General features: G+C 43.0%; 1 protein-coding gene and 1 long non-coding RNA gene across 16 annotated transcripts; one reads left to right on the top strand and one right to left on the bottom strand.

The window, feature by feature from the left end:
- Window positions 1–31767: 31767 nt before the first annotated feature.
- Window positions 31768–65436, bottom strand: LOC122163106. 15 transcript variants are annotated; one of them, XR_006169815.1, is made up of 9 exons: window positions 63932–65436; window positions 63708–63845; window positions 61232–61312; window positions 56002–56045; window positions 44637–44927; window positions 42394–43046; window positions 41223–41309; window positions 40514–40617; window positions 31768–32408 (listed from the first exon to the last, which is right to left on the bottom strand). It is a non-coding gene; the product is annotated as an uncharacterized LOC122163106 (long non-coding RNA). The 15 variants fall into 15 exon arrangements; XR_006169818.1 differs by having other exon boundaries at window positions 56016–56045; XR_006169816.1 differs by lacking the exon at window positions 61232–61312 and having other exon boundaries at window positions 56002–56049.
- Window positions 65437–67368: 1932 nt separating this feature from the next.
- Window positions 67369–71248, top strand: NR2F2 (nuclear receptor subfamily 2 group F member 2). The gene is made up of 2 exons (XM_042823978.1): window positions 67369–67909; window positions 69285–71248. The coding sequence occupies exons 1-2, from the start codon at window positions 67480–67482 to the stop codon at window positions 69989–69991; spliced, it is 1137 nt and encodes a 378-aa protein (XP_042679912.1). The 5' UTR covers window positions 67369–67479; the 3' UTR covers window positions 69992–71248.
- Window positions 71249–71695: the final 447 nt, after the last annotated feature.

The following is a 71695-nucleotide window of genomic DNA, read 5'->3' as shown; positions in this document are numbered from 1 at the left end:
CTTTCCATGTTCTTCTCATATAATGTCTCCTGCTTTCTTACTCCTTGGAGCCTGATCCAAAACCCAGCAAGGTACTGAAAATACTGATTTCCAAGGTTTTGTGGATCAAGTACTTATCCCACCACTTCTTTCAAGACACAGATTCACTTACTACCATTCTGTTTAACTCAAATGTAGCCCCTGGCTTCCTCTGACTACGATTAAAATTCTCTGCAGTTTTGTTCCCCAAGCTCTGCCCAAGTGGTCTGGGAGCCCCAGGGCACAGGACTTCCTTTAAGACATCTGTGAGAATTCAGAAAAGTGAACCTATTGCTGGGGTGTTTAAATTTACCACTGAAAAGAAAAATCCTAAGGATTCACAATTCAAAACAGGATGAAAAAAAAGAAAAAAATCACTGTTGCATCTATTTGTAGATTGCCTGATACTAAAAGGTTCCAACTGCAATAAAACCACCCGGATTCTACTGTAAAATAAACAGTAATAATTATATCTTTGCTATCAGCATGTTAGGCCCCAATACTCTCATCCTGAGAGCTCTCCTCGTTTGAAGGAGAGTTCTTTCTTCTAGAGAGCACTGAAGCTTATACAAAAAGTCAGCCTATGCACAAGAGGCAAAAGCCAGCACTAAGGAATAGCACTAAGCAATAACAATGAATCATGCATTTCATGCAGGAAGCAGACACCTCTAGTTTTGTCTTTTGTGTGAACAGTTTCCCTTGTCCAGGTCCCTAAATTTGTAATTTTATTTATTTCAAAGTCTCATCCTCTGTCACAGCAAGCCCCCAGCTGACAGCCTCATTGTCCCCTTGGCTGTCATGGGAAGTCATGATAGATGGTTACACTGTGACCCTTTTAGACAGTGCATGTTCATATTATGATCAGAGAATTTTTCATCGATAGTCAACGCAAACCCTTCCACTTGTGTATTTGTACAAACGTACAAAAATATTTACAATACTTGTGGATGCACATAAGTGGCCGAACCAAATCTACGTTGTTAGGTTTCAGCATTTTGGAACTCAAAGCAGAGGTATCTCATGAGTAAATGCAGTCATTTGTAGCATATGTAATTCTTATTTAATATTTCAGTCGAAGTACAGCCAGAATACTTTCCACTGTGGGGAGCAGAGACTTGAAATAACTAGTTTTTGATACTAGCCATATTGCACTTCACTTTTCCTCAGCACAGAATGCCAGCTTGTTTCTTCAAATTAAGACAATATGCTTATAGTGATGAACCTTATTGGCCATCTATCTTCCTTTTGTAATCTGGCTCTCATCAAGCTGAAATGAAGCCATTTCTTCTGACTGTGGCTGATTAAACACAGAGTAAACCTAGATCTCTGAGGAGGCTCTAATGATTCTCCACAGGCCTAGTGTCAGCCCAGCACCTGCAGCATTCAGCTTCCCCATTTCCATCATAAAATGAAGCATCTGTTACGGAGAAGTGTTATCTTTTTATCATGGACGGTATCTTTCTGTTTGAATTCACCTACCCCATTTGGTATAAATTACAGCCACTTCATACGTAATGAATGGTCACACAGGATGCACTCTGGTTATTGGGGGTTAAAAGGGCACAAAATCCTTTACTAAGCCTTTATTTAACTTGGTGAAAGTTAAGACTACATGGCTTGTGTAAAACCTTCTTTCTTACAACAAACAAGAGGAAATACTTATCACAGCTTAATGCTGAAGCATTTTGATATTGCTTATCTAAATACTGGCCTTTGAATTTTTTTAGAAGCGATTTCTGTGGCAACATTATTAGTTGCAGAGAAAAGAAACAGAGAAACACATTCACACCAAAGACATTTCTGTTTCGGCAACTTGATTACCTACAAGTCTAAAATGTAAAAGTAGCGAAGATTTGTTTGCAAGAAAGGACAGTTGCCAACTTAGAACCTGCTGTAAATCCCACAGAAGTCAGTTGGCGTATTTTCAATGATTTCAACAGCATTTGCTTGGATCAGGCCAAAGATCAGCTAGCTGTTTGCATTTGTGTGGTCGACGTGCTCCTCTACGTTTTACCTTCTTTTTTTTCCATTTAAGCTTAGAAATGCAACTTTGTCTCAGAAACAGCTTTTCTACTGATGAGGTCTTCAGGCTTTGTTTGCCAGAAATTTCATTGTCACCCACCTAAAACATGGATAGACTGGACAACTTCACATCTCAAAAAATAAAACTTCCAAATAACCCAATTCAGAAGAACTTTGCTCATCTGCTCTTCAAGTACTAGGGAAACCAAACAGTTACAAAACTGCAACCAAGCACCTATTAACACATAGCTACAAGAACTTCTAGAGGTGGAGGCAACAACTGCACGGTGTTCGTGGCCAATGAATTTCATAGAGGCTGTTGTAACAGCCATTTTTATAACATCTGAAAATCACAGGTGAGAGGCAGACTTCTGTACCACTGTAATACTATAGTGTGATGGAAAGTACAGCAATAACAGTGGAGTGGCACAACCCTAGGCTGCAGCAAATCAGAACAAGCCCAAATGCGACAACTGTGGACACAGAAACAAAGAAAAACTGTTTACCTTTAGAAGGCCTCAGCTATGCAGGGATCTCCAGCAAGGTCCCCTCACCTCCACTGCCAGCCCTTAAATGAGGGCTGGGAAGGGGTGGATCCTGGCTCTACTGCATGCACCTGAGCTCCCCTGGGTTGGCCCTGCCTTCCCACCAAGTGCTCAATCACTGCTTCAGGCCATGACTTGCATTTCTGCTACACCTTCCACGTTCAATGCTGTAAATATGAAGCCTTGAATGAACAGCATAGAAATACTTTAAAGTAGCTAGCTTGGATATTTGTATGAGACTGACCAGAGGAGAGCAGAGATCAGCACCACCTATTTCTTGGCAAATTCTCAGGGTGTTGAGTCACTGAGGTGTTAAACCAGGATAGCAAAAGCAGTTGCAGTCCAAAGCATTTCATATCACTCATCATCATAAGCTATGCTCTGAACAGGACATGTCCCCACTCCAGTCACTGTGATTTACAGTATAGCACTAATAATGTTTTAACTATCAGTTAGCCCTGAAGTGATTAAGTAGCGATGATCTTTCTAGGCCCCTTCCAACTGAACTACTCTATTCTGTAGTCCAAATATTCCCCTATTTCTCTATTTTTTTTTTTTTTTTTTTTTTTTTTTTTTTAAAGTTTCTCTTGTATGATGGCCACCTCATCAAGTCCACCTCAGATTTCTTTTCCTTGTGTTTATGAACAGGTATAGAAAATGGGCACAAAGTAGTAAATTGAGGTTCTACTGAATTATACGTTTGGATGATCAAAAAGGAAATTATAATCAAAAAACTTCTTTGGTGGATTTTTTTGCCTACTTAGTTTTCATTGCACATCACACCTGAAATAATTCAATTGCATAAAAGTAATTTAAAACTGTATGTTATTATCAGGTTTAAAGTTTCAAGTACCTGAAGAACCTATTATCTGGAGAGGGAAGGGGGAGCAGCTTTTAGTGGAGCTACTGGGAAAAAAATCCTTATGAAAATAAGGAAAAGTGAACAATTTTGTACCAACATGCATTTTCCTGATCATTCTGCAAGCCTGCATTATAAGGCCACTTTCTGCTGATCCATTCTGTAGCAAGCAAAATCATACTGTCCTATCACAAGAGCACACTTGTTATTCAAAATAATTAGGACATGAGTCATCGTAGTACCATAGTTGGCATTAGTGATATATGGGGCTGATGACTGATGAGTCCAATGAACGTTTGACTCGTGTAGACTTAAAGTATGCAGCTGAGAAGCCCAGTTAATTCAGAAGAGACACAGCACAGCAGCGATAGCATCTTGTAAAAGCAAGATCCAAGACAAGTAGAAATGCAGCAACACTAGTGATGAAAACGACTGAGGTCTTCAGATTTCGCAGAGTAGCTGAAAAAATGGAAGCACTTCTACACAAAAAAAGTTAAAACTCAGATGTTTTCTACTTGAAACGTTCAAAGATTAATAAGTTGGTTTTTTCTACTGTTTACACGTTGTTTGCAGGTGATGGAGTTGTTTTTGTTCCCTGTCCACTTTCTCCCATTTTTTCTTTTTGTTACTTTGGTTGAATAAGTGAATGACATCCAAAATTTCAGTTTGGTTTGGAAAAGTTGTAACAGCAGAACGAAAAATGAAACTAGCTCAACCACTTTAGAGAGTTTCAATTTTCCTTTGTTCCCTTCTGTAACTTATCCAGAATTAGAGATCTGGAAGAGTTCATCCAAAAACCAGGGGAAAAAAAAAAAAAAAAAAAAAAAAAAAAGGATGGGGACTGCAAAGGAAAGGAAAATGATGAAAAAAAATCCAAACTTCTTTCCTCAAAGAGCATAGAGAAAAGAAAAATGAAAAGGTTTACTATTTATTTTAAGCAAAATAGAAATATGAAGACTGGAAAAGTATACTTGAATTTACTTTTTTTTCTTAAGTGTATCAAACATTTCTGCAACTGACCAATAAATTTAACATGTGACAACATCTGTATTTAGCCAAGTTTGTTGCTGCATTTCAGACATAAGGAAGGTTTCCAATGCTTGAAAACTGTCTGTTTTCTCCTACCCTATTATGGTATCTAACAAAAAACACTGCACCAAACAAGCTCTGACTTAGTTTAAAAGTAATAGTGTTTCAAATCAAATATGCTTTAGGACAACATCAAGGTTGAAATCTGCATCAGATGCAATTCATTTTGAATGCCACCTTTTGTAAGCCCTTCCAGTTGGTATTCTAGTCAGAAAGGTGCCCAAAAAATCAACTGTCTTCAAATCTGCTCCATGTAGTGGTGAAACTAATAAGTACTCGTCTTTCAGCAGCTGGACACCCTGAGGGCAAGAGGAAAGCAATCAGAGCCAGAGACTCCAGTTAGTGTTTTCTTCCTCCACGGGGCAACTTTGGGTGAAGCACAGATGTTCCCTACATCAGTATTAAATCCACATTTTGACTGCAAGTTGAATCAACAGGCTATAGAGCAGTGGAGACCATTAAGAACTACACGCTAATGGCGACTAAAAGTTGAAGGACCTCATTTCTGAGATGAAACTAGTCATCCAAAATTAGTCAAAAATAACTACTTAAAAGCTAGGAGACAAAGACATGATTATTTCCCCTGCAGTTCCACATACTGAAGCATCTAATCTCAAATTTAACATTAAATGATTTGAAATCTCCCTGATGGTTTTAACTAGGCATGAAGTAGTACAGTGCCCTCCTAGAAAAAAAAAAAAAATCTGATTTGGTAGCTTTCTGGGTTTTTTTGTTTTTTTTTTTTTTTTTTTTTTTTTTTTTTTTGTTGTTGTTTAAATAGTCACTCTTCTAAGATTTAAACTCCAATTGGGACACAATGGTTCTCATGATCAGTATCTTCATGCAGCGAGATGCTTTCTTCATTGATGCCAACTTCATAATACATATAGACCATGTAAAATGGTGCCAGAAGAGGCTCCATTAATGGACTAAAGCACTCCATGGTTTTCCAAGCCATTAAGCCACTTTACAGCTGTGCTGGGGGAAAGAGCAGAAAAAAAATCCACAGCTACAATGAAATATCAGGCGTGTATCAACTTACACAGTTCTGAAGAACAATACGTGAAAAATGTTGTGATCACCACAGATGAAAGAACTTCGAGGTGAAATTGGTCTCTCACAGCAATATCAGTTCGCATCATCAACAACAATGTATCTGGACAATGTGCCAGTGTCATTGACTTCCACCATTTTAAAGGCCTTTAATACTGATTACTGCACAGTCCACAAAAGCTTTTCTTGTGAGAACTCTGAAAAGGTTGATTATATGTACATTACAGCTGAAAATGGATCAGACAAGTAGTAAGTTATGAAAGTACGAACAAGAGAATAAAACCATTCACTGTGCTTGAATTACTTTAGTTTATCTTCTTAGGCTGAATTGTGGCTGTGGTCTTTTGCAACTCAAATAAAAAGCATAGATCAAGATGAGATAAAGATAACTGAGTATTGCCCAGCATGAGGCAATAAAATCAGTAGCAGGAATGGAAAACTTTGATACTACATAGAAAAAAGTTACAGTAACACAGGCAAAAATCCTTTGCAGCTACCAGTCAAGAAAATTAGGCACTAAAACAACAAGACAAGCCTCTGCTCTTGCACATCTTTATGAAGATGTTTGAAATTGAAATTACTTCAGCCAGCTGAAGGGGACTTTGTGACATTCCCCTTAAACATGGTTTGGATGCTTCCAAGACATGAGGGCTGACAACTTTCATATTATGGCCCATACAGGGGAGAAAACTTCATTCCAAATCTAAAGTCCTGCATTACACTGGGAAGAAAAATATTTCAAAAAACACTTCTCAGAAAATTCTTCCCGTGTGCTTTAGAGACATGTTTCCCTACATACCTTTGAAACAAAATTAAGTTTTCATTATTTTCTGCTTATTTTAGCACGAAAGAGCCAAGACAGCCATCACTGGAAGGAAGGGAAAGTCACAAGTTGTACTGCTAGCAATGCACACCTCAGGAGGAAATGAGCATGGTCTGCAAGTCAAAGAAGAGTTTACAGACTGAGCAGTCAGGAAAAAAAAAAATTCAAATGCTGCATCTTTGCTAAGATACAATCAACACTATGGAAGCTCCAGTGAAACAAAGCTTGTACTTTTTAGAACAAAATATCCTAAATTAAATTCTAGTCACTACATTAAGGGGTCAGTTCCAAAAGATGAAAGTACATTCCATAGCAGAGTTAAAGGATAATAGAGACACAAAAAAAACCTACAACACACGCTAGCATTATTGAAAAAGAGCATGAGCTGTTACATCCATGAAATGTTAGATTTTCCGCTATTCACAAGGCTCTGCATTCTTAATATCTGTAAAGAACGGTCATCTCAATTGCTAAAATATAACCAAATGCTCAAGCCACAGCTAAAATTCTCCAAAGCAGCCACATCCAGCTGATTCTGCCACTTAGTGCTTCTCCTGTAACACCAGCAGTGTAACCTTAGTCCCTAAAAATTGGAGGGCACATTACACAGCCGACCTTGGTCTGATCTGGCTCTGGGACAAGCGGCTGTGCAATCTTAGGGCTGAGAGACACAAGGAAATGGTGGGGCTTGGCAAGGTGCAAGCAGCCCCAGATGGAGAGGAAAGCAGTCAGAGCCAAGCAGTAACCTCTTCTTGGGGCTGGCAGTAGCCTAAAGCAGCAGGGTCACACATCATATAGACACCAGATAACCTTGTATCAAATGCTACAGGATATGTAAAAAGCTTTGAGCTTTTCCCCCAACATGTCACAGGCACACATACTCCTACGTGCAGATATGCAGACACACATGTAACAACTGCCTTCTCCAATACAGACAAAAGTTTGCTAATTGATGTTTGTTAAAATTAATCTTTTGCCAGTTAGAATTAGTCACACATGAAGCATCATGAGCTTCAAGTAGGCTGTCTTAATTAAAGTTTTATCTGTCACTTAATGGAAGAATTATCATCAATTTTGAGCACTGCTTTTCATTCAGAAAACAGCAGTGTTGTATCAGTTTGTGTGTTCCTGTACATAAATCCAAGTTTCTGATTTCAGATGGAGGCTGGTTAGCTTTGCAAAGTGCTTGCTGCTTCACAGCCTATCTCAGCCACACTCTCACCCCATGTAGCATAGGTGTGTGCAAACAGGTGAACCCACAAAAGGAAAGGAAGCTGCACATTCAGATACTTTCATGCAATGAAATACCAGTTGCATGGCTTTGCCTTCACATATTTCAGACTTTTTCTCTTGCAAATAGTTGTACCAGTGCTGCTTCTTGGGACAGTTTTTGAGCCAAAAAAAATGTTCAGCAATGCCAGTTTCTCTAAAGCATGCTCTATTGTCCATAAGCTAATCCAGAAAAATAGCACTAACGAGGATGGAATTAAATCTGGAGTCATTCAGGAGTAGCTGAGATCCACATCTTCCCAATCAGTAACATTTTGTACCATATTGCAAAATTTCTTGTTAGAACACAAATGCTCTTTTTATTAGAAGTGCTTAAATGAGTTGTTAGTGACGTCTTCACAGAGAGAGCTGAAGAATTTGTTTGTACTTTACAAAGAACCTCTTCCTCTATTCAAAGCCACCAGTTGTTTTAATTTAAACTAATATTAAAAGCTTCTTGCCCAGAGTCTGGGGCTGGCTGTGCCACTATACAGCCAGCTCTTTATCAGTGTAACAGAGCAGTAGCATTAAGATCATGCACTCAAGCAATACGTATCCTTAAGTTACTTCCCTCAGTTTGCTAGAATTAATCCGGATTTACACGTCACTCATCTACACAGGACAGCTAGTGCCCAATTTCTTCACGCAGAACTGTGGAGCTGATTCAAATAGCAAAGACAAGGAGCTCTGTGTTTATTAACAGAAAAGAATGGATTGGTAAATCAAAAACTCCCTTTGTCTGAACCGCTGCAGATTCAGGGGGCTGAACCAAGTGACAACACATCCCAGAAATTGCATTGTCATCGATACAGCAGCATAAATCAGGAATGCTTCGGTGGCTTTTCTGGGCAGTTCTTTTTTTTTCCTGTTGAAAAACACAGAGCAGCCAATCGCTCTCTTGTGCTATGCTGACGTCAGTAAACACAGAAATCTATGGAGTTCTCTTTAAAGTATTTTGGCTACACGCAGTGGAGCTTTAATAGGATCGGTCCCTTCCTGACAGGTCACAGAATGCTGGCTAAATTTGCTTACACTTTATGATTTCAAAGGCTTCTATTCCCATTTTTGAGAATATATTCCCCCCCCTCCCTTTTTTTTTTTTCTTGTTTTTAATAACCACAGCAATGATCAAAGTGCTTTTAAAACATGCTACTCATGACTACTTTGAGCTTAAAAAAAGAAAAAGCAGAAATCTAGAGTGATTCCAAACAGCATTTCATTTCAATTTAAGGAAGGTATAAATTTTGCATTTTAACTTCCACCATTCAACCACTGGAGGTAAAGAACAGTTTGTTAAATTATTTACTGACACCTATCAAGCTGAAGTTTAAAGTCAAAAATCAATCAGCAGTTCAAGACTTCAGATCAGCATAGGGGTGTTGGATACCACACAGAATTAAGCCAAGATGCAAGTGAACAGATCTTTCATCTATAATATTTTATTCAAGTTTTGGAACATATGGGAAAAAGAAAAGTAAGGACAGGTCAGTGCAAAAGAGATGGAGCACAAAGTGTCCATCTGCCACTTTCAAAGAATATGTGGAGTATGTAAAACTAAATGCAGCCACGTGCAGGAATTCAGCTGATGAGCACTTCAGTGCCCACACCACGTTTATATTTTTATGGTATTATCTAAAATACCCACTCAATGAAAACTGCTGGTTTACCTTGGAAAGGAAAGCCAAGCTGCTCCCTGCCAGGATTTAAGCACACTGTTCTTGGGTAGTGTATGTTTTCCATGCTTTATGCTAGGCTACCAAACTCCCTACACCAGCACTTATTACACAGTCCAGTTCCCCTCTCCCCAGAAGAAGAAAACAGATTTTTGTTCATTCCAACACTTTTTATGAAATATAGGGCTTCTCTAAGGGACCAGTTCCAGTTTATAAGCAGGCAGTATATAACAACATAACATTCTGGGCACAGCGACTGCAAAGGTACACTCATCACATATGAATGATTGTTAGCAGAAAGCATTGCCATTTCTTTGCTATCCTTGGAAAAAGGAGAGGAAAAACTACATTAACTGTTAGGGCAGAGAGGAAAGGGACACTCCAGTTCGCGCCATTGATTCTCTGCAGTGCAGAGGCTGAGAAGTTAATGCATTCTGCTTCTCTTCAATGCCAGCTTTCCCTTGCCTTATTCATACAATTTAACTCCGGCTGTCTCCTACTCATCCCTCCTGCTTTGCCTCCCGCTTTCTCAAAAGGCATTTCTCTGCATGGCACATCAGAAACTAAAAATCTAAGTTGCTATCTTACTTCCAAACCGAGCTGTTGTCAGCATTAAACCTACACAATGCATTACAATATAATCCATTTACAGGGTGTCTTATCATGCAAATAACTCAAGGTGCCTCACAATAAAATAAAAAGGACGAGAGGAATAAACCTTGGCCATTGGAACACACAAAAAAGGAAACCTTGAAATTTACTTTTAAACACACTAATGGCTCTTTTCTCCCAGTGAGGCTTGAAGAAGGACAGGGGAGAGGATTTCACCAAGGAATTCCTATTAGCATTTGATGGGAGTTAAATGTGCAAATCCAGCCCGAGATCACTGGGGGACTAGACTTCTTAAAAAGGGAAGCTTCCCTGAGATCTTGAGAAGATTCATAAGGCACGAGCATTAGAGAAAAGCTTGGTCACTAGAACAAGGCCTTAATGATCTGGCTCAGGGGCAGAGCTGTAAAAGCTCCTTGCAACATAGAAGCAGAAACACTGTTTAAAAGTAGCTGGCCATAGCTCATTTCTGACTCATTTCCAAAAAGAGTCCTGGTTTAAATTAGAGTTTCATTATTAGCATAGAAATAGCAAATAAAAGGCACTTTTCCCTTTCTCATTTCATTTGTTTTCACTTTCCATAGCTCTTCCTTAGGCTGTTGTAAACACCCCTTGCGAAGAGACAGATCAGGAACATCCTCCCACTCCTTTGCTCCCCCAGTTGGAGCACAAAGCATGAAGCTGAACAGACCTGCCCAGGAGCACAGGAGGAACAGGAACTAAAGCACATTATGGACCTGATTCTCCCTTGCTCCAAGGAACAGGGGCAGATCAGCTTATGCCATGGCTTCTCTCGCTCCCCCACTCACACCAAACAAGCTTTAATAGTGACAACCAAAGCACATACACCTCACCCACACAAGCACCAACAGACACCTCACTCCTTGCATGGTGCTCAGAAACATTTCTTCCTACTCCCAAAAAACACACTTCCAATATCCAATATGTGCTGCATTTTTTCAGTAGTGGTCACTGACACATCATCAGATCCATAACACAGCTAGCATTCATCTACCACATTCTAATTTGACTGAGGAACATATAATGTATTTCCAAACATACACTATCTGCCCTTAAAGATAATTATGTACCAACATCTGTTCTACTTCCAGAGCTCACCGCACCCAGACTGGCTTACAAGCTGGGTTAAGTCCACAGTCATATAAGTAGAAAGCTGAACTGTAATTTCCCATTTTCAAGACAGATTTCTGGGTTTTATTTTATTTCTGGGTCAAAACAGCCACTGTTTCTATGTTGCTCTGAACATTGGCTCTCCTTAGATTTGATTGATCTTTTTCTTCAGGACAGCCACTTTTACATTCATGCCCACTGATTTAAATCCCAAGCAATGCTTAAACTGTGAATAATATCCCACATTTCTAACTGCTATCAGATTGTTGCCTGTGGCCCATGCTAAGAAGTAATGAACTCCTGAAGTTACTTGAAGAAATAAAAGACTGAAGTAAAAATGCAATTTAAATTGGAAAGCAGTGCGTTGTTTGACTCCTCGCTTCAAAGTACGAAGGCCAATTTGTTTGTACGTGAAGAGGATGAAAGCCTAAGACACTTCATCCCTCATATCTCTGGGCACGTGTAGCACCCTTGGCTTACGAGAGCCCTTCCTCAGGGACCATAGCTAATTTCAGAAGCAGAGGGATATGTATCATCTGCCTTTCCAAGATCAGAATCAGGTCTGCCTTGGTAAGCTAAGCTTTAGCTTGGAGAGAGCTTTTATGGCTGAGTTATAAAAACCCTGGAAACAGGGGAGTTTATGATAGAACCACTGACAGACCCTTAACTATAGCAGTATTCATGGTTACCACTACAAGACAGGCATTATGTTGGAGGGCAGTAAAGTTAAACCTGCCCATAGGGCATCCTGAAATGTTAACTGCTGGTGCATATAGTAAGATTTTTAGCACAGGTGTACTCTCCAAATAAACTTGCTTCCAGAAACCTCCTCCTTTTCAAAACAGCAAAGAAAAAAAAAAAAAGATTTTCATCTATGACACTGGAAACATTTCTATAGTTGTGAACAACTACATTTGATTAAAATCTGTCAGATTTATCTTCTTAGCAGGAGGGAAGAAATATGTGTTTTCCTCCAAAAGGAAATCAATGTGTCTTTATGATAGATGCAGAGTGAAAATGGGGATGTTGTCACTTTAAGTGGGGAAGGAGGAAGGACGGGCACCCCACTGGATATTACCATTAGCTGCTGGCATAATTGTTGCAAGGCAGTGCCCCAGTTCAGATCTTATATTCTGCTTTTATAGGGCTGTTTTATGGTCACTGACCCAACAGCTATTACTCAGACTTTTAAGGCACAGCATCTTCAGTGCAGAAGCATTCTGTTGTTGTTGTTCTTCTTTTTGCATTTCTTAATTACAGCACCTTAGTGAAATCCCAGGAAAAAAAAGTCCTTGGATTTTATTTTTTTTTTGCTGGCAACATTCATGCCAGAGTCCAACCAGCTCCTTTAAAACAGCAGAATAATTTCACTTGAAATAACACAGAATTTAAAAACTGCTTACAGCACGCTGCTTGATTTAGTGGCCAAAACAAACATTCCCATTGAGATAATGTATCACCAAAATTAGGAAAAAAAATATTAATTGAGGGAGTGAAACAGAGCCCGATTAAAATCAGTAACCTACTGCCCTTATCAAACTATTTGACCTTAACTAATGCATTATCAGCTTGGATTACGACATTATCCAGAGTTACCAAACAAAACTGTTTAAAGAGCCATGCACACGAATACACTGCCCCTATCCTGGAAAACTTAAGTGCTAGACAGAGAAAAAGAAAGGAATAAGCAATGATTGCACCCTGACCAATTAAACCACAGAAAGATTAAACAACATGCTCAGTAAAACAAATTTTTGGCAGAAGATGAGAATGAAACCTGCATATCCTCAATGCCAGACCACAGGCCTGAACAGAAATCCATGGTCTTTTTGGAGAACTTATATTCAACTAAGTAAAACAAAATCTCTGCAGTTTTTAATGCTGAGTGATATTCTGCACAAACCACTTTCAACAGGGATCCAAGTCCTCTAAAGAAGCAAAAAAATGCATGTTCTGGAAGAAAGCACAGATCTCCAGAGAGGTCTTGAGAAGGTGTCACGCAAAGGCCCTTATACTGACCTATTATAGGATGAGATGGTCAAAAGAATAAATACCTGAGTTATTTTTGGTTGGTTTTGAGCAGGGTCCTCCCTATCTTACCAGCTATGCTGATCACATACCTGCAAATGACACAGAATTACTCAGGACAGTCCAAGCTAAAAGCTTTCACTGTACTGAGTATCAAGGCATTATACCAACGTAATGTGCAGAAATCTGGTGGCACTGAGGGGAAAGCAATGCAAGTGTGACACACAGCACCAGACATTTATGCCAGGAAGATCTCAGTGATTGTGAATGATTTGCCATTAAGCACCAATTTTATGTTCCACAAAAGGGAAAATAGGATACAAGAATATGAGCAGAGAATGAAGACCCAGAAAATACCCCACGCCATGTATAAATCCACAGTAGTTCTGGTCATTCTAATTCAAAATAGATGGCTAGATTATAACACTTTCCCTGTTTTTAAGTAAAGAACACCTAATAAAAACAAAGAGGGGACATGATATCTGCCCTACAAAATCCAGGACAGAAAAGGTAAGTAGAGAATAATTATTCACCGTTTTTCACAGTACGCTTTGTGGGGCCTATTAGAAAAACAAGTATTTTCCTCCGCAGCCCAAATTAAGTGATAGAACTAATCCACACAAATCCTGATGAGAACAAAAGTACATATGGGTTTAAAGAAACTTAAATCAGTACTACTGAGCATTGGCTTTGAATGTCCTAACTGCTGACTGTGGAAACCAGGAGGGCACAGAGCTCTGCTTTTAAATCTTTTCCTAAGCATTCGTCACTAAAGCTGCATGGGCCAGGTGTTGCTTTGGTTTGACCCAACTTGCAACTAAATTACAGAAAAATAATGAGCTTTATTATTAAATCTTCACATACTACACAAAATTGAGTTAACGAAATCTATAGACAATGCAAATAATTATTGTGACAGAAAGCGATGGAAGAGGACGAGATGCTTACTCAGAGCAGCCCATTACTGTCTATTTAAAGCAACATAAATACACATACAACAGAAGTCAAGGAACACAACTACTTTTGTAGAATGTAAAACTGTCTCAAAACAGTTGAACTAGAAGGATTTAGAGTTTAATCTCCACCTATGTTGAATGCTATAGCATAAAGATGCCAAAAGTGTCTGTAGTTGAGTTAGAAAAAAACTCCAAATAGAAAACAGGAAATTATCTCATCTATGAAAAAAATTGCTAGGATAACTCATTAGATATCTGGGTCCAACTCTACTTTCAGAAAGGAGACAGCAATATTGAAGCATCACCAGAGCTAAAAATGAACCAGGTACTAGAAACAAGCTTCATACGCCCCACATCAAATTCAGCAGTTTGACAAAGAGGATGAACAAGGACTCACTTCTGAGCAGCAGCACCTGCACGCAAGGAAAACACTGGTTAGCACGGAGTATTTGACCTTGCTGCCAACTTGACAAGATGCAAAAATAGAAATCATAGAAACTCAGCCTTGATGGAGTTTCCCCAGCATTGAAAGCTACTAAACTTTGAACAGGCACTTTCCCACATCTTCATGATATAATTCAGATTTTGGTCTTGCTCTTCCACTTTTTTTTTCCCCTCCTGATGTACACCGACGACTTTGCAATACTAAGGTTGAGATTCTGAAAAGGTAGTCCAAATTTTCAGGGGCAATGGAGAAATATCACTGGAAGTAGCAGCTGGGGGTCTGTCCTTCTCATTCGCAGGGTCACACTGATCACCAAACTCAGACCAGACTATGAAAGTGAACCCAGACCAAATTATCAGGGATAGGGAAGGAATTCTTAAAGCATGGCATTACCTGGACGTGTTTCAGCTGGTTTCCCCATACCCTGATGGCACCTTGCTGCCATTTTTTCTCTGCCTACACTTACGGATTGGGCAACAAGGAAGTGCAGAGCAGAGGGAAAAACTGCAGTTTTAAATTGGTAGCAGTCTCTGGGTTTATCATAGGTAATTTGTAGTATTTAATAGCTCTGATATACAGGAGGTCACATGAAATCATTTAGAAGTCCTGTCTGGATTCAATTCCTAAGAAATTATTAATCTCTGCCTGGCACAGGGGAGATAATGGCATTTCCTTCAGTAGAGCCTTAGACAGTGCCAAGAGCAGGAGTCTGACTGTCATCAAATCAGCCAGCAAAAACAAGAGGAGTATTTGGTTGTTTGTTTATTGAGTCATTCCAGCTTGATATTGGCTTTATGCCAACGCATATAAGTCCAGAGATAAAGAGTCATTTCTAGTGACTGCAAGACACTCCATTTCTCCCCACTGCAGCACAGAAGCCTAGTGCTAAATTAAATCTTATCCCAGATATGCTGGTAACCTGAACCTTGACTTTCACAAAGGAGAAAAGCTTCAGGAGACAAGCTGGGGCAAATCCAGAGAAGGGTCATAAAGGTGCAATGAGCCAGATCCCTGCATAAAAGTTCTGCTGCCTTTCAACAGGCCAGTGCAGATTTGAACTTGGAAAAGTCCAAAGGAAAGTATTTAAACCCACGTTTCAGAATGCAGAGTGCGCTCAGGAGCCTGGAGTGGCATTTTTTTAATAGAGCAAACAATACAAAGTAAATAAGGGAGAATGACAGCCCCCTGGGTACTCTTAAGGAAAACTGAAAGTCCCACTGGTGTGCTCTGCTTGCTGGAGAACACAGGAGCCAAATGCAAGCATGTTAGAAGACTGTAGCCTGGAAGAGTTTTTTTTTCCCTCCTTCTTTAAAGCAATGAAATGGTTCAACAACCTTCTGAGAAGGTAAAAAAAAAAAAAAAAAAAAAAAAAAAAAAAAAAAAAACCCTTGCCTGTCTACATTTGCAAGAGCAGCCTGAATTACCTGCCTTTCCCTTTAAGCATTTTCAGATACAAATCAAACACAGATGGCCCATTATGTTTATGACCTCACTGTCAATTGCTCTAGATAGTGCATGCATTAATTATTGAAATATTTTCATAGTATACAACTTTTTAGTGTTCATATTGTCACAGATAATTTCAACTTTCTGATTAGAAGGAGGTATAAACAGTGTTATTTATGAGAATTAATCTCTTGAATACCATAAAAACCACAAATATACTGGAGCTTTTTTTATAATGAATTCAGCATTAAAAAAGGAAAGAAAAGAAAAAAGCCAACAACAAAAAGAAACTGGCCTCAGTCCTGAAAGTCAACATTATGTTAACATTCCCTGTGATACATAAACGATGCCAAAACCTATTACAATTGCAGTAAATTTTGATTACTAGAGTTGTTTGTTATTTATGTCTAGAAGATAATATTGGGAATAGCCCTCTTCTTTTCCGTTTGTAACTTACATCTATAAAATATTGTGATTTTTAAACAGCCAAAAAAAAAAAATCACAACACAACCAATCTTTGACTGAGGTTTTCGAATTGTTGTGTCTACTCCGGTTCAAGAAAACAACCTTTGGAGACTGAGTAGACAGTGGCATTTCTTTAACTCTAGTTTACTTTCATTGGCAAAAATTCAACAACTCTAGACCAAGCCCAGAAGAATCCACAAAGCAACAAACAGCTCCTGGGAGCTGCAAAAGAACCATATTACAAATAGAACTGTCAGAAACACAAGTTTCCCCCAAAAACAGCCCACAGCCACTAGAGAAATGCCTTAAGTTTTCACGCTCCTGAGCAAAGAAAAGGAACAAACTCAAACCTCTACTTCCTTGTCAACAGAGAGGATAAAAAGTAGCAAGATAAAATGGCTTTTTCTGCCAGCTGTTTTAGACAGTACCTTGAGAGCATCAGTCAGCTGCAGGTCCCCTGACACCAAATCAAGATGTCCCACATGGGAATAGCCATCAGCCCCAGGCGGGAGCCCTGCCCTGCCTGCATACTGCTGGATCCACACACCACATTCCTGAAAAACAGAAAGCCAAACCTTACAGCTTCTTTTACTTATACTTGTTATTGCCTTAACACATCTCCAAGATAAAACTAGAAAGGGAACCCCAAATTTATGGAGTGAAGAATTAAGGGAGTTAATTCCTCCTAGAATATTCCAGATGAGCAGAGCATGCCTTTCCAGTACAGCTATTTTCAGAAAATCCTTCAATAAGCTGATGCCATTCAAGGCAGCAAAAGCAGGAGCAAAGGGGGGAAAGAAAGGAAGAGAACGAAACATCTCATGGAAGCAGCCCAAGGGAGAAATAAGTTCACAAGTAGCACATTTACACCTTTTTTGATTTATTTAAGGTACAAGAATAGTGTAATACGACCTGTTTGCATCAGTAACAAACTCTTGCATTTACAGCAGATCAAGTCCAGACCCACTCCAGGGGTGCAGGCACCTAACAGGCCCCTAACAGGCCCATGGCGCCAAGGGAACAGTGCTGGGGCATCTCCAGCTCCCCCAGAATAGAAAAGAAAAGAGAGGGAGCTCAAGGAAAAACAAATCCTAGCCACTTTTTTTTTTAAAAAAAAAAAAAAAGCAAAGAAACAGAATCACCTCTGAGACCAGCAGCCCAACTTCATGCACAACCATCAGATCTTATCTTCGCAGTTCAGTGAGGTCTGAGTTTTACAAGGCCCAGGTTTGAGCTCATCACCTTCCCAGAACCACACCGCACAGGTAAGGGCACTCAGATTCCTCCACAAAAACCTCTCTGCCCCCTCAGATTGCTCTTCTCAGAGGTTTAACATCTGCTACAGCCTCTCTAATAACCAAATTAACTGAGAAGGAGAAACAGATGGCAAATCAAAGCCTACACCCTCCAAGATGGAGGCTGTTAAGTCCCCTAAGCTCCCAGCATTCCTTTGGGCCAATTTGCACCACAGGCTGCAGCTGCCTGTAGATTCAGTGAAGGCCTCAGCCTACTCCTACTGTTCTCTGCACGTATGTGTGCTTTCTTAGAGGTTTTTTTTGTGTATGTGTGCTGTTAAAATGAAATTGGGAAGGAAAATGGAAGTTTTTTGGTGGTGTGGTTTTTTTGGGTTTTTTTTGTGTTTTTTTTTTAATGGGTGGGAGTTGCTCTGAACTTGGAAGTGAGGGAGTTCTGTACCTCAGCCTCTCCACAGATCTGCTGTTCATCTGTCCTGCTTCTGGTTGTTCTGGAGTTATTAAAGCTGAGCTTTGGGAGATTTATGTAACAGCAATAGGGATGAGGTATCTTAATTTACTTTCTTCCTTGTGGAAATTCCTTTAGTCCTGTAGCTTGCAGATGTAAAGCCACTGCTTCTAATGGTCTTAAACAGCAGCAGGCTTTTCTCCAACCTGCCTGGTCTGAGAATACAGTAAATGTTTATTTCTCTTCTGTTTTCCCCCTTTTTTTCTCCTTCTTCTATAGAAGAGGTGGAGGCCAGGTTGCATTTTTGTCCTCTTGAATAAATGGCAGTGTGTTGTTTAACTTCAAGGAAGCTTTACTGCTTCTCTTTCCTGAGCACTGTAGAGGAAAGAGGATGTTCAGAAAGGCCGTATCCCACAGGAATGTGTTTGGGCTGATGGAGGCAGGCAGGCTGCAAGCACATCTGTAGGGATTTGTGGTGATCAGTTTTTCAAGCATTAGGAAAGCCTTGAGAGCACATTATTTTTAAATGAGTTATATATTTAGCACTATGCCCGCCATTCTTTCAGTTCTAATTTTAGAGGGCAGGGGACAACTCTGGCACTATTGTAGCCTTGTCTAAATTTAATATAGTTGAGCAGCTGATGATTATCAGAGAGACTGCCTTTTTGCTCCTTCAGGAATTTTTCACTTAGGAAAAAAGTCACTGTACTACTCTGCTTTGGGGTATTGTACTAGCTGTTGTACACAAGAAAGAAAAGCGTGCTCTAAAATAGCCTTTTTAGCTTTACCTCTTCATCCAGTGAAGGCTTTCAGATACAAGACAGGAAAAGTGTGGTTGGCATGAATGCTGTTTTTCTGTTGGAAGAGTAATAACTTGATGCTGGCATTTGGCATACACAAATATGCTGGTGCTGGTCCACCTCCATGGCAGTGCTGAGGATCTTCCAGTTCATGAGGTGCCTTGCAGAAGTGTGAGGAGTGTTGTTTCTCTCTGCTCGTATGATGCTGAGGCGCCACTATGCTACCCAGAGTCATGCTATGAAGACCAGAAGAGGAGCCATTGTAACCCTTCAGTCCTGTTTTCTGTGAGATAAAGCCCTATACCAGCCCCCCAGGTTACAGCCATGGGTAAGTGTGACTTTTAACTCTTATGTGGTTGAAGGCAGTCTAGACCTCAATGTGTTGCTTTTTTATTAAGGCTGTAGTGAGCAATGTTGTCTTGAGTAGTGTCTCTCTGAGTCTGTCAGATGATATTTGCCACTGATGTTTTATTGGAAACGCGGGGACTTGTGGTGCAAGGATGATTTTTTAAGTGTTTGTAAGTGATTAGAGGCAGCATACACAAGCATTTTAGTATTACAAGCAAACATAATCTGCATAACTCTAGACAGCATAAAAGACATTCTAAGCAGAGAGTGCTTAATGAATAACTCTGTACAAAGAGGCCTTCTAACTCCCTATGTATATTAAGCTTTTTGCTTTCTTTCTGAAATATATTAATAGCTTCAAGAAGCCTTATTGATGCTGGCAAGTAAGCTGAAGCAGCCCTCTGAAGTCCCTGACGTTTTGTGTACAGCATTAGACTTTTGCATATGGTTCCCCCCCACACTTGAGTGTTTTTAGGTTGGGGTGACTGCAGGTCTCTGAGAAAGCGAGATTGATAAAGCAAAGCAATTGGTGTTATTTCCTATGCATGAAATTGATTAAATGCTTCGCTAAATGGCTTATAAATTTGGCTCTCATATTTCTGTCACCCACTGCAAAGATTACAGAAACTCGTCTATAACCATGTTGTATACAATACCAAATTACAAAAGGTTGTAAAAACTAATGTTTTGTTTAAAGTTTTGAGCAGGACCATATGCCTTTGGTGACCTTGAGTAAGCTATTTTAATTCAAAACATTTCAAAGAGTAGAAGTGAAGGGAAAAAAAATAATCTGCATAACAAAACTAAACTAACACAATTTAATATCTATTATTATTGCTGGAAAAATGTTGAATTCCCCTCTACTAGAATTTTATAATTTTATAGGCACGAAGTGTATACAGCATGAAACCAGAGAAGCTCAGGTTTCCCTAGGCTGAGATGATTGAGTTTTCTTTATATGCCCTGCTATCAAATTTATCTGGGAGGGTATGCAGTCTCCTTTGCTCCTGACCTCACAAGCAGGAAGCGCTGGTGGTTTTGACCTCACCAAGCCCTTTGTAGTAAAGCTTTATTAATTTCTACATTAGCATGATTTTTCCTTACCTCCCAAAAGGTGAGTAAGAAACTGAGGCATGTATGCTGAGGATCTCAAGATCCCAAAAGCAGGTGGGAGCACAGCTTGCTCTTGTACCTGCTAAATTCTTTTTCATTTGGTGTGCTGTAAACAGGCAAATAACTTTCTGTAGGCTGAGCACTGAGTTGTGCAAGCATAGTCAGCTGCTACTCAACATGGTGCAGTGTGGATTTCCTGACCATCTTACTCTCATATGGTGTCCTGCACGTGCTTAGCAGCTGCTGGTTACACCCAGAGTTATGCTCTTGGTCCACAGCAGAACAAACTTTTGGTCAATTGAGACTTCTATTATTATAAGCTCTTGTACAGACTTGTGCCTTGGCTATCCTGGTATAAAAGTATGACCTAGAAACTTCAGCTTGCCTAAACCTGTGTAATTGTAGGAAAGGATGTTACTTTTAAAGTCAGATATTAAACATACTAGTTATAGCTAGAGACTAGAAAAGGCAAGTTGCTATTATAAGTCTAGTAAATACTGCCCTTCCAGCAATCGTAAATCTTACCAGATCCTTTTCACATGCAGCTCCACTTTATAGATGGGAAAGCTAAGGTTCAGTAAGTGAACAGGCTTTGCCTAGTTTGCAAAGCTGAGACTCAGCTCTAGCTCTTCTGCTTCCTAGAGTTTTAAGAAGTCCAACTTACATTAATGAAGATCTGAAGAGATTAAATGTACTTGAATACATACAAATACTTGAAGCAAAGTTCATAACAAGCTAGAGTGATTTGGCATGAAATGCAAATGTAAGCATGAGAAAATAATCCATGTTTTAACCATAAATGCCTGTTTTCTACAGGAAAAGCTATGTTCTCCCATAACATTTACAAGCCATCGTGTCCCCAGCAAGGATTAACATTTGGCATCGAAGTACTGATCTGGCAAAGAGCTGCCAGTAATGTAATCTCTTTTACAACCAATGACATGCTTAAAGTCTTGACGGACTTGACCTCTGCCCACTGCTAATCCCTCACTTTCTTGCCCATTCAGATGTACATCTTTAAAGAGATGGCACCCAAACGTATAGCAAACAGCTAAACTTTAACTGAAGGTGAAACAAGAGCTGCCCAGAGAAAAGCAGAGTGGAGGGGAACTTGAGTGTTCCCTACCAACTAAGCATGTGCTGGGATTTTGACCCCATTATGGGGAAAGAAGCGCTTGCTCAGTTGCACATATGCAGTGACTTTTCCTCCTAAGACAGGAGAACACACCTCTTGGCGAGTGTGGCTATAAGGTATTTGCTTGGTTTACAGGCATACTGAAGAGGTTTAACTTTAATCAGACTTTTTATGCTTACAACCTGAACAGTCCTTGATACCAAAGGATAAAACTTCAAGGAGCTGAAGCTCACATGTGGAAAAATGATGTCTAAAGAAACTTTATATTTTACTGTATCAGTTTCTGAACTCCCCATTCAGGCGTTTGGTTGAAAAACCAAAGTGATGGATTTACACTATGCTCAGAGAAAATAACAGTCAATCCAGAAAGATTCCAGCTGTCTTTTCTTCCATTTGTATGACAACGAGTCCTGGGACACATGCCAGCTCCCCAGATATTGCTGCTCCACAGTCTAGTTATTCTAACTTCTGGCAACTGGTTGTTTGACCTTTTGGTGGCTTGTCATTTTAATATCACTTTCTCTATGTGGATAATCTAGCGGGAATCCCTCCTTTATAATGCAATAGTCTATACGTGGTAATTAGCCAGAACAGTGAAGTATTGTGCTGTTAAGTCCAGTGTTGAGCCACAGCTGAGGAGCACTTACTGTGGTTGGAAAGCACAAAAAATATGGTTTGGTCTTCTGTTTGTGAATTAGTGGTCCCCAGGCAATGGCAGAAAAGTTAATCTTTTCTATGCCGTGTGTTGTGTACCAGTTTTTGGATTGCTCTCTAAAGCCATGCGATAGCAATCTCCTCCCAGATGACTGCAGCCTTGGCTCTGAATGGGACACAAAGCACACATCAGCTGAGTAGCATCAGCCCTCAAAGCTTTTGCTTCCGTATGGTGATGTTACACCACTTTTGTGTAAGAAACCAGCCAGGTGTAAAAACTTGTCTATATTCTTCTGTTCCATTACCAATGATTACGAAGTGGCATAGAAGCCTGTGGTGTGATCTGAATCCCATAGAGATCCTTCAGTGAGTTGTCTGTACTGTTGGATGAGGGCTTCTTTTCATTAGCTTCCAAAGCAACCTATATGTATGTCAGAAGAGCCTAGTGTCTCTAGACAGTCTAATATTCTGATGCTGTATTCTGTGAAAAGGCATGTGAGCAATCCAAGCAAAAAAAAAAAAAAAAGTGGCCACGTATCTTTGATTTAAGGCCACATTCCACTGTAAATGCTTGGTCCACAATGAGCAGTCAGGGCAGAAAAGGATCTTAGGCAATGGTGTATTCAGTCTGACATGGACTTAAGTAGATTTCAAAGTAATCCATTATACATCAAGTGTTTAATCGACATAATTAATATTTTTAAGGGGAGCCATTTACATTGTATGTTCTATACACATTATTTACAATTTCAACAGTAACAGTTAATGCTCTGTGACAAACTATATTGTTTCCAGCTTGTTATCCATTCATAACAAGGTCAATCTATTACCATTATTTTTTGTGAATGTAGCTGTTACCTTGAGGCAAAAAGTTAATTGTAAATTACAGAGGAGGGATTGAGTTTTTTCAACTGTACTCACTGTAATGTATGATAATGGTGCTATTTTATGAAACATTTACATTTAAAAGCATTTTGTTATTCATATCAGACATGCTGGACAAATTCACTTCCAAACTTTTCACAAACTTAATGGGAAGAGCCATTTGAGAGGATGCAGCTGAGCATTTCATAACTGCTGCACTTAAAACCAGATGTGGTCTCATCTATTTTTCCCCTACGTCTGGGACTGATCCCTCTGCCATTACCGTCCAACACAGCTCTGAGAGATGCTGAGTGCTCAGAAGCTGGAGCAGATATGATTGTAATTTAGACCAACACTTTAGCTCTTGCATCACAAGAACAGTCTGTAAGAGATGCATCTTAAGATTTTATTCAGCTTCTGATCTACGCAAAATACGTAGAGTGTTTTGGGTTTTCTTGCACAGTTTCTACTGTTGCCTGATTCCCTAGGAGACAAAGTCATTATATTTATGCCCTGTCTTACTTGCTCTCACCTGAGCAAGAGTCTAAATGCATGTGGCAATGCTGCTTCTTCAGCTCTGTTTCCCAGAGCTCGGTAAAAGCTTACATTCATAATGCTGTAAAGAAAAGGAGAACCATCTTAAAATCTTTCCCACATAACTTTAATGGTTCATCTCAAGGCAAAGCCCATGAGCTTTCTATTGGGATGTATACTTGTCTATCTGAATGGAGAGATGACACCACTTAGTCCAATGCTTCTGCTGTGCCCCAGATGTGGCCGCTCTGTCCTCTTCTTCTGTCTCCGTGTCAATTGTCTTCTGCATTTGTGCTTTGAATGAGGTGATTGACTTAACCACATTTCATTCTGGTTTCAATTTCGAAGCTGACATTGAATTTTCACAATCACTTCCAGAATAATGGAAGATAAACTTGTAAACACTGAATATTTTGAGCTTTCTAAAGAGAGCAAGAAGATGACACTGAACAGATGCAGAAATGTATTTCTGGTAGCACAAGAATAAAAGAAGTATCTTAGAGTTCTATCTTCTTCCTCTATTGTAGAATGAACAAGTGAAGCATGTTGGGGTATTTGTCTAAATGATCCTATAAAAATGTGTTCCAACTTCTCAGTGATGAAGTTTGTGGTATGCTTGTGGTGCTTGGGTGAAAAGAAATCAATTTCCTCTGAAATTTTATGGGGAACAATTTAAATTATCTGTTGCTCAAGCATCCAAATGCTCACTTGAAAAATCTATTCCTTTCTTTAAGTCCTAATAAAAAATAGATTTGTCAAGCTTATGTCTTCTATCTGGAAGACTTAATATGCTGAATCAGACCAGTTGTTTGTTGTTTTTCTCACCATGCAATCAAACTTGAAGGCATTGTCAAGAAATAGCATATCTAGCTTGGGAAGGGTTAAGCACCATTATTTTTGTGGTCTCTGTCACTGGTAGCATGTTCAAAGTGCACAAAGCTCAAGACATGTGCATTCTTCGTCCAATAACTTGTCCAGTAATTGGTATATTGATTGCTAATGTCATCATGTTTTAGTATATATAAACCCTCTCACTCTATCATACAGCCGCCAACAATCCAAGAAGTCATTGTTTATTCATTGTAACTCCCAAACTGGCCGTGTCAGATTCTGCTTGAGGCCTTGCTGATAAAAATCAGCAGATGATTGGGCACACACATTCTTAACATGGCTGACCCATGACATCTTAGGGCCAGCAGGGAGCCTGTCATTATGTGTACAATACTCCTCTTTCTTTCCCCTTATCTATTCCCAGATGACTTTGAGATTTTTATTAACTCATTAATGACTGAAGATGTCATTAAAGAAAGTGGAGGGATAAGAGGAGGACAGTGGAGAAGGATGTTTTGTTTGTTTGTTTAAAAGTGGAAAGCAGAGGGCCATTGGCTCCAGATAAGGAAAGACAGTGCTTAAAGCCAAAACTGAAATAGAACCAGGGAAAAGATTGTTCATTTATTAGGACGCCTAAAGCTAAGCCTTGCAGGGAGAACAGTGAGGAAAACATTATTAGGCCACTTTTGAAATACAATTAAGAAGGGAGGGAAGGATTTCTCCACCGAAACAAATAGCCTAAAAAAAGGCTGCTCAGGTTTATGTACATTACTGGTAGACTCTGCAGGCACAGTGGGATGTGTTCCTGGCACTGTCAAGGTGTTCAAATTACTGAATACAAAACTCAGTCCAAGCATGCATTTTATCAAATGCCTTTAAAGTGTGCTACCTTATACTGGGAAATAGTATCTGCTTTTTTTGTTGTAAATACATCAATTGAACAGATACTGAACACCATTATACAGTAATCACACCTGCAGTTTTTTCCATGTTTTCTTGTGTCCTAAGAATTCTATCTGTAAATGTAGCAAACTGTTGGATGTAAGTATGCATATTTTTGTGGGTAGGATTTGATTGCATTAAAATGTACACTTGGTGCAGTACTTTCCAGTGGGTTTGCTCACAGCCAGCTTCTGATTCTAAGGCAGTCAGTCATTAAGCTTTCCTTGAATTCTGGATAAACAATTAGTCCCACACTATGTGCTTATCTTCCATTTAAAATTATTGCCTTTTTATAATTTCCCTTCAAAAGATCTCGCATTCGATATTTATATTGGGATCTGGATTCATGTGACAGACTTTTTTCCACCCAAAATTTGGGTGTTTCCTATAGTCTGAGGCCTGTTGGTTTAGAACCAAGGACTTAATATTTTGAGGATTGGAATTTTATTTTAATTATTGCCATTTGTAGATTGACTGAGGAACAGTAAATGCTTTTCTTTCTCAGGCAGCTGCCCTCCATATGGCTGCTGATCTCAACCTAGAAATCTACAATGTGATTGTAGTGGCACTGGGTGTTACAGTGACATAGATCTAGATGTCATCTGCATTGGCTGGCCTTTAATAATCTTTGTTTCAATGTCTGTCTTTTTGATGAGTGGGAGAAAGATGAGCATGTTTCCCTGAAGGAGCACCAGCTATTGCTATAAAGTGGTAGAAGAAACTCACTGTGTGGGACTACAAATCACAAAGTTCAACTAAAGTGGCCATCTGCTTACTGCGTCTTATAAGCTGCAGGTAGTGGCAGTGCAGTCAGGTATGGCAGTCTGACCTTATGGGCAGGCAAAAAAAGCAAAATAGGATGGCATGAACACCTCAGCACTTGCTGCCCTCATCAGCTGTGCCTGACTTAAATCAGTGTGCCACATACCTCATGCACCTCATTGCAAGGAAGCTTTCCTTCCCCCTCACGTTCTGGCATGCAGGCTCTCTCCCATCGTGTGCTGAAGTGAGAACCTGTGATGAATCTGTGGGTAATGGACTGTTGCTTTGACAAACTGCTCCTCTAGTGAAACACATGCCTGTCTTGGTGACGATAATAGCAAAGTGCGGATTTTGTGGAAGAAATAGAGGCTTTGAGGGCTACAGCACCAGGCTCTGAGTCTATAAATTGCTGGACTGGGATGTTCGATGCCTTTTAATATTTTCAAACATCCAGTAGAGTAATGAAAGAACTGTAGGACAATCCTGATGCGAGTCCTCGGGAGAGTTGTTTTCAGAGATCATGGGAGCTCACAACTTGTTTAAGAACATGAAGTCCTATCCAAGTAATAGCTGGAAATAAGTTGCTTGATTTTTCTGTCCCCAAAGACAAATTCTTGTAATAGCAAAAGTGTAAAATCCAACAAAGAGAGGCTTGATACTTTCAGATGCTGCAGCCACTTCATACTGGGGAAAAAAAGGCATACTGACAGTGAAACTATTTGGGGTAAATAATGAGGACAGACTTACCAGAAATAAACTGGCATGGATTTGGCCATGAGATGTCAGATTTGTAACTTGGGAAATGAAAGCTTCTATATACTGGAGAGCAGGCCCTACCCCAGCTTGGCAATTCAGCCTCCTGAGCCGCAGGGATTTCTTTATAAGCAGTGGTATATTAAATGTGGAATCGGGTAGGCCAAAGGGACAGCAGTAAAACAGACAACGTGCAGTGACCAAAAATGAGCTCGAGCCAGACACACTAATTACTTATTGGTAATTTTGTTTTCCTATGGAGTTGGTTATTACCTCTTGCTCCTGGCAAGTTAGTGCTTTTTCTGTCACTTCAGTTTTGCATCTAGTATTTTTTTTCCAGTTTAACAGGAGTTAGGCAGAATGCAGCTTTTGTCTACTTACCTGGTTCGGTACCTTTGTCAACGTAGAGGCAAGGGGTGAATTTTTACACTGTACAAATCGCTGGCATGGGCTGAGGAAGAACACTTTTAGACAGGCCTGGGTCAACAAAACAGATTCATCCATCACATGTGCCAGAATGGAAAGATAGTTGTCTTGATGCTCAGTCAATCTAAGACCTTTCTGCTGAGTCAACTGACAAGATTGCAGATATTTGTGACAACGAGGATGCTTATCCCCTGGTAAGTGGACTGAAGACCACCTATGCGTTTGGCATTGGGTCTCCAGCTGAGGAAGCCTAAAGTTGCTCTGGCACATCAGCACACTGCTGTTTGCAGTCATCTTCTCTTGTAAGTTGGGCTTCATTACCAAAAACTAAACCAGAATAAGACAAAATAACAAAAGGAATTCTGAGGTGATAATGGAGGAAGGTGTGAGAGCCAGTAGAAAGTACAGTAAAGAACCCCATGACAAGTCATGATAAATGGGTCGTTATAAAATTCATGTTTAGGCTGCACCAGGCTGGGGATAATGCCATTCGTCATGGCAACACTGGGGCACTAATGAGCCCTCATTGCATATTCATGGCTGTGGTGCCTCTCTGCCTCCCTCCCACCCCGACCCAATGCCTGGTAAATATCTCCACCTCAAGCTGAAACTCGACTTAGGCTGCTTTTTTTTTTATTTGTTATGTTGCAGCAATTACACTGTAAAAGTGCTGCACAAGATTGATTGCTCTGATCTGTAGTTCAATTGTAAATTAGAATACACATCCCCCTGGGGACACACGGCCCCTATTTGTGATTAAGAAAAAAGCCCCATAATAGACTAATAGCTAAAGTTCTCTCTTTTACTTTCAGGCAATTAGCTTGATGAAATGGCCTCTTTTTGTGTACCCTGGAAGTGTAAACCGATATCATAATGAAGTATATGATGTTTATTCTATTATTTTCACCTTGCCATGTATGCAGGAATGCATAAATAATGGCTGCTTTGTCTAGTACATTTACTGATTCAGAAGTAAACTATGTCTTAAAGATGCAGCGTAAGATCCTGCAGCCTCACGTAAACCGAACACCTTGACGAGTCCCTGTGAAAACTGAGGTTCTGCCTAAAGAAATTGAAGACTGTTTTTATCCAGGTGATTAAATACTGTTCACAAGACACTTTCATTTGTAAAGAACTTTAATTGGAAAGTCCTCCTAATAACCTTGTGAGTGGGAAAAAAAATCAGGTGTCTCCATTCTGCAGAAAAGAAAACTGATGGGGAGGTGTTGAACAGGTTACACAAGTCCACACAGGACCCCCTCAGTCAGTGTTTAAGGAATCCTAGCTCTGTGGGCATTTTTCAGGCACTCAGGAATGCCCTTTCCTCTCCTGTAGATGTCCTGGGTGTTCACAGAATGGCTCTGACCTCAAAGATGGAAAACTGATGTCATGGTTGCCTTCCTTCCGTGAGACATAGCTGGTAAAAGCTCTTTCATCTGGATCCAAGGTGGATATGGTGGTGTGTGTGAGTGTTCAGAATCATGTGTTGGATGCTGGTGTTCCCAAGACTCTCTGAACTGTCAGTCTGGGAAAATAGTCATGTTGTGCAATGGCCTTGTAGCGCAGTGATGGTGTTCATGCAGTTAAGCTTGAGATATTTATCTGGGAAGAAAACTGCCATATGCTGAAAATTCTATGCATACCTGCTTTTTGGCAAGAGGTGTTTCTCAAGTAGTGTTCCATTTTGGGACAGGAGTGTATTTTAAGTGAATTCTCCAGCTGACCCTGCGTTCTGTGCTCCACAGCATGTGAGACCTTTCATGTGAAATTAAACTAGGTAATGCAGTCTGGGAGTTCCAGCAGCTAATTCATAGGCACACACCAGAGCTCAACCAAACAAACTTCTGACCTGGGGCAGGCTCCTGCTCTTGGAGCAGTGTGGATGTCCCTTTATAGATCTATTTGCTGAGTGAGGTGTAGTCCCTAAATTGTTCTCCAAGGAGTTAAGAGAAGATCAAATAGTATGGCTGGGAGGTCACGTGAAATAGGCTGAAAAACTTGCATGAGAAAGTGGCCTGATTTGTTTAATATGTGTATTATGTTACACATACTTCATCTAAAATAGGAGTAATTTCATTGGGAATATGAAAGAGGTTCTGTAGGGGAATGTAACAGTTCGTAAATGTTTTGTTAAGAAATGCTACTGATGCAAACCTTTAAAAGGTAACACTGCACATGGCTACAATACCATATTCTGTTTAAACTTGTTCATCATTGTCTTCTTGCATGACAGCCCTGGCATTTAAAATATGTTAGGGGTGACACAATACTTTCACCTGGTGCAGGCATATATCACTGGAAGGATGTTCTCATAAACAAAGTGCTGCAGGCGATGATCTTATCGTTCTCGTCTTCCTTCTTAGTTCAGTTCAATGACAAACACGTATTTCTCTTCTTTGCTCCCTTTTCTGGTCTGGAGCAGCAGGCGATGTCGCAGATCAGGAATGACAGGCACTGGTGGTGGCCTGATAGGGACAAGCAGTAGATGGGCAGTGAGCATGTGATGTTTTGTAATGTTGGGGCTGCTGCACTGATTCTACATCGTGCTGCAATTTTATAGCATGAGCAAAAGTTTACTTGTGTGCATGCCTGCACACGTGTGGTTTTTTGAGAAAGACATAAAGCAAATTAGAGCGTTCATATGTAATTAGTTCACTATTAGTGTAGTTCAGCCAAGGCGATAGGCAGGCAGTAAACTCTGAGATAGCTCAAGAGATAAAAGGACCGAGAGTGTTCTAGGGAGATCTGGAGGTAATAGTTCAGAGGAGAAATTCCTGACAAATTGAGCAGACACCTTGGGATGTTCCTGCCCCACACCATTATCATTACACAGTATGGCTGTGCACACCATCCCTGTGTTGGCTGCCTTGTCCCCTGCCCAAAGCCTAACCCTTCCTGGCATCTAGGGCTCTTTCACCTTGGATAGCCCACTTCTAAATTACTTAAGAGTTAATCATCATTTTTGTTTTAACACGTTAGCCTGTGAACTAAAAGTGGCTGAAATTCCCTGCTCAGACTTCCTGTCCTGTTTGTGGCAGTGTAGGAAAAATGATGCCCTGTCCTCAAAGGCACTCAGGGTCAGGCTGGAATGGGCTCAAGGCCCCCTGATCGAGTTGCAGATGTCCGTGTTCATTGCATGTGAGTTGGGCTAGATGACCTTTAAGGGCCCCTTCCAATTAAAAGGATTCTAGGATTCTGTTCCATAAGGAAAAAAAGGCCATCACCCGTGTTGAGGCTGGAACACCTCCAGGTATTTCTCTAGAAATGTAGATGACAGTGTCTAATAAAGAAAGAGTTATCACTTACCGTGTGTAAGCATCACACTTGGAAGGAAACCCAAACCTTGAGTTCCAGTATGTGCCTCTATGAGAATGTGAGCGTTTCACTAAATCTATGTGCTAATGAAAGTGACATAAGATTTTTCTCTCATTTTGTAACTAGTAGAGAAATACTTCATCCTATCCTTTGGGAGTTCTTAAGATTTCATTTTTTTCAACTAATTCTGCGACTAACCAATGCATTTAAAAGGAATGGAATAAGCACCAAATTATTTTCTTCAGTAATCTCAAAATATTTCTTTTTTTTTTTTTGCTTTCGTGTAGAAATTAAAATTTTAAACCAAAGCATATTTCAAAGCCAATGATAATTTAGAGTAGTATCTACTGAGACACTTTATTTTGAAATATCTTTAACTTCTTTTTAGTTGGGAAGCCTCTTGAAAACTGATTTGTTCTCTCCAACCCTTTTTGCCTGTTTGGCATTATTATCCCATACAAAGGTCTCATGGAAGACCTCAGACACAGACCATATATATCATGTAATATCTCACAGTGGTTTTGTTTGGGATGGATTCTGAGGAGGAATTACCGAACTTTGTCCCTCAGCACTGATCTGACTTATTTCTGTTAACATAAACATGTTAGGAAGCTTTGCAAAGCATTGCCCACTTTCTAAGCCAGTGTGTGCGAGTTCCACTGCACATCCTTCTGTTAGAAATCCATCCTACAAGTTGCATGAAACAAGAAAGGTGAATGGTATCAACGGAGTGCACTCATTGAATTCTAAAGCTTTTCTTCATATGATTATATCTGTTGGTGTTCTGTGGGAGAATACCGCAATTTGACTGTGTTGCCTAACATGTATATTACTTCTTAAGCCTCTTTTGCTCCTTGCACTAAAGTGAGCACACATCTTCAGAATGTTCTTCATATTGCTTGTCATTCTATAAACCTCCACCACCTCCTTTCCCAGAGTTCTAAATGTATGTCGTTTTTTTTCTCGTGTGGAAGCAGATGCGTAGTTACCCACAAGACAACTATTAAACAACTGTTGCTACTGAGACTGAAACTCTTCCAAAAATTAATTTAAAATAATCCTAAATGTGCAAATATCCAATGATCAGGCAGATCTGTAAAACCTGCCCCGAGCAAAATCATGCAATTAGAATAATGCTCATAAGTGTTGGACTCTTAAAACTTTAATAGATCATTTTAATGGAAGGAGTTATTAAAATTTGTATTTGATTTGCATTATTACAACACTTAATGCACTATGGAAAGTTGAGTTCATGAGAGAAGTACAGCACAAACCAGATTCTTACTATGAGTTGAAGCTTTAAAGAAAGAGCATGTTCTGCCTGAATTTTCCTTAGTTTTATTGCTCTTCTAAATGGATAAAAACACCTATTTTATCATAGAAATGGCCAGGCAAATTGCTTGGGATTGATATAAAGCCTCAGAAGAGTGATTTGAGGAGCGAAAAAATCCTTCCCAATGTTGTATTTCACGTATGAGAAGTACTGGTGTTCTGATCATAACTGCTATCAAAGCATCTTCAGCTGCAGAGTTTCTGTAGGTGATTTAGGGAAAAAAAGTGTTATAAAGAAATTCATGACTCTTTAGCAGGCATTCCTTAGTTTGTTTGTTTCAAGCAGACTAATTTCTGCTTGACTTCTTTTCTGTTGGACACTTACCCTCCCCAGTGTGTTTATGAAATTACCCATTTCATTAGTGTTCCATCTTCAGCAAACCTGTTGCACAAATATCTTCCATAATGAAAAGCAGAGGCTGGAATCAACAGAATTTCCATCATTCCCAAAGATTTTGAAGTAATCCTGCAAGGGTTGTGTATAAATACATATATAAATACAAATAAAAGCCATATAAAACCATAGTCTCAAAGTGGAACAAGGGATGCAGTGAACTTGTTTTTATTTCTGTGTATTTTATTTTGTGTTCTTTAGAATCCCCAAGAAGGGATGTGCTCCCCATGACCCTCATGCACGTTGTCAGATTCAGTGTTTCAGTGTTTAGACTTGAGTTGATTTAAACTACTATAGGAGCAGTCTGAGTTTTTCAAGGCAGCTCAGATGTTCAGAACCAGTGTCTGTGTGTACAAACATTCTATCTTTTAAGAGAATTGTGCCAATGAATTGGAAGAAGGAGAGTAGTTATCTTAAAAATAGAAACAGTGTCCTGTAGAAAAATATTGTCTACCTTCTGAGCTTACTATATGGTAAAATTCAATAATCAGGCTCTTAGCAGGTGTAAATCATCACAGGAATGATGCTGTGATGCTTTATATGATATTACCCAATTGTCTTGCTGGTAATTAAGAATATCCTCGATGGAATAAGGACCAATGACAGAAGAATGTGTGAGTTGGTATTGTCTCGGCACACAAGTGGTAGACAGAAATATTCATGTGCCTAATCTTACACCTTGCCTACACATGATACCCAGCGGGCTGAAGTAATAGCCTACAGTATAATCTTGGAAAAGGCATTTCTAACAGACTGAAAGTCTTATGGGTCTTCTGTAAGTTTCTTGTAATTATACGTGGCAACACAAAATGAAAATAAACTAACAGACAAGCATTTAGAAAATGTTTCTTTGAAATTGTTTCTTTGAGCTTCTCCTAAAAATCCAGGGCATACTATACTCAAATGTTCTCAAAGCCCTATTTTTTTTATTTCAGCCAAAGAAAATCAGCATCTCTTATTTTTCCTCTTTCTTTTCATGGGTTTCTCTGTATTCCACAGCCCAGGGAAACAAATGCAATTTCTATTACTCCTGAAGGTAATGAAGTCAACCTGATAAAATGCAGCAAACCTTTGTACTGAATTTCTAGTGTAAGTTTCGGGGGAAAACTGAGATGTCTACCTCTTAATTAAATAGTCACTTCCATGAAGATCAGCATAAGCCATGCTGTCTGCTACAGTGCAGTTCCTTTAACCTAATGAGCCTTTTCCAAAATCAAACTTTTCATTGTGAAGCAGGTGCTTCCTTTCCTCAGTGCATCTCTTCTGATTATTACAAGAAGTTTTATTATTTAAACAGCCTCTTTAAGGAGGTGTCTGTTTTGAGATATGTAATCTCATGGCTGGGATCTTGGATGTAGATGAAATGTGCTCGTAGTTTTCCCAGTATTAAACAGACTTTTGAAATCACTTGGTTTTTAATTCAAATCAAGTTGCTCTGGAAATGGCAGGTCTAAATTCCATTTAAACAGTTATATTGCTGGTCATCTGTTCCCTGTTTTCTCACTTGCATTATTATGATCAATTTTGCTTCTGCTATCCCAAAAAAATACTTTAGGAATAGTCAACAGGGGGGTGAGGGGAAGCACAATGCACAACAATGAATGATGTTTGGATGCATGTGTTGCAAGTATCCTGTAAGACTCATAATGACATTGAAAGACCAAACCCAACAGATGAAGATGTGCACACAAAAGAAGTCTTTGGAAATCTTTATTGCAGATATCTAAAAGGTATTTCTAGATCAGATGAAATCAAGAAAGAATTAGGATGTATATGACTAGCACTTATCTCATGTATGCTGTATAAGGCAGAAAGTACTGTGTAAGAGGTCACAGAGCAAGAACCACTACCTAAGGCATCAAGTGCAAACGTGTTACAATCAGAAGATTTTTTTTCTGAGGAGTGGGGAAAAAAAAAAAGTAGTAGAAATACTTGAAACCATTAAAGCCAAATGTGGGTGGCTCTGTGCAAGGCTTCAGGGATGTCCCTCTGGAAGCTCTGCTCAGGCAGTCTCATCTCAACAGCTGCACAGTCTAAGCAGGGAAACATTGGATATTAGCATTTTTCTGAAGCCACTGAATGTATTTAGGCTCTTTTTTGACCTATTGGTATCCTGAGTTCTCTTGTAATTTCTCTTAGCTTTTTGTCCTTTATTAATATACGAGTACCCATGTATGAGTACTGGTGAGATGCTGGCTGTTGTAAAAATGTAAAAGGCTGATGTAACAGAAAAATATTTTGTATAGAGAGTAAACACTGAACTGCTATTAAATGAGTAGATCAAATGATATCTTGTGTGGGCCCAGTGAACTCAACTCAATTTATGCATGTTGGAGTTTTGCAAATCTCTGAAGTTTTATTCAGCAAAGCAGATGTGCCAGTGGGGGTGCTGGTGACCTCACCTCTGAAAAACAGGTATTTTACATGTTGCTCTCCTGCTGACTGTGAGAGAAATCTCAGTCACTCAGCTTGTCACATCTACAGCTCATGTAGAAGTTGTGAAGATGTAAGTGATGTTAGGAATAAAATCTGTATTTTGGACATAAACTAGTTACGTTTAACAGGTAAAGTGCAAATCCACATTGTGACTCAGATGTATTAGCTATAGCCCTGCTTTAGCCCGAAGAATTACTTGCATCCAAGGAAGCCTACCTTAAGGAATTCCTCATTCTTTTGGCAGAAGTGATGGTTTGGCTAAAACTTTCCCCTGCAGGGAAAGCCCCACGGCTTTTTCCTGGCTGAGCAGTGCCGCAGGTAGGAAGGAATAGGTTTGTCTACTCCTGCCAAGCCTGCAGCAATCAAGAGGTGGGCAATGGTGATGGGATAGGAAAAGGGTTGTGCTGTCACTGTGCTCCTAGAGGAGCAGAGATGTGGCAGAGCACTGACAGCACTGACACAAGCACAGGGCAGCTATGTGACATTCAGCTCTGGCGTGAGGAAACCAGTTTGTCGTTGCATCACTTAACATGTGATCTCAGGCCAGAATGAGGTGCACCTGTGGGTGCAAGAGATGATATTGCGTCTTGAATGCTGCACTCGGATTCTGCAGATTTTCTTGTTTTCAGCCTCAGCTTGAAAAACGTGGTGGAATTGTCAGTTACCAATACTCTTTCATAGACAGTCCAGCCAAAGAAAACAAAGCACCTCTCCCTGCCTGCCCTCCCAATTACTGCCAGAAGGTACCAGGGCCACAAAATACATGGGAGCTCCCATAACCCAGGACTCCTTGGCATCAGAACTACATGAACATGAAGAAACATGTCCTTAGCCAGAATTATCTAAGCTATGAATGAAGTTTGTGAATATTTGTATAACAGCACTGTGTTGTATCCTAAAAATATATTTGAGTGTTGTTGAGAACACTAGTGTGTATGATTCAAAGAGTAACCAAGTATGTTGAAACATGTATGAAAAGCACAGAAGAGACAAGAGAAGGTATTGATAAAGGCACGAGAAAAAAAGAACACCTGTAGGGACAGCTAGAAGGATGGCCAGTGTGATAGGTAAAATGAATCCTAATTGTTTATAAGATGGAAAAATGTGTTTCCATCATCGAATCTTTCATTCTCTCCGATGTTACAGTCCTTTTTCTACTGTCTTTATGCAGATGGAGCACTGAGGTTCTCCAGATATTCTTTCTTCTCCTGTATAAGATGTCCTTTACGCTTTGATGAGATCACTGGTGTATTATTCATTTCATTTTTTCAGAAAGAATCCAGGAACCACAGTGAGGTCATGACTGTAGTAATGTCTGAAAGGATAGTTTTATGGAGGAAAGAAGTTGTCCTCTCCTTCAGTAAAACAGTAAGGAAATTTGTGGCTCTCAAGTGTGTTGGACAAGTTAAGGTTTGTTTATTTTTTCTGTTGTGTATTATTTGCAGAAGGCAGCCAGCTTCATACTCTTATTTCCTACGTATTACATAAATCCAGGCTTGCAGGGAAAGCATCCTGCAAAAGCTGTGCTCCATTTTATTTTGGAAACCTGGTAGTTCCCCAGTCATACAGTCAAGCAGAATTATTTGTGGAAAATCAGACTCCTCTTCTGGTGCTGAATGTCACATCATTAGAGCCTCATCATTCAGAGGTTGGGTGCCGTGCTGAGAATGTCATAGCTCCCTTGTTCAAGGAGAACAATCCTTGGGGCATCCCCAGTCCCATGGTATTGCTTTTTAATATGAAGCATCTGTGCCTCATTGATCAATGGAAAAATGCCAGATAAGGATTTAGACTGTGACATTTCAGGCAATGACAGCAATTTGGAAGTGCCAAACTTTCACTGTTGTTCTGATTTTACCTCTGGTCTTTTCTGCTTTGTTTGTAAAGTGAAGTGGCAAGGCTTTATGGTATGATTCTGAAAGGACTCTAGATGGATTTAGTACTTGAAAGAAATATGTGGGCAGAAGGAATAATATGCTTTGCCTTTACCATGGTCAGTGTATTGTATTTTAATGTGCTCTAATGAACTTAAAAATGACTCCCCAGTGTGCTTGCTCCTTAGGTCATAGGGCTTATTTTGAGTTTGCTGTCTTCCTGGATTCTTGAGATAATTCCCCCCGGATTTGCTGGGTCAACAACAAAGTGGAGATAACAAATACACTGCTGCTTTAAGCCAGTGCTATGCTTTCTCCCTCTTTGCTGTGAGGATTTATGCGTGCTAACAGTTACACTGCTTGTAACTTAACAACTTCAGGGTATCTGTGACACACAATGTAAAACCAGTTCTCCTTTCATACCTAGAGACCAAACATCCTGGATAATCTGGGACAGATGCCACAGGTTTCATTTTGCTCAAAGTTTGAGTGTGTTAGTTACCCAGAAGGGAGTGGGAGACTAATTGCAGCGTTGATGGTGATAGGGAGCCATGTGTTCTAAATGCTGTTACAAGCCAAGAAGAGCCCACTTTGAGGTGACAGTAACATGCATGGCTACAGAAAGACTACATGGCTATAGTAGGTCTTCCAATTTAAAAAGGCTAATTAATAATTCTTAATGGTCTGTGGCTTTCTGCATATTTTGGCAGGCTGAGGGAGGTGAGGAAACAGGTTACATTGCATTGTTTGAAATTACAGGGTTTTAAATTGTTTAAATGATAAGCACATAGGGTTTCCACACCAGATTTGAGACATTCGTTCTCTTCTATTTGTACTAAAATTTCAGGTTGAGCTCACATTGTCATGCTATTCAGACTGCTTCCCAGACAAGCTAATTTGTCTACCTGTGTTCCATTTTAGGCCCTGGTTTTAATTTGAGGATGATTCCTGCTAATACCAAAGACTGGAGAGGACATCCATTAAAAGTCTACACAGCAATTGAAATGGAAAATTCCAAAAGAAACCCTATTAGAGTTTTTCTCCATCAAATCAACATTACAGACTTCTTATGCATTTCTTAATTAGACATTGATATTAACTGGACTGTTGCATGATTTAGATCTAGCTCTTAATCTCAGCTATTCTATGCTGCTGTAGTTTTTATGACATCCAACTAGCGACTGCTTTATGCATTAATCTATCTGGAAAACCACCTTCACATTTTTTGTCTTTTTTTAGAAGAATAAAGGCCCCAAGAAGGAAATGAAAGCTTTTGGGTTCAGCCATTAGTAATTTTCTGCTTAGTATTTGAAAAATTGCTTATTTTAATTGCTTCATAGAAGAAAAAGATATCAAAGCTAACGTTCTTTCTCTCCAAACTTTGTAATTATTTCTCTCAGACTCTTATTTGAAATGCCTTGAAAGGATTTTCATTGAAATGTAGATTTCTTCTCTTTCAAAAGTACTTTTATTCCCTCGTATTTTTTTCCTCTTTTTTTTTTTTTTTTTTTTTTTTTTTTTTTCCCCAGTGCCTTCCTCTCCAGTTTTAGGGCAAAATACATGGAGTCCAGTGTCTGGACAGGGCAGCACATTGCACACAGATGTCACTTCAGTGCCAGCTTCTTTAAAACTAACTCCCTTGTGGTAGAGACCGTGATGGCAGCCAGCCATTGGGTCCTAAGCATGGTGTCCGCAGGCTTACTCTGTGCATTGAAGTCATAGCTGTTAGACTGGGTGTACCAGAGTCCTGCTCCTTTTGAAAATTGCTATGGGATTTGCTTATTAATTATCACTACCAAAATGAGGGGAACCTAATGGCAAAGTTTTATAAATGTTTTGAGCCCCAATCTGAGTTTGGGGCTTGTGATAAAGTCTGGAGACGGATAAATTCTGTAGTTTCAGGTTCTGTTTGCAGCTGTATAATCCCTGAATATCCCGATCTGGGATGGAATTTGCTAGCCAAACCCTGCCGTTAGTTCTGCATTGTATATAAACTCCAGCACAGAGACTCAGACCTATGTTGGCCTCATCAGTAATCCCTGATACCAATAGAGCAATAGTAGCAAGTTCTTTATTTCACCTATACATTTTCAGAGAACATTATTTACTCATAGATTATGATCTGGTCAAAATGATCTATACATTCATTATGTCTGGAGTGGGCTTTCATAACTCACCCTATCTAAGAATGAGGCAAAACTCACATTTGTTTATAGTGCAGCAGTTCTGCTCAGCAAAAAAGGCACAGAGGAAATACTGTCCTGTGCGCCCTGTGCTCTGCTCTGGGTCCCAGGTGATTTCTCATGCCAGTTCAAAAGCATTTTCGAGAGCTCCACAAGAGCAGGGTCCTGACCGCTTCGGAGAACCCCTCAAAATACAGCTGTTCTGTCTGCAAAGGGGTCTGCAAGGCTTCCTCCACTGTGGCTGAGCTAGGGGGAATCTTCCTAGTGGATCAAAACCTTTTGAGAAGAAAAGGTTGAAACGAAGCTAAAGCATTCTCAGTATCAGATTTTACATGTGTTTTTTGGTGGGGGTTTTTTTGGTGTGGTTTTTTTTTTTTTTTTTTTGCAAGAACACAAAAGGAAGAAATAGAACAAGAAAATGAGCCAGAGGAAGATGGAGAGATGGTCTATTAAGCAAGGCTACTTTTTTACCCTCTGAATTTGCAGTCCTGATAGGCATCTTTATTCAAAATTACTCATTTTTTATATTCAGATACTACAGTTTTCAGTGCTAGGCCCTAGATTTGTCTAGACAGATTACCTTCTTATTCTCACAATGAAACTTAATTATCCTTGTGATATCTTCAGGTACTTTCAGTTATTTCCTGATCTATTTCTGAGGACAGGGAGCAGCCCTTGGTCAGTCAGTAGTGCAAGAACTCCACCTCCCTGCTTGTCAGGCTTCTTCGAAGGCAGAAGCTTTCTGGCCCTGGGTTTCCCCTAGAAAAATTTTAAGGGCATTTTTCTCTGATCTACCTTTGCTGAGCTTTCTGACTGGGCAGAGACTTGTCATTTTCTCAGCACCTTTCTGTGTATTACTTGGAAGCACCTAGTGTGACTAACTCACCTGGAATCCACAGAGGGATGTATGTATGATTCACCACTCAGACAAGAATAAACCCTCATGAAATCCAGAATGGAAATGACTGCATGGTTTCAAACATCCCGTGTAACTGCTGTTGCAGCAGGAAGGAATGCATCTGAGTAAAGTCAAAATGACTAAATAAATTGGTTCAAAGCAGCAGTAGGAGCAAAGAGGGCCGTATAAACTAGTACTGAGTAGTTACTAGACTTAAGGACATTTCATTGATTTCATCTGTAAAGAAATCTACAAACACACATCTGTCAATTATCACAACCTTCTGTAATTGAGCAAAACTACCAAAGGGTAAAACACTAGCTAACGTGTAAAGGTTGTGGAAGATAACCCAGAACTTGCAAATTCTAAAGAGAAAATGATAATGAGTATCTATTTGGTTTTTGAGAGTCATATTTGAGTTTTTAGGTCATATTATGCTTGTGAAAGCCTCTATTACTCAAATAAGAAAGTAGAGAAATGTTACAATAAGTTAAAATAGCCTTAAGAAAATCTGCCAACTGATCAGAAGGTAGAGAGATAGCACAACTGATGTGTGCTGTAGAATCTTTTACAAAAGAAATGTGAAATCTCAAAGGGCTGACCTGGTAAAATAATTTTAATAGATAAATGGAGTGGGTGTTGCTACGGTGTGGTACACAGGTATGCATTATGGGATTGAACTTGTAGTGGTCAAATGCATTTTCATGACGAGGCTGGGATTAACAGCAGACTCTGTACAGACTTGATACATTGCATTAAACTAAAACTGAACAAAAATCTACTTACACAGAATTGTATTCATATTCTGTTCACATCTCCATGGAAGCTTCTCCAAATGGCAATTGTGACCCCAACCTGACAGCAGAGGATAGGATGGCAGGATCCTGGTACTGCAGAATATAGCACAAGTTTTTCAGTCACACCCAGCCTATATTTTTTTCCTGATGAATTTCTCACTTAATGATCTCCGCTAGCCCGAGTAAACAAAATGTTTTCAATAAATGCAATAAATAGTGTTTCAAAGGACATGGCACTTGCTCCATTTTTCATTTTGGTGATTCAAAATAAATGTGAAAACAGAAAGTGTCTGAAGCAGTAGATTAGGAGGTAGAGAGAGGCGTGGGCTGGGCCTTCAGCTTTGCTGCTGATAGGATCTGCAATCTTGGACCAGCCACTTCAACCCTCAGCCTGGCTGCATTTGTCATCCCCATAAAGCAGACAGCACCTTTTATAGGGCTCCTACTGTACAGTCTGTACAGGGCATGGTAGTAAACTGGGGCCTGAGCTCACCTCTGCCCTCACTCCCTGTGACTGGGAATCTAGTAATAAGGAGTAATCATAAGGCCTGAATAATTATGTGTTGTCTTTATAGTGAAGCAGGCCTTGAGCAGTGTGAGCCCTCCACTGGGAGAAGTCCCATTTAAAAATTTCCCTGGCATTGAAATGAATCGGATTCTGTCACATGAATGGCCTGCATTTATCAGTCTTCACCTACCTTCTGGTCGTTCATTTTCTCTGCTGGCTTGCGCTTATTCCCTGGTTGTTGGCAGGATCTAGGCAACAAGATTTTGCTAGAAATTGGCTATTAAATTAAGGAGAAAATACAAGAGGAACAGAACTGGCTATAGTGATGTAGTAGCATCAAACAATAAATGCAACTTCTGACTGTTTCATGGTTCACACTAGAACAGGAAGGAAGAAAAACAAAAGAGGATTTTGATCATTGCCAGTGAATTTGGAACAGTATGGGATTTTGAGATCTTAAGAAATTCAGCATGAGACCAGGTTAAATTCTTGGTTGATCTGAGCAGATGTTCTCCTTCCTGTAACCATTGCAGCATTAAGCATTGCACCTATCATCTTTAAAAGGCAGGACTTTAACTATCCCAGTAGCAAGGACTGCTTCTCCAGAGCCAAGAAGCTCTGTCACCATCTCAGCGCTGGGATATTCAAAATGTTTGGGTAGCTCAGGTCGGGGGAATGGTTCATGTATGATCCTGAGCTGCTTGTTTCATCTGGGTAAGAGGCAAGGCACACGGTGGCTGGTCTCTGAAGCTGTTAGAAGCTGTTTATGGGCAAGTAGCTGGTCCAGGCTTGCCCCGGGTTGGAGCATCTCCCAGAGAGATGGCGTGAAACAGGACAGTGTAGAGGCTGAAACACCATAAGTTGCACAATAGGAGTTCTGGTGGTAAGAAGGGAGATTCATTACAGGAGAAGCATGCTGATCATTAAGTGTACTGGAGCAGCACTGAAACAAGGAGTTTCATCCTTGCTTTAAGATGTCTGCCCTAAGGAAGTATTTGCGGTTGAAATTGTGTCCTCTCTTCCTTAACTCTTGGATTCCCATGAGTCAGCAGTTGCTTTGTTAAATAAAACACTGCTTGAGGGAGTCTGGCTGGCCCTGGAGATGGGTAATGCAGTATAGCACTTTCATCTCTCACCCATGAACCCAAGTCAAACAGAGTTTGGTAAATGGCCAATAACCTTTCCCGTCCCAGGGCTGTTTGGTGACCTGTGAGAAATGAGGAGGGTCATCGCTGCATCTGTTTACTAGAAGGCAAGTGTCAACTTAACCATAAAAAGGGACGTGGTTACTCCTCGTTATCACCCAATTTAACATTCTTAAGCCAAGAGAATGACCCCAGAGAACGCAGCCAACTTCTTACCCGGCAGTGGTGGTCCCAGTGCATCAGGGCTGGAAGTATGTGGATTAACAAGGGCAGTGGTGTGGCAGTAAGCCAGGCTGAGCCTCTCCTGCAGACAAAGATTTCTTCAAGCCTGAGTTTATGATCTGAAATAGACACAGGAACCTGTACAGGGACACAGCACTGACAGAGTTAATATGTTGATAAATCCTTCACTGTGCTTGTGCTTGTACTATCCTGACTACACTGTTCTGGTTACCAAAATAGCTGTGTGTGAAGCTCAGTGCAGTGCCCGGTCTCACCCCGTGTGCTGCTCATTGTAAGGTCAGACCTTTGGCATCAGGAACCTGTTAGAAGAGAGAGGAATCGCTTTAAGAGTTGCTGCCACTCGGGGGGATTACCCTGGAGGGTCTGCGAGGGGAAAGGAAAGGGCAAGGCGGGTAACTGCTTGGCCACGTGAAAAATCAACAACTCTTAAATTTCAATAGATCAATACAAACCTCTGAAACCCACCCAAAACTCCAGTCAGCTTGTCCTTGCCCATAGTGCTTCTAGTCACCACAGTCATTTTCTCCCAGCCCTTTTGCACCATGGAATTGATAACATTGTCGTGTTCAGCTCTGAGTTACTGTTTAATCCCTACTATCTTGATTAATTGCATTAAACTGGTATACCTGTGTTAATTAAACAGAAGATGGCAGAGGCAGCTTTCAGTTCGTATTCTTTTGTGTAGATCATTTCCCAAGGCTTCTCAGGTTGTGGAAAAATAACAATGCAGACGCATCACCCATAATATTTCAGCTCAGCTGATAAAGCTATTTTACTCATACAGCGGTCTGTGATTTTTTTTTCCCCACTTATCACAGTATAGGCTTAATTACCATGCTGCTGCTGCATGGCAGCTCCACTCACTTTTTTATTTTTTTTTTATTTGTATTATTTGCAAGTCGTAATCATGTTTTCCTGTCATCCCTGAGCAATGTGCGTGCGTGCGTACAGGCAAATGCCAAGCCTGGAAAGGAAATCTGATGCGTGTCCATGAATTGGAGTTTTCAAACTTTGGCTGAAGATTAGTACGTATAAACATAGCTCTGCCCCCTTCATCTTGGATAATTGGTCACAAATGCTACTTGACACTTCTCAAATCGGACACTTTACATACTTCTGAGCATAGCTGAACTTTTTTGGCAGGAATTAATTTGCTTTGCAACTCAGCCGCTCATTCCTGGCCCAATCCCTGCTGCAGTGATTTCATCACAGTGCTCTGCCAGCGCGAGGAGCGGAGGCAGGACGAGATCTGCTTGTTAGCACTGACTCGCCTGGCTTTGTTGGCTCCCTCAGAAACACAGTGACTGTAGCTGATATTTTGCCCTGCACCGGTCTACATCAGCAGTGGGATTTTTACTTTCAGGTCCCTCTCTTTGTTCCAATTACTGAGCAAATTACATAGCATCTAGAGACAAAAAAGGGATGAAGGCGGTGTAATGCCATGAGAAAACACAACTTCTGACACATCAGGCAGGACCCTTCCACAGCAGCACTGGCTCTGCAGGAGGTGGCTGTGAGCTCTTTCTGCCCCAAAGAGATTGTCTCTGCTCACTCCTGCTTCTGCAAACAGTGCTCACTTCAATAGCAGAGAAAAAGAATCCATTCCTGAAGTATTGGAAAAGTTTGATGTAGCCACAGAACCCATGCTATTAAACAGCCCTCTGCTTGCTCTGACTTTGCTGTGTGCTCACTCGCTGTGCAGTGGTACTGCAAGAGCTGAGCAGACCATATGCTCACATAGAAGGGTTGCCAGGTCTCAGGGAGCATTATTGTGCATCTCCCAGCAGGAGCTTGGGCAGGAACGTATTCCATAAAGGTTTTCACTAGGAATACTGTATTTTATCTGGCGATTTTTTTTACAGCCTCTGGACTAAGTGGCAGTTTATCAGCATATCCATGTACACATATGAATAACCAAAGGGAAATATCATTCAGCCTTTATTCACTGGGATGTTGATAAGCAGCAGCATATTAAAAATGTTTGTCAGTTTGTTCTTTTGAGCTATAAAGTGGGATGTGAGCCAGCGTGCCCTTCTCATGCTGAAGGCATTTATCCAGAAAACGGAGAGAAAATGATGAAACAATGTCAGTTCTAGAGGAAGACAGAGGTTTTCATGGATTATTTTAGAGTCATTGACTTGCTCATTGCTAACACTAGAGCCTGTAACCTAGAGTGAGCCTACACAAAGATGTGAGCCAGAAAAAAGTGCTCCTACCTGCAGAAGAAGAGAATGAAACTTCACGCCATGTTTCAGGTATGGTCTGGAAGAGGAGTAAACACTTTTTCACGCACTTGGTGTGGGCTTGATTCTCAGATTCTTGGTCATGCTCTTGCTGTTGGCTTGGTTCTTAAGTCTTCATGCAGTTCAAAGTACTGTTGAAGAGCAGCCAGGATGAGAGCAGTCCATGTTGAGCCATTGCCGGGCAGCAGTCAGGGCTCCAGATCCATCAACTCTGTCTTCACATGTTTGGTCCCCATAAGCACACTGTCTTGTGGTAGTTCGTCTCTGTAAGAGAAGAGCAGCTGGTGTCATGAAAACATGGCAGATTCACGGTAGAGGGCACAAATACTTTTGTTGCCCCTGAATCTGCCATGGAATAGTACAAGGGATTATTTATTCCAGGCTAATAAGTCTTAAGTTTTCATAGACTCTTGCCTTAAATTAAACAGATAAAGACATATCATGCTTCCTCTTGTTTATTTCTCAGACTGCAACCCTAATGGGCACGGCAGCTATAGTATTTGTAGGCAAAGCAAGCAGCAATTGGTGAAGAAATGCAACACTGCTCTAAAACCTGGGTTAAGGAGGATGCTTAGCTTCCATTGCTATTGCATATTACTGTACAAAATTAGCTTTCAGGTCCTAGATGGTTTAAAATAACATGTCTTGTGTTAGAATAGAGGAGTATCAGAAAAAGTGAATTACAGGTTATGGACTTCTAGTATTTGCAGTAAAATAACTCTTACTGTAATTATACCTATAGAGTGCTAATTTATGTTATTATGAGAAAAGGATGGTGGCACTAGGATGTATGGAAAGAAAATCTTACAGGAGAGCAAAATAATATATCTGGGATAAAGAGCAGAAATGTCTACTCAATATACTTAAGTTTTTCAGCACATGTGCTCGCTGTGTATGTGTGGATATGCAATGTTCGGCAGGTTAGGAAAAACTACTATAGGTAACTGATATATGATGCAAATAGGAGCAAGCTATAACTCACAGAAGGTCCTTACCATACACACAGACCCCCCGTGGTGCCATTGAGCACCTCCTTAGTCTTTGCTCGATGAGAATGGAAATCACCCGAATTGCTCTGTGTGCTCAGTACTTCATGGATGAGATCCTAACTCCCAGCCATAAAGACCAAATTTAAACACTCTTGAAAATAAGAAACACTGATGGTTTTTCACGGTAAAGCTGAGCCTCCATTTTGAATCATTATATTGTACTCAGAACTTCCAAGCAGTGCATAGGTACCTCCTGGATGTCATTCCTGAAAGCAAGTGAACTGTTACTTCAGTAGGTAAAGATTTACTTGCCTAATGCCTGGTGTCATCAACAGATTCAGGCTGGCAGTGGTATCCTACTCATCTCAGCTAATTATACAGCTTTGCACTCCCCTTTTCTTCCCATTCACATGTACAGCTCAGTGTTAATGCCCACCAGTTGAGCATTAACCAATGGTTACAGCTGAGGTGAATGAAGTGATGGATGAACACAGTTTGCATACTGGTAACTGGAAGTCCAGCTGAGTAGTTTGCATTATTTAATGCACAATCATTATGTTTGTCTTTAGAAGCAGCTAAATAATCTTATTTCTTCTATTACTCCATCTCTGACACCAGGGATGAAGCGCGCTGTGTCTTTTGGTAATGGTTTGTTTTCTAAAAAATATGGAACTGCTTGGAGCCTGAATCATTGCTGTAGGAAGTTAGGAAGTTGTCCCTAGCTGAGAAAAGTCTTGTGTCAGGAGTGAGACTCCTAGTTTGGCTGTGTTGGGGGAAATAGGATTTAATGATGGCAATTCAAACTCATCTGGGTTCTTCTGAGTGCAGACTATATTGATTTACAGTGCAACATAGTAAAGGCTGAGCTAAAAAGCTGGTTTATTTGGAAACTTACTTATTCCTGAAAATGTCTGTTCAGCTCATTTTTAGATTTGATTTATTATTAGGGTGAATTACACCGCATTTCTGAATGTAGGAAACTGCTTGTGCACGGTGACAGCTGGACAAAGTGCCAGTTCGGTTTGTCCATTCTGGCTGTAAAATTCTGTTTGTTTGTGTGTTGGACAGTGGTGTTTGGAAAAGGAGATTAAGAGCACCAGAGACAGAATGAATAACTGCATTCGGTTAGTGCATGAGGCTTAATGTAAGCATAGGATCACAGTCTGTAAGATCTGTGGCAAATGAAAACAGCTTTCAGGTAAAATCAACACCTCGTTGCAAAAAAATAGTGAGGAAAATCTGTGCCAGTGTTGCAGCATGACAAATGAATTTATGCAAATTGAAGATAATCATTATTATTAAATATTCAGCAGCTCTAAAACTTGATAGTTTGTGGACAAAAGATCAGAAGGCTTCTAAACCGAAAGTTTTGCATCTTTGGTTCAGTATGCTTCTCATGTCTTCAGCATTTGGTTTAATTTAGGAGGAAACAGTTCTGAGCTAAGATAAGATCTCAAACAAAATTGACGTGGTCTCACAACATGGCCTAACATAACAATTTAATCTGTCCTATGCTTCCCCTGAAAGAGGGCTTAATAACTGTGGTATGATTTCACCTGCTGCTTCTAACATTTGCTCATTCTTTTTTCCTGAGTAAATTTGGATTATCAGATGGCCAGCAGCTTTGTTCATGGTAGACAAATGTGAATTCGTTTAGGATTAATAATAACGGGCTCAATCCTGGATTCAGTGGCTGCCTTACTGAACGAGATCTTTGGAAGGGAGATATTTGTGTTAAAAAGAAATAACTGATTGTCTATTTTCATAAAACCTTTTCCCAGTGTATCCAGCCTTGGGTGTGCAACTGCACAGTGCATTATTTGGTGTGAGGAAAAACGTGTCTCTTACCCACAGAATTATCTGAGGCCCTCCAGATGATCAGTGGCGGGGAGGCAGAGGGAGAAGCCCACACCGCTGGGGTCCATCAGCAGTCATTGCTCACAAGAGGAGAGCACAGAAGGATGAATCCAGATTGAATCTGCTTTTAGCCCAGACCTCACCATTGTGAGTCATTGGCATATTCCAAAATCCAGTGGGAAAGCTTGAGTTCTTTGCTGTGTTCCCTGTCTCTGAGAAACTGACCAGTGCCAAGGGCAGCGTGGTGCCCAGCCCCAGAGGCACTGCCTGAAGCCAGGAGCTTGCTGACCATGGTAGAATCAGCAAACTTCAGCAGAATAACCCTGCAGGCAATTTTACCGCGGAAAAACATCGGTTGTGTTTTAGATTAGAGCTTTTCATTCACATTGGATGTTTTTTCTTTTATTTCTCCCCCCAGTAATGTCCAGTTGCTTAATTCTGTTTGAAATCACCCAGGGTTGGCACCTAAATACCGAAATAATCTTGTCCTTCAGGGCTGTCAGCATCTTGAGGCACCTAACCACCTTTAGAGATGTGGTGTGAAAGCTTGTGAACAATGCCATCGGGGAGGGAAACAAAAGACAAGTATCCCTATTTGCTGCCCAAGAATCCACAAAGAATGCTGCTTCAGCTCTGCTCTGATTTCTAATTAGATTATGAGTGATGTAGGACTCTGAAGCCAAGCTGGAGTTTGTGCTAGCACTTTGCATGTATGAATGACAAAGGGACACCACTTTCATATTGATTTAAGCTAGCGAGTGGAAGAATGTTTGAACATCAAGTGCTTGATGCCTTGGTTTTCCAGAGCACCTGGAAATATCAAATTAATTCCAGGTGTTCTGCCATCAAGACAGACTCGCCGCTTTTACAGCCACACATACAAAATGTGGCTCCCAGTTCCACAAATAAAAACGGAGTGGTTTCTGCTCCCGATGCCTTGATAACTCTGACATATTGCAAGTTCTGGAAAGAATTTTAATCTACATAGTTTTTTAAATGGGGAGGGGAGCGAGGGGGGAGGGATTTTAAATATGCTGCATACAATTTGTGATGGTCATCTCTAAAATGCAGCTCCATTATCCTTTTCCATTTGGAATGAATGAGGCTAATTAATTTCAGGCCATACTTGATGAGGTCAGCACCATACGAAGGGTGCGTGCTAGACATTGCTAATCTCTTTCAGCTGAGAGTGATGAATTAAAGATGAAGCATTCCTTTGCAGGCCTAATTTAGAATGTATATCAAAAACCTACAGCAAATAATACTATACCCTACAACAAAGGAAAACTTGTTCTCTCAGGCTCCCATGTAGGGTTGATTTTAAAGGCATTTTCATTTCACTTTGGAATTCCAGCTGTGGATGGGTGAAACAGTTCAGAAAATTCAAGCTTTCTCTCTTTCTATTGCTTTTATGGACAAAAGTAGGCAAGGGGGGGCTATGGGGAGAGAGAAACTAGTGGGTGTTTGATCCTGTATGTGCTGTGATTCCAACTGTACGCTCAACGTTTAGGAGAGTTTCCAGGGTCTTGTGCTCCCAAGTACCTGTGACGTGACCCCCCCACCCCGCAGCAAACGTTGAAATTTCAGGTTTCTGTTGTGTTTTTTTGTTGTTTTTGTTGTTTTTGTTTTTGTTTTTGTTTTAATCTGAAGGTAAAGCAGCAAATTGTCCCGTTTTCTCAGCTTTGAGGATGTTTTGTAGGACGCTGCAGGCTTTTCTGAGGGAAGCAGGGCAAGCAAGGCGGTTCTGCTGGGTCTCCCAGGGGGGATGTGATCTTCCAAGCCAACAGTGAGCAACAGTGAGTTCACTTTTGCAAGGGAAAAAGAAAATAATCACCTTCTTACGCAAAGAAATTGTCCTTAATTGTCATTGTGGCAAAATAGGAACTCTGAAATCCTATTCCAGCCTCTGATGGAGGAGGCTGGACATCGACTTCCCCAGAACTCTGCTGTTTAATACCTGGCAGTTGGGTGAAATTCTTGACAGGTTACTGCCGCGAATCCAAGCTCCCAACTGGTGGCCATAAGCGGCTGCTGTCTTTGTATCCCAGTAGTACTCATTAGAACAAAGCTGCTTCGAATTAAATCCAATCTACATGCCGAATCAATCTTTCAACCCTTTGATTGCTTCTGAAAATATTTATATTTCTTAATAATGCACATTTTGTCCCACAGCCTGTGATTAAACCCAGACAAGGTCCAGAGAAGCCTGAAGTATATGTGGAAGGGGTTATTTTGGACAGGAAAAGAAAGATAAAGAACACAGGTTTTTCCTATTGTGAAACCATTAGAGTGTATAAATCTAGCAATTGCTGTTGTATAAGCATCAGAGTGGGGTTGTAATAAATACAGATTGGAGTATTATAGTAACCAAATGGAGTTTATGGATTATGCTCACTAGTTCATATTTCTCAGCTACTACACCTAACTAGCACCATGCCGCACTCAGCTCTATTAATATCCCCTCTTAATATTCTCTGACTGTGTTTGTTGGGGGGAAAATAAAGTTAGAAACTGACCGCTGCTCTCCGTAGAGCGAACACGTTCAAGGAATCATGCCCTCCAAAGGAAATAAATGAACAAGGGGATGCTTTGCAGAGCCCGTGTGAGCAGGGCATGGGCTGTGGCTGGCTGAGATCGGCTCCGTTCTGCCAGAAGGTAGTAACTTCCATCCGAGTGAGAATCCAGCCCAAATACGGGGTGCTTGTTGCCCAAAAATGTGGGTATAAAAATAAAGGTGATAACAGCTGCTGTCCCTTCCCCAGTCACATTTTTAAGGTGGTAAATAATAAGCTGGGATGCAAAACACACAAAGGATTTGAAGCCGTGCTTTGTGGTAAGTGGTACGTTATTCCCTCCTCACAAAGCAGCACACATCACAGGTGAGATATGTGGAGGAGATGGGGAGGATGCATTCCTGGGCTGTGGAGCCCAGGCAGGGCCCAATCCCACACAGTGGGAATTTAGTATCCATTAGGATGGTGGCTGTGCTGGGGACACCGATCAGATAACAGCACTGTACCTGTCTCCCTCCCTATACATAAATGACTGCCCTTGTCTATAATAAATGGGAAAAATTGACTCCTGAAAACATGCTGCGATAAATCTCCTTGGATAAAGCGGTGCTGTGCCTGAGTGAGAGGAAGAGAAGTCCTAGAAACTAAAAATACATAGTGCTTCTTTAATGTCATTGTCATCAGCGGCGTCACATGGTGAATGCAGCTAATATGCGGTACCACGGGGCTGGTGAACGAACGCTCGCCGTAGTTTTGCCTGTGACAGTTTCCCCTTTTGTAGAAGAGTAAAAAGAAATATTCCTAGCTTCAGTGTTGTTCTTCATTCTTTCATCGTGTATTTCATTATATTAAGCTGTCGTTTCCTAAATATGCTGGGGGGGGCTGTTATCATTATACTTACGCCCTGTGTCTTGACAGCTATTTTGCATTAATATATGATTAGGATGCTGAGTCTTTAAGGTAGAGAGAAGTTTTTTTATCATCACCAAAAATAAAGAGAAAGCAGCGCTGACAAAAAGCCATTCACAAATAGGGCTCGATCCAAAATCTAATGGCGTGGATCCGGCCCCCGGCAGAACATTGTATTGTACCACCAGGATTTCTGAATATCTCCTATTGTTCGACAAGCCCGATTTCACACTAAACCCAGAGTTCGTTTCAGAACAGAAGCTTTTTGTGTAGAAACTTTCAGCGACATCCCTTCGTGAACACACACATACCACAGAGGCTATTGTCTTATTAAAGAGTTTAAGCCTTAAGGTGTATGCCTCTTTTTAAAAGAAATTTTCTGATTGTAGATAACTGCTCAATTTGATTTAGTGTCCAATGATAGTGATGGGGTTGATAACTGAGCATTCATCGGTAATTCATCTTGTGCTAGTAGAAATTTACAGCAAAGCAGTGCTTTCCCAACACTGACAAGTCCTATTAATCTTCTTCAGACACATTTCAATAGGTGTCTCCATCTGTGCCCAACATCTAAACACTCTGGCATCACTAGGGACTCGGAGACACCTTCATTTCAGGTTACACTAGTGAAAATGTGATACTAGATTGTACTCTATTTTTAACCTAATTCTCCCTTTTCATTCAATTAGCCTTTCTTGCCTGCATTTTTCTACTCATGTGTAACATCCTTTTCCCAGGAAGAGTTTAAAAATGAGATTTAGTTACTTAAAGAGACAGAATCTGCCAGGGCAAGAGCAATCAAGAACTTAACGTCAAGCAGCAGCACAGCAAGGCTCACACATGCAGTGCAGGGAAGGCATCGCCGGCCTCAAACCACATCCTATACAGCATGCCCACTGGGTTCCCGTCCCCATGGGACTGTTGCAGACGTGGTTCAGTGAGGACAGGTCTGAAACTGAACCCTTTCCCCAGCTTTCCAAATTTTAAAGCAACCACAAAGTATTGGGGGTCTGAAACCCAATCTATACCCAAAGACCTCTGTTTGTTCAGGCTGCAGGAGGACCGCCAACACACGTCCCCACCTCTCTTTCCGTAGACGGCTGATGCGCGAACAAACACGGCGCAGTCAAGTTACAGCAATAACATTTATGGGTGGATTATGTTCCAACTTCCTCACTTATTATTAAAAGCCAGAAAATCGCAGAGCACGTGGACAAGGCAGAGCACAAACGCAGGCGAATTTTGCCTCAGAACCAAATGTTGTTTCTTTCGCTCAGCACTGCAGTGAGTTTGCCTGCAGATGCAACGCGGCTTTCAACATTATTCATTCAGAAAAGGTGTGTTTGGGTTTTTTCCTCCTCCCTCCCTATTTCTGCTCACCTGTCAGGGAGGAGCAGGTGTGAACTGTTGGGGTTTGGGAGGGCTCTCCCTCTCAGAACTTTCTTTGGAAAGAGCAAAGCCTGAGCCACGCGCTGACTCGGGAGCTGCCCCGTGCGAGGGCGGTCCCTAACTTTGTTTCTGGCTTTATGGAGTTCCCTCATGAGCCATATTATAGATCTAAATGACCTTATTGTAGGTGGCAAGTTTAAATGTGCCATATTAATAACTTGTTATCCAAGACAAATTAAGTCCTTATGTGTCAAAAGCACTCTGCTCTGGATTACCTACAAGACAAGTATTTATTGAATAAACGTTGGATCCAATTTCATTTTAATGTGACTGACTGTATGCTTCAGCCCCTTAAAATGAGATAAAAACACTCAAACCTATAACTGTGTTGCAACATTACACCTAACTTGTCTATTTCTATTATTGTCTTTTTAACGTGGGATATCAAAAGCGTTTGGGGTTTTTAAGGATTTATTATTATTATTATTATTATTATTATTATTATTATTATTCTGAAGAGCAAGGAGAGAGATAGAAAAAAAAAAGACTGGCATTCAGCCTAAAGAGAAATCATTGAAACAAATTAATCCTATGCCGTTTAAATTGACATGGTAATCCATCATCAGCAAAGGGAAACTCTGAAAGCAATCTAGAATCTGCAGTGTTCTTTCACTGGCCCTCAGGCACAAAGACAGATAGTAAAAGAGAAAGAGGAAAAAAAAAATCATAAAAGTTAGCAGTGCCTTAGAAAAGGAAAGGGAGAGAGAGAGCAGCTTTCACTTTTTCCTGCTTTCAAATGCCCAGTTCAGAAAGCGGGCTGATTAACCTCCAGCCGTCGCCTACTATCATTTACTCCTGTATGTCAAATCATCTTCAGCTGCTGAGATATGAGTAATTCTAAATAGCACAGAGCCCCATCCTATATAAACTCCACCATTGAGAACTACGCCAAACATCAACTTTGGCATTTCTGCTTACAGAGAGCCTTTTATTAGCCTAAACTTGAGCGCTCCAAATGGACAATAAATTCTATCTTTGCAACCCTGGAGAAAAGAGCTGTACTATCCTAGGAGCTTAATAGCCAGGATTTTCATATAGCTAGCAGGGAAAAGCTGGCAAAGCTAGGGATTTTTTAGTATTGATTTTTATTTGGGTTTTCAGGGGGGTGGTTGTTTTTTTAGTTTGTCTGTGCCCTTGTTTCTCAGCAGGACCGCCCACCATCGTCTATGTTTCCCAAGGGGTTTTTTTTTTTTTTCCGATCTTGTTTTAAATATCTGAAAAGTGATGAGACTTCCTGCACCCTTAAAATGTTATTATACTTCTGGTCAGAAGCAAACGTAAACCTCTTGGGCCTTGAAAGCCTGTCGCAATACAGCCATTATCCCTGTAACGTCAACAGAGCTACAAAACTCTCTAGAAATAAACCTTTTAGGAGCAGCTTTCCCTGCCTTATGTTTTGTTTTAAGGTCAGCGGTGCATCACTTTTTGGAAAACGTTTCCCCTCTCTGGGCAGGTTTAGCAATCCGAAGTGGAACGTATGTTGCTAAATGAATAGGTTTAATTTTAGACGCTGAAAAAATAAATACGAGAAGAGAGCGAGGGCAGGAATAATACCTTCCAGTTAGAAACAGACATGGAATAAAGCGAGAGTCAGGACTTTAGTGCCAGGGGCAAAGGGGTGAAGGGCTGGCTAATATGAACCATATCCAACATCTGCCCTATTTTAATTTAGCGGGGATAAAGTTTCTTCTTTTTTATTATTAAGAAAACTTTATGTGGCAGAGAAATCCATGAGCTGCCTTATCAAAACTGGTTTATTGTCACACTGAAACTTAGAACTAGAGAGAGTTGGTGGGGCAAAGAGATAAAACCTCCCCTTGGCTCTCCCTTTATGCTCCGTGACCAGCCTGGGCTCGGGTCCTGGTGTCTGGGATGTCCTTTTCATGGCTTTATGAAGCACTGCGCTTGGGTCCGTCATATAAAGGGGAGGTTAATTGTTTGGGACGGGTCCCAGTGATTGATTCTGCAGGTAAAAAATAACAAAAACGATAAAAATGGGGGATTTCAAGCTAAATACACACACGCAGTAGTGGCGCGATGGAGGTGTGCAAGTGTAAGGGGCAGCCACAGCGGGGGCTGCGTGGGACACGGCACAGATTGCCGGGCTGGAACGTGATCTCACTCCTTGTACAAGTTTTCCACTTCGACAGTGCAAATTCTGCTATGAAATGCCAAAATGTACAGAAACACGTGTGAGGGGCTGCGGGAGTAAAAGAACAAATTGGTTTCTGACAAAAGGAGGATGAATACCTTTGGATAATCTGACATTAGAGTTTGATTGAAAGCATAACATTCCTTTAAGCATCAATATGCTTAGGATCCAAAATATGGTTATTTTATTACCAGTTAATGCTCAGATCAAAGCAAAACACTGTAGCTGGAAGGGACGTTCTCTCTGGAAATAAAGTTCCATGTAATTATTTCCTATTAAAAACTAAAACTGGTCTTAGATTCAAAAAACTGTGCTTCTTAACATGTGATGTAGTGCAAGCTTGTCAGAGGGAGCAGACGTGCCATTTTTCACTGTTTGCTGCTATCCCTTTGCTTTAAAGTTTTCGGTTCAGCTTTAACTCTTTGCATGTGAAAAATTCTCATCCCATTTACCTCAGTCAAACACAGGGGGTTGTTTTGAATAACATTCACTATTTTCTTGCATGCAGAGATTAGATTTTGATACAAATAAACACCATTTTACAGAAGGTCTGCAAACACAAGGAGGAGGAAAAGACAAAGCAAATGATGCAGAGATGTATAGGTGACTGAAACTTAAACCTTAAATAGCAAACAAGTATTTTACTCCTTGGTGAAACACCTCATCTAATTCAATTCCGGAGAATGAAGCTTAAAATATGCACTCAAAATATTTCCAAGAAAGCTGCAACGTTTCAAAAGAGAGAGATAAGGATGTATTCCAATTACGAGGTTATAAGTATGCGATCTATTTTTTCTGCACATCCCCTGTTGCAGTACATATGATTCGGTTCAGATGCAGTTCTATAGCTGTCTGTCTATATTCCTGTCCAGGGTTTGGGTTTTATTTATTTGGCTGTTTATTTTTTCTTAGGGGGAGTTGTTGGGGTTATTTTTTGTTTTGTTTTTTTTTTCCTCGTAGTTCGGTCTCTATTTCTGTCACCTCAAAGGCAGGCCCTGGAAAAATAGGAGCTGCCAGCCTCAATAATCCATCCTTCTGTATTTTAAAACATCTAAAGAACAAACAGGGGATGGTTCCTTTTTACAAGTGACGGGCTAGAATTGTAAGTGGGAATATGAAATATTTAGACCCGTTGTTTGGAACTTTCTGTCCGCTCCTGATTCTGCTGATTATTTTTTATGATGCTCAGAAATCAAAAAATCTCTTTAAAGAGTTCATTTTTAGAAGCGTGAAAAGGAAGAGGAGTCTGAATAAGGCAGCAAGTATGATCTGGGTTTAACGTTGCTGTTGACTCCTCAGCTATATTGTTCCCTAGATGGATGGCTACAGTATAATTCTGTATTAAGCGCCTGTTAAGCAGAGAAGGAACCGAAACGCTGAGCTGGGTTGTTGTTTGCTAGCTCAATTAGCATCCCAAGAATTTGAAAGTATGGTACATGTATCTGGAGATCATATCTAAACATACTTACCAAAAAGTACCCACCTCGCTCAGCAGGTCACATATTTCTGCCTTCTGACTGGGAGAAAGGAAAAAAAATCACAGAGGCGTTTCGGATGTGCAGGTTAAGATTGGCGTATGGCAAGGTTTGTGTGAGATACAAAGAAACCTGTATTTCACTCAACAATTTCATTGCTTAAACATATAGTTTAGAAGCATCTTTTCCTTAAACATGTGGTTCAATAGCGTTTTCTTCAAAGGAACAATTCAGTGTGTTAAAAGATTTATGAACAAAGAATGTGCAGCAAAATGCAAATTCTTACAGTGTTATACTGTGTATGCAATTATGTACGTAGGCAGATAGATATAATTTGAGCGTTATTAACTTTCAACATCAATGATGTACCCTGAATCAATACAATGCAACTACCTATTAAAACATAAACCAGGTGTGTTAGCAGCCAAATACAGCCTGAGAAGCTTGCCTAGATTTCTCTTTTTTTTTTTTTTTTTTCCCCTTAAAGATTACAGCTCGCTTATGGACAAGCTTAACAGACGGCTGCTGCTCCCAGAGATGGAGATTGCTTTGCCTTTTGCAATATCTGACGTATCCAGCATGTTTCATTCCCTTCACATTTGGGGAAAAAAAATATAAAAAAATAAAATAAAATAAAATAAAAAATCTTAAATTAGAAAAGAAGAAAAACAAAAGCAAAGCTCTGAAGTGATGTAAAGGGAAAGAATCATTTCCCGAATGTCCGTACGTGTGAGCTCCTCCCGGCACACGGGACACAGAGAAGTTCCCTTTCCATTTCCCTTTCCCTTTAGATTGGGGGGAGAGCAGAGACCATCTGAAGCCCTGGCACCCGTTTGGGCCGAGCCCCATCCCAATCCCTTCCCTCTGCCTCCAGTCCTTCAGTCAGTGCAGTGAACCCTGGAGCGGGGCCGAGGAGGGAAGGGTTAATGAAACCCAGCTCCTTCCGACCTCCAGGGTCAGACTCTTCCTATCTGCAATCTAAGGAATTAGGTAAGGAGGTTATAAGATTATAGCGAAAGGAGTTATAGGCCCTCGTAGCCTTACACCTGAACATATTGGTCTAATCCACTGGGATTCTTAAAAATCGCTTCAGCTATGGAAAACTGTTAATTAGGCTGTGTCTGTCCCGAGGTTTCCTGTTGCACTGGTGATCCAGCAGAGCTGCCTGAGCTCCAATGGCTCATGTGAAATGCTCTTCGTGTGCCTCTATTTGTCCCCCTCTCCACAGCTAAAAGCAGCATCAGCCCCGGCTTTGGGGAAAGGCAGGGGCTGGGTGCCATGCATGGACAAAAAGGGGACAGGGGATACAAAAGCCATTTTCTCCTCTCTTCCCCCAACTCCCAGTGCCCGGCACTGTATATGCAGCTGTTTCTAACTTCAGTGTTTGTTTACAGTAGCAAAATTAGCACTTGGAGGACTAATGAAAAGCTGTTTCCACATCGCTTCTACTCCTCGTTCCTCGCTTCTGTGCCTTTCTTCCCTCCCAGCATTCAGTATCAGATAAACTGCGGCTCCAACTTTCTCCCGGTGCTTTGACTCAGTGCTCTGCAGTCGCATCCTATTGCTGCTACAGGAAAATACACCCAGGGAGGAGGCAGCGTTTGAAGATGGCCCGAACATCATTGATTTGAGGCAAAAATAAATAAATAAAAAAAAACAAAAAAGGGAGCAGAAGAAAAAAAAAAAAAAAAAAAAAAAAGAAAAAAAAGAAAAAGAAAATCCCAGCTTTCCTAAAGAACGTATTTTAACGGCGATGGGCAGAGCCCTGCCCTGCTCTGTGCCCTTTGGCACTTCTGCATTTGCTCGAAGTTGGCCTTAATGTTCCTTAATGTCCCGGCACCTGGAGCACGGCGGAGCCGCCTGCGCCCGGCAATCCGCTCCCAGTCCGATGGCACGGCTGCGTTCTGCCTTTTTGTCCTTTTCAGAAATACTGATTATTTATGTTACGTGTATTTTTTTATTACTATTTTTATATTTTTTTTTACGCCACTTGTGGTCGCCCTCGAATGGCAGTAATCTGTAGATTACATACTGCGAGCCTTGTCATTACGGGGATGGATAAAATGAGGTGGTTAAACCCTAAAATCCATTTTACTCACCACATTTTGCTTGAGGAGGGAGAGAAAGAGGGGAGAACAAACTTGGAGGGGAGAGTTTGAGCCCCTCGCACCGGAGCTGGGCTGTCCCCGCCTGGGGACACGGCTGGGACCCCGCACCTTCACCCAGCGCCCGCTGCAGCCCCTCCGTCCCCTCGCTCCTGTCCCTTTTGTCCCCACGCTCGCAGTGTCTCTGCATTGCTCTACAGAGGCGACTTTTCTCTGCCTCTGTTTGCTCCGTAGCATTTCTAGGCTCTGCTCGCCCCCCATTTGCCTCTTTCATGTGCGTCCCCGGTTCCCCTCCAGCTGATGCGATTCTTTGGAAATGTGGGGCTTATCCCGTCCGTACCTTTGCCTGCTCTGATTAGATATTATTTTTTCATTGGCTCCGCTACAGCGGGTTCCTCCCTTTAATCTCTCGATATATTTTCCCCCCTCCCGGTATAACCAAATCCATGAAATTCACAGCCTCTCTCTTTGACACGACTGGCTCATCTAATCACTCCATATCGATTTCCCTAACTCTTTTCATCCAGCTGAAGACACATCTTAAAACACTCCAAGCCAGAGTGTGCTCTTTGCTTTATACACACTAATAAAATGATTTACCCTTCTCTCTCTGCTCTCCTCACAGGAGAAAATCGTTCAAGTCCCGGCTATTTGTGTGTGATCAGTAAATATTTAGTGTGGCGACATCTTCAGCTCCTCTCCTGATCAATACGCAACCCAACAGGAGGTGGACTATTGTCCGGGCAGTGACTGACTGAGATCTCCTTCAGATGCATTCCTTGCCCCCATACCGTCTGTTATGATTTATCCTCGAAGGTAACGAGCAAAGAGAGAAAGTGAGGCTGTAAAAGCTTCTGTCTCTAACCTGTTTACCGTGGCGTTAAGCCACCTAAGCGAAGAATGCCTTATTCATCCCCATCTCCCATCTCTACATGATGGTCTGGCACTTCCAAAACGCTGCTAGAAAATGAATGGGAAGGCAAGCAGCCGTCGCACGGGCGCTTCTCATCCCTGCATCCCTCTGTCCTCTCTTCCCCGGCCCCTGGAGTGACAGCGGTGTCACATCAGGGCGAGACCCGCTCCCACCCCTCAGCATCCCGCGGGGGTCCCGCAGGGTGAGGGATGCGAGGTGACCCCCCCCGCCCCTCCCCGCTCTCCCTCCCGCAACTCTGCAGCCCCGGGTTCAGCCGAGGCAGGGCTGGGGGCTGAGGGCTTTTTGTTTGTTTGTTTCTCCGGTTGGTTGGTTTGGTTGGGTGGGTGGGGGGGGGGGGGGCGGTTTGTAACGACTTGGAAAATCTGCAGCGAAGGAAAAAAAAAAATGGAAATGGAGAGGAGCTTAAAGCTCAGTTCCTGCGGTTAGCCATACGCGAGAGCTTTCCCAGGGTGATAAAATGGACAGAACGAGAAGTTCGCGCGATCGCGCGCGTGTGTGTGCTTTGCCCTCATCTGTTATTTCACTCCTGGGAAAGCCCGTGCCTCGGATAGGAAATCTTTCCCCTCGCAGTCACCCCGCTCCTCCGCGCAGTGCCCGCGGATGCCCGCGCAGCGCAGCGCAGCGCAGCCCCGGCAGCGCGATGCCCGCCTTTGGCGCATCCCGATCCCGCACCCTGCACCGCAGCCCCCGCCAGCGCCCAGCTGTTTGCTTTATTTCATGTGCATTTACACAGCAACCCCGGGTCGGAGGCATTTCTCTGTGTAAACGCACGCTGCGTGCATGCACGCTCCATAAATACATGGCTGTGTGTTGGAGATGTGCGACTGTTATTCAAATCTAAAACCGGCTACGTCCACCTGTTAACTTTGTTTAGAAACCACTTTCACTAATGGCTTTTCGCTAACTTATTCAGTCCGTTACTCGAGTATAGGAGTCAATGGAGGGGAAAAATCCATATGAAAACCTGCTTACAGGCTCTCTTCGCGAGGACACTTTACACACCTTGCCCAGACAGGGCTCCTATAGAGCGCTTATCTCTCGAATATATCTTTATACTAATGCATACTTAATTGGTCTGTCTCGACTGTCCATATAAAACAATTTAATTAGGGTGCTTTCTGCTTTGGAAAGAAAGAAAAAAAAAATCTGCCCAGCATTTATTGTATTTAGCACCAATACAGGCAGAAAATGTTGCACAAGTTTTTGGTTGAAAGAGCACCTATGTGTCCATTGAAGGGCGTTGATCCGAAAAGACAGAGAGGACAAGTAAAATCGATTTGAAGCGACCCTCTCTGTCCCTTTCACACCATTCAGACACTCCATTCCTTCTAAGACAAAGACCCAGCGCCTTGGGAATGCTGGCAAAGGGGGAAAAAAAGAGGAGGGGAAAAAAAAAAAAAAAAAAAAAAAAAAAGGCTTCAATCCCCCCAAGCGAAAGGGAGAGCTCTGAAATTCCTTCATATCGCTGTTATTTCCCCACCACCACCCCCCTAAGATATGTTCAGCTCCAGGATTTTCTTCAATTCGGCGTCTAACGTTTCTGCTGTGAGGAATGTCCCTGGGAGGGAGGAGGTAATTATGGCTATTAGTGCTGCGAGCCCGGCCGCAGCCTTGGTCACTCGCAGGCTTTTGGGGTTAAAATAGCTCTCACCTCTGACCCCGCGGAGCAGAGTTGGAGCTATCGCCACAAGTTGGGCCAAAGTTTCCAAATGTGAGGCTGTGCGGCATTGGGGAGAGACTCCTCACTAGAATTATTTTTGGTTGGGATTTAAGTCATCTTTAGGCTATTTAATTGCATTCCCCTCCTCCGTTTTGTTTTTTTTTTTCTTTCTTTTTTTTTTTTTTTTTCCCTGTTTGTTTGTTTTTTCCAGCAATCTCTTTTGGAGAGGTGTAGGGGAAGAGAGCTCGAAATGCCCTTCTTCCACCACCTTTCCCTCTGCTCTTGCCATTTGGGTTTCATTTTCGGCATGAAAATGGTCACCCCCAAACTGAGTTCCCAGGTCATCCTCCTCTTCTCCACGGAGCTCAGGAATAAAGAGGGGGGGGGGGGGGGGGGCCCGGGGGGGGGTGACCCCCTCCCTTTCGTCCGTCCCCATTGCCACCACGACCCGTTGAGCTCTGCAGAAAAGGAGCATTTGCAAAAGGGGAGAAAAAGGACGGGCAGGGTGGGTTCACCTCCTCGCACCTTTCGAGATCATCCACTGTGAGGAGGCATCTGGGGGCCGGGGTGAACCGGGGGAGGGCATCCACAGCTGCGAGCATCCCTCTGGCAATAAGAAAAATGCATCCGAGTGGGATACGTCTCCATCTTCCATGTACTGATTAGGCTTAACAAGAGTGGAAACTTGTGTAGCCCATATTTATGGTATTAACGAGCAGTTAAAAGATTTATCCTTCTTCTGATCAATATTGTTCGTGCCCGGCCCCCCCTTCCCCCCCCCCCATGGCCCGGCCCCGGCCCTCCCCGAGGGCTGCAATGACAATTGCCTTCATACTTTTTCATCACTGTTCGAGGTGGCAAAACCCCATTGTAATTTTCATTAGCCCAGTAAACATGCAATTAACATGCAGCACTGTGGTTAACTTAATTCCCGTTTTAAGGCAAGGACAAGCAAGAAATGGAAGAGCGTTTGTTCCATTTGTCAAGTATGACACACTTCTTACCATAACAGTTTCTTAAAATAAAAGCTCGGCTCCCCACGACCACCACCCCTCTTTCCAGAAACCCCCCACACCGACACACACACACACACACACAAAAAGGAGCAGGAATCCATTAGTTGGAGAGTATTCTCCTGCCAAAGGCGGTGTAATGTATTCCAAATTTTCCCAAGCTCTCACTGTACTGGGCTCCCATTTCCCCCCTTGGGAAGGGGCTGTGAGCTGATATTTCTCGTGGGTGAAGGATTCAGCCTTCCCCGAACCGTATTTTTTAATAAAATAAAACAAACGTGCTTGCCATGTCTAAAAGTTGCCATGTTTGTGAAGAGGGGGGGGTGGGGAAAATGTCTCCAAGGGTTTCAATTAGCAACAAATGATTATTGCAACGGATTTTTGGTAATGAAAAAATGTGGAGTACCTCTTTCTAGCTGGGATCTCAGGGGCAGTGAAAGAGAGCGGGGGGGAGAGGAAGAGAAAGAGAGAGAGAGAGAGAGAGAGAGAGAGAAAGAGATTGCTGATTAGCTCGGATTCTTTCCCAACTTGCTGTAGCGTGTGCTTGCGTTCCCTGCCGACCCTACACAGGACACTATATATTTTTTCCCCTTCGGTGCATGTGTTGATAGTTCAGCCTGTAGTTGTTTGCGGTTGGCTTTTTTTTTTTTTTTTTTTTTTTTTTTTTCCCCTGCCTGCCGGGGGGGGGGAAAGTGGGAAGGGGGGGCTGAAATCGGCCGCATCCATCCTCCCCCCACACTCATTAAGTTAGGAGATTTCTCTCTTATTCTTTTTTTTTTTTCCTCCCCAATTGGAAGGGTGGGTTGTGATTTTTTTTTTTTTTTTTTTTCCCTAAGTCTCGCCTTTCCAGCTCCAAACAAGGTGTAGCGAGACGCTCTTCCTTCTAAGGAATGAAATGAGAGACAAGGATCACTCAAAGCCATCTCCTACCTTGGGCTTGGGGATTTTTTCTTAAAGGCGAGGCGCACATTCCTCAGCAGCTATGTACAAAGCCCCCCCTGAAACCCTGTCTGTGTAAAGTTAGAGTGTGTCCAGGATTTTTTTTTCCTCTCTCCCAAGGCTGATCGCTAATAATACATCGAAAGCACTTCCCTTTAGGTTGTGGGAAATCTATTCCCTTCACCTTGCCTCCTTTTTTTTCTCCCCCTGAAGGCTGTAACTTTACTTTTTTTTTCTTCTTCTTCTTTTTTTTTTTTTTTTTTAATCAGTTTGCACAATCGCTTTAGATAAACACCACGAAGGAGACTTCTCTTTAATTACCCAACGCACATCTTTCTGGGGGGCAGACAGCGGTCTGATCATTTTTTTGTTGTTTGTTTGTTTCACCTGCCAAACTAAAGGAGAGGTAGAAAAAGGAAGATGCAAGCGATTTGGGACCTTGAACAAGGCAAATATGGTTTTGGTATGTTTACTTCTAGTTTTTTTTCTTCTTCTTTGACACTTTTTTTTTGCGGGCAATGTGTTGTTATTCTTGTGTTTCTCTTTTAAGGAAAACAAAAAATCCAAAAAAGCAAATGTTAGCTAACGTGCGTCTTAAACGATCGTTTCTAAGGTTACGTGGGTTGCTCTAAGGAGGGGAAGAGGGGAGGGGGGGAGACCCGAGGCTGTGTAATCGCAGCACCGCCAGTTAGCACGTCCTTTAGCTAAATAAAGAAATCAGCAAACAAACAAACAAGCCAGCAAACCCAACGACCGGGATCGGCTCCCAGGTCCGAGGCTGCGAAGTGCCTCAAAGTCATTCCCAAAGCGGCGGCCGGGGCTGCGGATGGGGCCGGGGTTGGGGCTGCGGGCGGGGACGGGGCTCCGCGATCGGACCGCGCCGGGGCTGCGGCTGGCAACGCTTATAGATACGGATAGAGATATTTTTAAGGGGAAAAATATAAATAAATAGGTCGGTGGGGAAGGTATAGCGTTAAGATCCCGTCTCTCTCCCCCCTCCGGTCGCTTCCCTGGTTAAGTACAATGGAAAGAAGCTGGAATATACTCACCCTCCGAAGGTGTGGTTGGCGGCGCGGCGGAGGCTTTATGGCAATTATTTATCCTTGCTTTATTACGGCAAAAGGCGCAGATCTGAGTTTAAGCAGCAAAAGTGTTTTGCTCTGACAGCCGCATGCGAGGCACGGTTCCTCGTTTAAAAAAAAAAAAAAAAAAATCACAAAACAGGATTCCCCCCCCACCCCCCCCATCCCTGACCAATATCCCTTAAAAATACCTATTCGGCACAGGGCTGGTAGGAACCCTGATGCAGAAATCTTATAGTCCGGTCTAGGAGTGCCCAAGCCAATTAATTTTAAATCCTTAGGAATTAATCAGATTAAAATGTACAGAAGTTTCATTCTCGTATGCATACGTGAGCCAAAAGTCGTTTCCCTTTAAGAGATCCTTTTCTTTTAAAGTTGAATTTTAGGCAGATAAGAGACTTACACTAGGGGGCAGCCAGATACTGTACTTGCTCCAATCTTAAGCAATTTTTTTTCCTCTCTCACAGCATATGCTCTGATTTAGCACTGTAAATTTTTCAGAGGACCCAACTCTGACAGCCCCTGGTGATTTTCAAAGTACCACAAGCCAGTGGTTAAAAATTGCATTGACTTGGAAGTTCAGAGGCACACAATAGGAGCCACTTTCCCTATTCATGGAACTTCAGTGTGGTGGAAGAGAAAAACACACACATACTACATTGAGGGAGAAGAGGAATTCATTGAATTCTGTTAGACGTAACTGCTTTCCACTGAGTTCAGAGCGAAACTCGGTATTTGTTCGATGCTCTATTCATATTGCGATTTAATCTAGAAAGAATTAGAGGGCTGCAAGGCAGCTTTCTGCCAGGCAAGCAGCTTCCCTCTCTTCCTCCTTGTTTAAAAAACCCCAAGATTTACACCGGCTCTATCCCCAACTCTATTTTAGCAAAATAAATCCTTCCACTCCCTCTCATTACAATAAATTTACATCTGCAGTAAAATGGCAGGAGGGATGCGCTTATTTATTTGGAATAAAAACAATAGAGCCTTACTTCTAAACAGAGCATTTCTATTGTGACGGGGCTCGGAGAAGGACAGCGGAGAATGTCCCCTTCTTCGCGAGGCGTTCGGGTCTCAAATAGGATTTAGCAAAATGAACCTGAGTTCATTTTTCCCTTCGCCCGCTCTGCCTCAGCCCACTCGCAAACAAATGGCAAAGCGGCGGATGGTGCTCATGGAGAGTTGCACCGCTCCATCCCTCGAAGAGCAAATAGTTAATGCGGGGCATTCTTCATTAATGCTCGAGCAATCGGCGGCACGGCGGTGTGTGAGTGTGTATCAGTGGCTTTGCATTGCTACGATCGTGTGTTAATATCGTGGGTGCTGCGAAAACAGCTTTCCCTTCCGATTTCCGCGCTGAGGACGGTATTAATGTTTTTGCACATGGCGAATTAATCCTGTTTACTTTGTCAGGTTGGAGGCAGGGAAGCTTTTATTTTTATTATTATTATTATTATTATTCCTTGGGAAATCCAACCTCAGCAGCAACGTGGGACCGTTCTGCGCCTCGCGCCCCGTCCCTGCCCGAAGCTCGGCCCTTGTCCTCCGGGTCACAGAAGGCGCTCACACCCTTCTACCGGGGACGGACGCCTTTCTCCTCCCAGGAGCTCGGGCACGGGTGGTCGTGCTCGGGCAGCGCCGTGTAACGGAGCCGCAGAGCATCCCCCACCCGCGGGGTCCCGGCTTTGTGCCCGCCGAAACCGCGGCTCCGCAGCACCTGCGGCTGCCGGCCGAGTTCCTGCGTGCGGCACCGGGACGGAGCGCGGGTCGCGGAGCCCTTCGGACCTCGCGGAGCCCCGCGGGGCCGCGGCCGTGACCCGCGGGCGGCTCGGCTCCGGCTGCGCTCCGCCCGCCGGCCGCGACCGCGGCTCCCGTGCCCTCTCTCGGTCCGTCGACCGCGGTACGGAGCCGAAGCCCCGCTCCGTGCGGGGTGGCTCCCGCCGCGGCGGTGCTCCGAGGACTGCGGTAGCGCGCGGAGCGAGGAAAGAAAGGGGAATAGAAAGAGCACAAAGTTAGGGCGCCGAGACGGAGGAGCGCCGCGCCGGGGCCGCGCGGAGGGCTCCGCAGGTGCCGCGGAACGGAGCGGCCCGGCCTCGCCCTGCCCCCGTGACCCCGAGGGCCCGCGCCGCGCGTCTGTGTCGCCGCGTTCCGCTTTTCCCTCCGCCTTCCCCTCCGCCGCCGCCCGCCGCCAGGTGAGCCCCGCGCGGGCTCCGGGAGCGGGGCCGAGATCCGCGCGCGGCCCCACGGCGGCGGCCTTTAGGACCGCGCGGGGCGGGCGGGCGCGCGGCGGCGGCCATGGCAGGGGCCGCGCACAGAGGGCGTCGCGCGCGGCCCAATGAGGACCGACGGGGGCGGGCGCGCGCGGAGCTTTCGCCCAGTCAAACGCCGCCGGCTCGCCTTATAAGGCCGCGCGGTCGCCATGGCGACGTGCGCTAAGTTGCAGCAGTCGTGTCAAAGTTCACTCTCCCGCCAGCGGGGCGAGCGGCCGGCGGGGAGCGCGCACACCACCCGGCCGCGCCCCCGCGCCCCTCCCTCTCCCCTCTCTCCCTCCTCCTCCCGCCGGGGGGGGGGCGCGCTGGGGGAAGGGCCCGCGCTCCCCTCCCTCTCCCTCTCCCCCCTCCCTCGGGCTGAGGCGCGATGCTGCGCGCCGCGCCGTGATCCTTCCCTCTCCTCCTCCTCCTCCCGCTCCCCTCTTTTATCATCCCGCCCGGCTGGCGAGTTGACTCCTTCCCGCCCCCCCCCCCCCCCCCCCCCCGCCCCCCGGTGCCCCGCGCCCCCCCCCCCCCCCGCCCGCGCCGTGAGCACCGGCGGCGCGGAGGCGAGAGCCCACTTGCGAGGCGGCACAAGCAGCATAAGGCAGCAGCGGCGCGGCGGAGCCCGGGCGGCGGCAGCGAGGAGCGAGCGGCGAGCGGCGAGCGGGGAGAATTAATAAAGCGGCCCCCCCTTTAAAAAAAAAAAAAAAAAAAAAAGGCAAAAAAAATATATAATAATAATAAAAAGAGAGAGAGAGACAGAGAGAAAGCAGCGAGCGCGGCGCGAGGAAGAATTAAAGAGAGGAAGAATTAAAGCCGGCGGAGGAGGAGGAGGAGGGAGGAGGAGAGACGGAGCGCGGAGAGAGGAGGAAAGAAAAAAAAAAAAAAAAAAAGCCGCCCGCACACACAAAGCGGAGCGCGGCGGTGGATGTGGCTGCGGCGCGCAGGACTCGCGGCGAGAGCGGCCCCCAGCAGCCCCGCCGCCCGCCGCCCCGCGCCGCCCGCGGCCGCGGCGTTCCCCGGCTGTTCGTCCGCGCCTTGATGGCTTTCCTGAATGGCTGACGGCGAGCTGCCCTGGAGCTGGCCCCCCGGCACCACCCGCCTCTCCGCCGGCAACTCCGCTGCGGATCGGCGCTGAGAGCAGCGGGCACAGCGGCGAAGGGATTTTTTTTTTTTTTTTTTCCTCTCTCTCTTTCTCTCTCCCTCTCCCCCCCCTCCCTTTCTCCCTTCGCTCTTCCCCGTGCTCGGCGCCGGGGAGCTTCGGAGAAAGGAGAAAAAAAATAAAAATTTTAAAGATATATCTTTTTTTTTTATCTTTTTTTTTTTTTTTTTTTTTTTTTAAAGCAACAAAAGGGAGAGAGAGGGAAAGAGAAAGAAAGGAGGAGGAGAAAAAAAGCAAACTGCTGCAAAGCTGAGCTGCAGAGCAAAGCAAACAAACTTTGAAAATAAAGGGGGAACAGGAAGTTTGGCAACGGTGTCCAATAGATATGGCAATGGTAGTCGGTGCGTGGCGAGACCCCCAGGACGATGTGCCCGGAGCTCAGGGAACGCAGCCAGCGCCCGCCCCGCCGGTGCAGGGCCCCCCGGCCGGGACCCCGCACACCCCGCAGACCCCGGGGCCCGGCGGCCCCCCCAGCACGCCAGCGCAGAGCAACGCGGCGAGCCAGCAGAGCCAAGGGGACAAGCAGCAGCAGCAGCAGCACATTGAGTGCGTGGTTTGTGGGGACAAGTCTAGTGGCAAACACTACGGCCAGTTTACCTGCGAGGGTTGCAAGAGTTTCTTCAAGCGGAGTGTAAGGAGGAATCTCAGCTACACTTGTCGTGCCAACAGGAACTGTCCCATTGACCAGCACCACCGCAATCAGTGTCAGTACTGCCGCCTCAAAAAATGCCTCAAAGTTGGCATGAGACGGGAAGGTATTGGGATTTCATTTGTTTTGCAATTTTATTTTTTTCCTCACCCGCTGCCTTTTAGGTTTGCTTTTATTATTATCATTCTGATTATTTTGAATTATGACGATTATGCTTTTATTGTTAACCTCCCTTCCCCCCGCTCACCGCTTCCGCCCCCCCCGCCCCCCCACCTCAACCCCCACCAGAACCCTCCCCCCCTCCCCAAATAAACTTTCTCTTCTTGAAAGAAAGAACCGTGGGAGGGGAGGAGGGGGCTCCCGCATGCTGCCCCGGAACCCACCGCGGCCGTCGCCGTGTGCCGGGGGGCGGCTGCTCGGGGACGGATTTCCACTCCGGAGCCGATGGCTCCGCCGGACGCTCGCTGTCCCCGCGTTCCCCCCCTGCATGCTCGGGGCTCCCCGTTCGCATTCAGCCCCCGGCCCGCGGCTTAACCCAGGCGGTTCGAATTACGGTTACAATGGAACTCACCCTCCCGAGGGCTCTACAGCACTCCACTGTGGATTCCCGACCGGATTTTCCCTCCTCTAAAAACACATAGACACATCCCTCCCTCCCTCCGTGTGTATGTGTGTGTGTGTGTGTATCGCCGTGTGCCTGCCTCTCCCCTCGCTCTGACCCCACTTTTCTCCTTCCTCCCTTCTCCCCGTCCTTCCCACGGGGGTGAAGCAGCACCCAGAAGGAAGCGAGGGGCGATGGGGGCTTTGTGCTATAAAATTAGCCGGGAAATGTGAGCCCGCGGCCCCGCAGCGCGTCTGGACGCTGCTATGTAGGTTAAGGGTGAGGGGGCTCGGGACTTGCCGGGCTCCTCTTTGTGTTCCTGCGGGGGAAACCGGGCTCGGAGCGCGGCCGGCAGCGAGCAGAGCCCGAGCGCGGTGTCCGCCGTCCCCTCCCCGCCGTCCTCCTGTCCCCCGGCCCCTTTTTCTCTCTCCTTTTTTCCTCTCTCCGTGTCAGTGTCTGAACAAAACGCCACAGGCCCGCTTCCCCGGGAAGGTGCCGCCGGATAAAGCCTGGCCCTGGGGGGGAGGTGATGCTGGGGCTGCTCGCTCCTCGCTTTTCTTTTTCTTTTTTTTTTTTTTTTTTCTTTTCGGGGGTTGCGAAGTGTCGGTGCCCTCTGCCCCCTGCCCGGCCCTCTCCCCCAGCCCCAAATCGATAAAGCTGCTTTGGTCGGAATGAAGGAAAACACAAAGCGTGGCCGTAGGAGGGCTGGAAGAGGGGGGGGGATCGCTGGGTCCTGCCGTGTGCGGGAGGTGAGGCTGTGCCGGGCCGGGGACGCGCTGGGCTCGGGCCGTGGCACGGCCGCACGGAGCGGGCTCGGGGCTGGCGGCGCTCGGAGCAATTCAGATATTAATAGCTGTAGTTTCTTCTTTATTCACTGCAGCGGTCCAGAGGGGCAGAATGCCACCCACACAGCCAACTCACGGTCAGTTCGCCTTGACAAACGGGGACCCTCTCAACTGCCATTCCTACCTATCCGGATATATCTCCCTTCTTCTGAGAGCAGAGCCCTACCCCACCTCCCGCTTTGGCAGTCAGTGCATGCAACCCAACAACATCATGGGCATCGAGAACATTTGCGAACTGGCAGCTCGGATGCTCTTCAGCGCGGTGGAGTGGGCCAGGAATATCCCCTTCTTCCCAGACCTGCAGATCACAGACCAGGTGGCCCTGCTCAGGCTGACCTGGAGCGAGTTGTTCGTGCTCAACGCCGCCCAGTGCTCCATGCCCCTCCACGTAGCCCCGCTGCTGGCAGCCGCCGGCCTCCACGCTTCGCCAATGTCTGCTGACCGAGTGGTCGCCTTTATGGACCACATACGAATCTTCCAAGAGCAAGTAGAAAAACTGAAAGCGTTGCATGTCGACTCCGCAGAATATAGCTGTTTAAAGGCCATAGTCCTCTTCACCTCAGGTAGGCAGCGTTTCTTTGCTCTCCCCTTCCTCCCCCCTGCCCCTCCGAGAGGTGTTTGCTCTTTGCAAAGTGTTGCTGCCTTCGCCAGCCCCGCTGCCCTGCCAGGAGTGGGGCTGGGGGGTTACCCGCGGGGCCTCGGCTCTCAGCAGCCCCCCAGCGTGGGCTGCGGGGGGAAATAACCCATCGCAACGATGAGAAATAGACGGGGAAGCGCACCCCGAGCCTTGCTGCGTCAGGCTGGGGAAGGGGGAAGAGGGGACTCGGGGGGAGGCACCCATTCGCCACAAGAGACTGCGCTTTTCCCATTGAAAATAATATTTTATTTAACAGTCTAGCTCTGGGTTGTTGCATTTAATGACACGCATCCGAACAGCAGCAAAAATCTGTTTGATGTTGTTAAATACAAGGCGTCCTATCAGTGAAACCACTTTAAAAAGAGTATCATTTTATGGGCAGCCAGGAAGGGGGGGGCGGGGAGAGGGGGGGGAAAGCCCTGCAGGATTAAAAATTGAATGAAAGAAAAATATAAAAACTTAAATGCGCAAAGCTCAGTTTAAAATATGTTCCCTGCCATCCCATAAAATAAAATAAATCAACTTCCCAAAGAGCTGTCTCTGATTGAAACAGAACGTGGCAGCGAGCAGTTCTGTGTCATTGGAGCTAAGGGGAAAAGTTTGCATTTGTACCCAGCAGGAGCTGCAGAGTGCAGAGCGAGGAGAGGGTGCGGAGGGATCATTACCATAAGCAGTCGGGGACAGCAGGAAAAAGTCAGAGCAGAGGGCAGGAGCTGCGCTTTGCCGAGCAGTTCCGGGGTGGCACGAGGCGAGGAGCGCAGCTCGGGGCGCTGCTGGGATCATCAAAGCGAAGGGGGGAAAAATATGTGTCAACTTTTGCTGCCTAGAAATAGTGCATGAGTTATAAAGCAATAATTGAGTGCGTTGTGAAATCGAATTAGCTTGCACTAGAGTTTAACTTGGGTGACTAATAAGCCTGATATTAACTCTGGAGGCTAAATATTTTTATTATTATTATTATTATTTTTAAATCTGCTCACTAATTTGCGCAATATGTGATCTCAGATGGCTAACTTGAAGGCTGCAGCCCTGCAAGTTTGGGGATGGAGTTTAAAAATCCCTAGATTTCTTCTGTAGCTCATTGGGAAGCTTGGGAAAGTGGCCACGCGATAAACATATGAATGGAAGCAGGACCTGTAAAATAATTACTCATCGGAGTTTTTTAAAGCCTGATATCAGGAAACAGGAAAAAAAAATGTAGTTTATGTGGGAAAAGGAGGGCTCACAATCCGCTCCTTGTTGTCTTAAAGGGGGTCTGGGGAACGAAGTCATTTTCTGGACTTTGTCCAGGTTCTGGGTCGTGACCTAAACTTCCTTTTATATATTATTGCTTTACACATTAAAAAAAAAAAAAAAAAAAAAGCCTTCTCCTCCCAACTTCCCCCCCTTCCCCTTCAACCAGCCACGCTGAGGTCCTGGGGTGACCCACGAGCACCCATTGGGGGGGTCCCGCGTGGGGCCGCTGCCCCTGGGGCTCTGTTTGGGGTCCAGGCACACGTGGGGACGCCCCACGGATCCCCCACACCTCCACTGGGCTGCAGCAGCCCCGAGGAGCGGAGCCGAAACCTCTCCTTTCTCCCCAAATCACTTGATTATGATGATGATTATTATTTTTAGCCTTCTGAGAAAACAATCGTCCGATCCTGTCGTAACTGTTTAATTTATTGCTATTTTCCAAATGTGAGGCCTGGCGTGTAAATTGCCTCCCAACGAGATAAACACTCCTTCTTATCTCGATGCTGGGGAGATAGCCCAGTGCACGAGGAGGGCTCCGCACACAGCTCCCCAATAACAGCACTGATGGAAAGC

Source organism: Centrocercus urophasianus, unplaced genomic scaffold, assembly GCF_019232065.1.
Source record: "Centrocercus urophasianus isolate 14NV4802_14NV808 unplaced genomic scaffold, USGS_Curo_1.0 seq_23, whole genome shotgun sequence".
Classification (NCBI taxonomy): Eukaryota; Metazoa; Chordata; class Aves; order Galliformes; family Phasianidae; genus Centrocercus; species Centrocercus urophasianus.
Note: the sequence above shows the minus strand (reverse complement) of the source record. Positions and strands in the feature narration are given on the sequence as shown.

Excerpts from the sequence above, each read along its gene's own strand:
- NR2F2 (XM_042823978.1), top strand. The coding sequence starts at position 67,480 with ATGGCAATGGTAGTCGGTGCGTGGCGAGACCCCCAGGACGATGTGCCC. Across the intron at positions 67,910-69,284 it reads AGTTGGCATGAGACGGGAAG|CGGTCCAGAGGGGCAGAATG; the intron begins GTATTGGGATTT and ends TATTCACTGCAG.